We start from the raw sequence: 72,089 nt of genomic DNA on the forward strand, positions 1-72,089 counted from the left end.
TTTCTTTGGGTAGGGGAATGACCCCTAACTTTCCTCTTAGATACTCAAAGGAATCCTTAGTTAGAGACTTAGTGAATATGTTAGCTAATTGTTCCTTTGTCTTAAAATATTCCAACCTCACTTATTTCTCTTGTACCTGCTCTCTCAACCAATGACACTTGATCTCAATATGCTTAGCCTTTGTATGCATCACATACTTTTTTGATATGTTTATAACACTTGTGTTGTTATAATAAATCACAATAGGTTTAGTGATCTCTTCCTTCATGCCTTTCAACGATTGCTTGATCCATAAAATATTTAAACAATTCATTGTTGTAGCAATATATTTAGCCTCTATTGTAGATTGTGAAATATAGTTCAACTTCTTGCTTGTCTGTGAAATTAATCTTCTATCCAAGAAGAAAGATCCTCCACTTGTGCCCTTTCTATCATCAACATTTCCTACCCAATCAACATTTGTGTACACTTTAAATTCAAATTTATCATTTCTCTTATACCATAAGCCATGGTATTTTGTTCCTCTAAGGTATCTTAGTATTCTCTTTATTGCCATGATATAATTTTTTCTAGGATAAGCTAAGAATCTAGCAATAATTCTAATATCTAATGTAATATCAAGTCTACGATGTACAACATATTGTAGCTTTCGAATCATAGACTTATATAATATTTGATTCACTTCAGTAGAATCATCATTATTTGACAATTTGTGTCCAGTCACTATTGGTGTTCCAACTAGTCTTGAGACTTCCATATTATTATGGTTTCACAACACACAACCTATTTTGAGTCCAAAATGGGGAACCCCTCTTTTATTTTATTGCAAGGTATCTGATTCTCCAAAACAAGGCACCCATTTGGGCACATAGGTGAATAAAGGTCTCCCTTTGGGTCTAGGTCAGTCTAAGATGTTTGGTTGGTCAATCCTGAATAAAAAAATAGGTCAAGAGGGTAATTTTTTCCTATGAAGAGTCAAAAGTGCACATATGTGCACCTTGCGCACATGCATACCCATGCAGGGTGCAAAATGTGCACTTAGGATGGTTGGAATCTTGATGTGATGGAACCACTATATAATAGGGACAAGATCTATGAGAAACCCATTATGAATTCAAAGATCACTCAAGAGAAGAATGATGATATCCATCATAGGGCTTGACATGTTATACAACTAACCAAGGAGTGGGCCAATAAACCTTTCTACTTGGATCATGTTCCCCAAGTTGCAACTTTACAAGCCACCACCTGACCAAAGAAGGGTAAAGAAATGAAGGTTATAGTTCCTACATATCTTGCCAAGTCATTTTTCAAGCCTAAGCGAGTACATTAGTACAAGCAAGAGGTGAAGTACTTCTACACTAAGAGGGTAAAGAGAAAATAAAGGAAAAGGATTACCCAAGAAAGAGCCCAATAAAAACATGCTCAGCCAAAACCAATTTATCAAGAAGGGGCTCAACCTGAGAAAGAAGAAGATCGAGTAAGCTCAATAGAGGTCACCTTGTCAATACCAAAGAGAGCTCAAACTAAGATGATGGTGGTGGGAGAGAAAAGGAGGAAGCTAAAGAAGAAGAGTACTCCATTCCCTTAGGTTATAAAGATCATACCCGAGGCTCAAGATGAGGAAGACGAGGAGGAAATTGAGTATATCCCACTCAATAGGACAACCTACTCATGAAGAGCTATATCCCAAAATAGCCAATTCAAATAGAAGCCTCAAATTATGGGAGGAGAAGGGATTGACATCTATGATATTTTGGACTTTAACTTTATGCAAGTAGGCACATAATGGTAGGGGAAAAGATACAGGACACCAAGGAATGAGTCACTAGGAGAAGATTGGGAATAATTGTCTTGCTTACCTAAAAGGCCGCTTGGCATACCTCCCCCACCATTAGAAGACCTTCTATTTGTACATCCTCAGTATGAACAAGAAGTAGTTGCTATACGTCCTCTAATTATAGAGCCATAAATCTAGACCATGGAGGAAGGTGAGTATGTCCAGTTACACACCAATGAAGAATCATAAGAAGGAAAAAAATGTTAAGGAAGAACAACAAGTTCCTCCTAGGGTAGAGACAGGGTCCTTAACATAGGAATACACATAAGCTTAATCAATAGTCCTTCCATGACAAGAAAAGACTTTGGAATAAGGTGATAAAGGAAAATGATCAACTTCAGAACCTACATTGTCTTCTCAATACATGTTCCCCATGGGAACTAATTTAGAGTGGTTAAAAAGGGAGGTTTTAACTTGACAAAGGAGATTTATGGAGTTCACATAAGAGGAGGATATGACATAGTTGATAAAGGCTGTATACATGAAAACTAACCTGTCGGAAGCACGCATAAGCAAGCAAACATTAGTAGCATGTGCATATCAAAGATTCAAATAAGATTGGAAAACTACTAATTCTACTTGAATTTTAAAACTATGAAACCAAAATGTTAGAGTCCTTATGCAACCTCAAAGCAACTCAACAAGGGGCACCCATGAGAGGCCTTTTTGGTGTGCTTTAGATTAGAGGGATGTGGATGAGATCTCCCAAAACATAACTATGACTAAATCCCTTGTTGAATAAAGTATGTGAATATGATATGAATCTAAGCTAGATGATTGAGGAATGCTTCAAGAGGAGGCTATGAAAGAAGCCACTCTTAAAACATTCTAGGAAGTGGATATGAATGCAAGAAAATAAACTAGATTAATAATGAAAATGAAATGAAATGAAATTTAGCAACTACCAAAGGTTAGTAACAATGCATAAAAATCTCTAAAAGCTCTAGAACTATACTAGCATGATAACAATGCAAATGAGGGAGATGTTGTCAAATGCTTGAGAAAAGAGCTCTATTTATAGGTTTGTGAGAGGCCTTGGGGAGGTGGCATCTATGTGGCATCCACATAGGTGCCACAAGGGAGACACATGGGCTAAAGGACAAGCCATGCAAAAGTCAAAATGAGCTTTTATGGTTGAGAGGCTTAAGGTGTGCTCAAACATGTGTGAGCAACCTTGAGGAAAGGAGTGGGGGGACAAAGGTGTAAATGAAGTGGAAACTTTATTGGATCATGAGCTTCTCACATGTGTGAGAAAAAACTTAGGAGCTAAAAGGTACTTAGAAGGGTGTTTAGGATAAATAAGTGAGATGAAGTAGTGGGTAGGCTTAGAAGGATGAGAGTGATCGGTGTAGAGTAGGTTTTAGGATTAAATTAAATAAGATTTAACTTAATCATAGGATTAAAGTATTTAATAAAGTGAAGGGACTTAAATAAATTAGAATTTATTTAAAAGAGGATTTATGGAGCAATATTCTTTAAATGAATTTAATACATTAGAGGTGAAGTATTTAAATTAAATTTAAATACATTAGGAAATGAACCTATTTAATTAAATAAGTAGAAGAGTATGAAAAAATATAATTAATTAATAAATAATTAATTATAGTGTCAAGGGAGATATTAAATCAATTAATATAGTTTTTAGGACAATTTTAGTGTATACATTTTGCCCCTCTTTGATGTGATGTCGAAATGACATTATATCAAAGAAAATAAAATAGAGGTTGCTCCAAAGAAGATAGGAGTCCTAGGAGTCATGTCATAGTGATGACAGGGGAGGAGGGTGCCCCCTCAAAGAATGAGGTGAAGAAGGAATACATTTTGCCCTATTTTCTTGAAAATAGACATAGGAAGGAAAAGTGCAGGAAAAAGGCTTAAAAGAAGGCCTTGCATGACTTGTTGGAAAGATTAGAGTGAAGTAGGGTGAATCGTATAATGATTAATCTAAATGAAATTGAACTGCATGAATGCATGTGATTCAATTGTGTTCATATAGGAAAGCACACCCTATTCTAATATTGAAAAAGGAGTAATGCATCAAATGCTATAGTAGCATAGATGATAGGATTCCTTTGCATGGATTAGATCCTCAAAAATAAAGACTTTAGGATAATAGATGTAGTTTTCATAGTTATGATGGAACAAATGACATATATGAACTGAAGAGGTCTAGGCACACCCAAATTCTTGTTAGGGATCTTGGTGGAAAGTGTGCTAACCCGTTGCCCCCCAGTGAACAATGCATAACCATAACTGGAAACCAACATAGATGTACTAAAGAATCATGAAAATAGATCATATCGCAAAATGACCCATATAATTAGGTTAAATCATTCAAATGATACCAAGATATTAAAGATAAAGGCACACTTGGGGAGACTATCACTGATACATAAAGATAATATAAACAAAAGACCTTATAAGTAGTCATTTAGTCCACAGTTCTTGCCATGAACTTTATTTTGATGGTGAATTTGTTAAGCCTGTATAGGAAGGATTCATCCTGTAAGGTGAAAATTGATTTTTTGATTAAAATGTATTGAAATGTTTGTGATTGTTCATTGGAAATGGTGTGAAAGGAACAAGGTTCTCAAATCATTTAGTCTCAATGTGAATTTGTGTAAGTTTGTTTGCAATCACTATTTTGATAAGCCTAGTTTGACGGGATGAAGCTTAGTGTCATGAGATTAGATGATGAATACAAGAATTTGGATAAGATATGATAAGATGATGGATGAATTTGATTGAATGAACTAAATGATGGTGATTAGAAGAAAAGGGAGACTTAGGCAAGATGTAAATTGATTTGTAGGAAATGATTGGAAGAAGGGGATTTGATTAGATGATAAATCAATGGATTGAATTGAATTGGAAGAAGTAAAAATTGATGGAAGGTGGAATAGATTATAACCAATGACAAGGGAGAACCAAGGAATGGTAAATGGATGAGAAGTGTGAGGAGACTTTTATGGATGAGATGATATGGGGGACCAAAGGGTCCAGTATCAGAAAATGGGGAGCCAAAGACCATGTTTCAAAGGAGTTGAAATGCCTCATACCAAGGATAGGAAAATGGGAGGAAATATGGTGGGAAAGGGTGCATGTAATGGAAATATGGTGCAATGGCTATTGTATGGAGGAAGTGAAGGCATGTGTATTTCCAAATCATATATGGACATTGTGTTTTTGTGCTTCTAGTATTTGATCATGAGCATAAGCCTGAAAGTGGAACGAATAGGGGATATGGGAGGGAGGGTATGAAATTGGATAATGATATGAAGAGTATGGATGACAAGCAGGACATGAAATGGATGAAATTGATGGGATAACCAAGACCAAGTACATATGAAAGGAGGATGGAAGTATGTAGGTGTTTGGATGGAGGATAGAGGAAAGGAAAATGATAAGGACTATGGGATACACGATATGGATATGATGTCACAATCAAATATATGAAAGGATTATGGAAGTATGTAGGATAGTGTGTGGATAATGTGCAAGGAATACAGAAAGTGAGCATAAATCAATGAAAGGAGTAGGATAGTCAAGATCAAAGATGTAAAAGGATGATGAATGGTAGATAGGAATATGGAAGATATATAAGGCAATGCGGTATGGATGGAGCTTGCCCCCAATGTAGAGTGCAAGTGGAAAAGGATAAATAAATGGAAGGATAAGTGGAATTGGAAGATACTAAATACACAAGGAGGACTCTAGCATCTAGATATATGGATGGTATCCCTTGATATTTATTTCTCTTTCTTTGTTTTACATTAAGGTAAAAACAGGTTTTGAAGGGACCCAAAACCCCTAATAGAAAAACAAAAGATGTTTAAATAAGCATAAATAGGTTTTACAAGGACCTGAAACCTGTAGTATAAGAGTTGCAAAACCAAGTTTTATAGGGACCTAAAACCACAAAAAAGGACCAAAAAATGAAACCAGGTTTTACAAGAACCTATAACCTAGAGTTTAAACAAACGGAAGAAAAACCAACTAAGAAAACCAAACCAAAGACCAGTTACCAGAACCACCACCAGTAGCTATTGCAACTCCTTGATCATTTTCACCACCTCCTTGCCCACCTTTTTAGTGTTTTGGATAATGTTAGTAGTAGAGAACCCAAATCCCCTAGTTTCCTTAGTTGCCCTCTTCCTTGAACTCAAACTTGTTCTTTTGCTTGGCCTGCTAGGAGACATGATTTCCTCATTATTTTTCTTACCTAAGTTGGCAACAACCATATAGAGGCTAGAAGTGACCTATTACATCTTGTTACCACTCTCTCTAATCAAAAGAAAAAGCTAATGTTCATATTCCTTTAACTTCTCTAGGATATCACCAACCTAAAATTTTAGCTGGATGATCTTAGCCTAGTTAGTTTCCTAGTCCTACTGCATCTTTCCCATTCTTTTTTTCAGAGTCATTAACTCATTGTACATCTAGGGATCACCTTGGAGAGAGGAGTCTTCCTTGAGCTTAGCAGTGTGAAGGAAAGAAAGCATAGCACCCTTAGTAGTTGAGTCATCCTTCTCCTTCCTTGTATCTTCCTCCAAAAGCATAGCACCCTTACCAGTTGAGTCACCTTCTCCTTCCTTGTATTTTCCTCCAAATTTTCCTCCCTAGCTTTCTGGGGTTGCTCACTTTTTTTTTTATCCTCTTCTCTAATATTTTTTGACCCTATATTTTTGTCATAAATTTCCTTAGCCTTGTCCTTTCCAGGCTCACCTTTGTTGCTAGGGTAACCATCTAGGTTTGAACTAAAGTCCCCCATATCTGTATTCTCCTCATTCTCCATATTCATTTCATCTTTTTGGTCTAAATTTTTAGACTTAGTAATTTCCTCAAAATTTTTTTGAGGTGTGTCCTACTTCAGAATCTTCTTTTTTCACACTTACCCCTTTGTCTCCCTTACTCTTCCTTGAATGGGTCTCGCTAACAGAACCTCTCTTTTTCTCAGAGGGCAGGGAAGATATAATGGCCTTACTCTTATAGTAATTTTCAATTAAAAGGATTAGCCCTTCATGTAAAACTAGATGAGATTCCTTTTTCCTATGGGCTTGAAGGCTTTGAAGTAAGGAGTACCTTAGGTAAAATAGAAAAGAGATCCTATCCTTGTACCGGAAATGATTTAGGAAAACAAAATGAAATTTATGAACTCTTTTTGCCCTACCATCTAGAATGAAGTACTCATGGATGTAAGAGAGGACATCCCACCAAATAATTTTTATTTGATTCAACTCATAAAAGTTTATATTTTTCTCTAAATTTTTCTCCTCCTCTTTTGTCTTCAAAAATTTCTAGAATGCAGGATTAGAAATACTACTTTCTTGCTGAACTTTATGCCCTACTTAGGAAGCCCCGTGACTTCGACGATGAAATCTTCAGACAAGTGAACTGTAACACCATGCATGGAAACCCTATCTTCAAACCACTTTTTAAAGAAGGCTTCTATGATATGTGGTTTGTAGCCATGAAGGCACTTGAGGTAAGTAGTAACATTACCCTTCTCCAAAATCTGCCAAATAGGGGCTTTGGCCTTCCATGCTTTATAGTTCTTTGGTTCATGTTTTCTTGGTTCCTTGCCCATATTCAAAAATTGTGTTTCTCAATGAAATGCCAAAGTAGAGTAGACTAGGAGACATAAAGATTTGAGAAAAGCCAAGGTGCTCATAAAAATAACCGAGCTCATTAAAACACTTACATGCCAAGCACACATAATAATCACTTTTAGGTACTTCCTAGGGAATATAACACTGTCCTCCATAATCCCACCTCCATTTATAATTAAATTGCCAATCTTAGAAAATCTTACCTTCTATTATGTGAGTTCTATCATAATTAATAAGTGATTTCAAATCCACACTCTTGCTTAGGTCGTCATGCCACCTCAACTTACTTTCTCATTGGACAGCTTGGTTTGTAATCTAGATAGCCACAACATTTCCTTCATGGTAGGAGAGAGAGAAAATGACTTTGTCAAATTTATCCATTAAGGTTTTAATTTCTATTACAGTAGCTTCAATAGACCATGTAATCAGGCTTTTACCATTAAGCATATTTATGATATTCAAGGAGTCTCCTTCCATCCAAAGGCACCGATAACCAATTTTCATTGCCAACCTCATCATATAAAGAGCTACAGTAGCCTCAACTTTATGACCCATTGAGGTACCAATAGTGATGGCAATAACATCTATAATATTACAAGTATGATCCCTCAAAACCCCTCTGTAGCCTGCTTGTTGGTCTTAGATTGGTTTTGACAATTAAGTGTCAATACACTTAACCAATTCTTAAGTTGATACCAAGCTATAGTATGTGCCAAGCCAAAGATTCAATAGGTGCCGAGTGAACTTCAGGTGTTGAGCAAAGTTCAAGTGCTGAGTGATAAGTGATGCCAAGAAAAGTATAGATTCTGAGCAGAGTATAGATGCTGAGAGAAATAGAATCACTATAGGAGCTGAGTGAGACAAAATTCCTATATGTGTCAAGCATCAACAATAAGTAAGGGCCGAGTAGAATTAACATATGAGTTTGTTCCTTCACAAACTCAGATGTAAACCTTTTTTTTTAAGCTGACTTAGGATGAATCTCAAAGGATCTTGAAGATAGATCAAATCTTTTGTATTACCTATGTAATCATCATGCAACCAATATGAAAAATGGAGAACACATGCAACCAATACGAAAAGTAAATGAATTGAGCGAGAAATGAAGAATGAATATTGATCATAGATTCATACCTAACCATAAGTCTTTGAAGCCTTTGAAAGGAGGATGAAACCCTATTGTATGTGCACATGAGTAAGTGATTATGGGAAAATGCTAGTGAAGTGTAGAGGGGTGTAAAAACTTAGAAAGAGCAAAACAACATTGCAGAATTTAGTTGATCAAGAACAAAGTATTAGAATTTCAAGGAGAGTCATATCAGATCAAGTAAGGATTAGAATAGACAGAGCAGAACAAGGATCTAGAATCAAAAATTGAAGATTGCAAGTCATTAGGTCAAGAATTTCTAATACTCTCTAGCAATTGTATTAGGAATGAAAATCCTATGATGATAGGTTGATTTAATAGCCATGTTGTAAGCCTTTAAACAAGGTGCTAAATACTTTAATAGGGTAACATTCCAAGTGAGTGTTTGTAAATCCTTTAACCAGGTCACTTTTAACAGGGGGTAAAGTCTTTAATAGGATAGGCCTTTCACATGGTAGACCATTAGAAGTGGTCAAACTTTGTAACCTTAAATGATTACATATTGTTGCAGTGATACTTTGTGGGTGTCATCCCCACCCTAGTTTTACCTTCTCATTTTGGAGGGTCTCTGGGTTACCAAATTCTTGTGTTATCTATTTTCAAGCATGTCTTTACTTTCATGTTTATTAGATGAATTAGATGCATCTGGATGATTTTAGTTAAAAGGTTTTGAAAAGGTTAAAGTTAGTTACTTCTAATTCATCGCCCCCCCCCCCCCCCCCCCCCCTCAGAAGTAAATCTTCTCAATTGTAAATTCCAACAATTGGTATTAGAGCTACATTCTCACAAAAAGGAGCCTTATAGCTTGGAGAAAATATTTGGAAATGGAAGTCTACAAACTTGGGAAGATCATAGAGAATCAAGCAATTGATATTCAACTTGCTCTACACACTTTGGAAGAAGCTAGGGAGTAACTGTAAAAATCCTTAAAGAGAAGAAGAGAGATTGCCATAGATGAGAATGATACACAATACAAGGAGATTAACACCTCAAAATTGTTTGCAAATGGAGATTCTAAAGAGTTTGATGTAGCAATAGCAGACCTAATGGAGAAGAGTAGAGCTCCAGTAGAAGAAATCAGAACACTCAAGCTTGAACAAGAATCAAAATCCATAATGCTTTGTGAAGTGACTGAATGAAAGAAAAGAGCCATTGAAGATAAGGCTATGCTAGAAGAAGACAAGAGAAGCCTTGCCAACAAATTGGAAAAAAAGTCAATTGAGCTTGTAAGAATTTCAAACATGTAGCTAGATACCCTAGGCTAGATGATGAATGCACATCATGAATTGAATGCCAAGGATATTGAGATCTCTACAATGAAGATGCAAAATGAAAAACTAAAAAATTATTTGAAAAGAGAGAAGGAAATTTTAGAAAGCTTCAACAAACCCAATGAGGCCATCAAGTACTTTGAGCAGCTACTAAAATCACCAAGGGCTAGCAATAATACTTTAGGACTAGGATACACTAGCACTGAACAAGGAGAGTCATCCAAGACTATAGAAGAAAAAAGTAACAAAGGTAAGAACACTAAACCTACTTGTCATTTCTATGGTAAAAAAGGACATACCTCTAATGTATGTAGGAGAAAGAATTCTCATCAACATGGCAAACCTAAGAATATGAGTCACTATCATAAGTGCAAAAAGCAAGGAGGACTAGGACTATCAAAAAACCAAGATTTGAAGGTCACTACTACAATGGAAAGAAGTATGAACATATAGCTTTTGAGTGCAGATCAAAGCCTATGTGGACACCTAATCAGCTAGCAAGAGGAAATAACCATGGACATCACTAAAATTGGGACTACAACACTAGGTATAGCTATCACTATTGTCAAGAATATGGACACATTCTTAAAAATTTCATAAGAACACATTTCAATGGAAACTACAGCAGATGGTTGAGTCAAACCACATGTTTCAGTTGTTTGAAGACTGGTCATATCAGCAAGAATTTTCCAACAAGGTCAAAGGCACCCAACTTAGAGATCAACAAAGGAAAAGGAAAAGTAGATGTTGAACACATCAGAGGAGAAATGAATAAGACATGGAAGAAGAAAGATGGGAGTAGCACATCAAATGAAGGGACCACTTCACCCAAAAGGTAAAGTGGTTACACTTCATCAAACTAAGTACAAGAAGGCATGAGAGACTAATTTACAAATCTTTATCATACATCAGTTCCTAAATAAGCAAGTACTGAAAGGAAGAGATCAACATGAATAGAGATGCAAAGTTAAAATTTCAAGATTTCATAAGTGTTTCCGAGTTGCCCTCAGGTGCCGAGTAAAATTCTAGTACAAGTCAAGTTGATTGTCAAAATTAGCAGAAGTTGAATGATTAGTTACAACCAAGTTGGAAGAAGAATTCGAGTAAAGAAAAATTTCAGTTGAAGTTGAGTAAGAGATACTTTTGTGGATGTCGAGTGGTAAAAAGACAATGGAAGCCAAGTAATGCAAAAATCCTTAAGAAGCTAAGTTGACAGCTGTAAATGCACTAAACATTAAATGCAATGAAAATAGGTTATATTATCGCATTTTGAATCATTTTTCTTCATCACAAATGAAGAGCAAAGATGAAAAAGAGTGAAGAAGAACTTCAAAGAAGAGAATTCAACATTTGAGCCAATTTCAATAGTGATTCAACACAATTTCATTGAATTCAAGGTATTTGCATTTGTGCCGAGTTACATAGTTTCATATTTTCTTTGTGTTCAAACCTCAAATCACACAAATGACTTCTAGCTCTAAGAAAACATAGGTGAAAGAGCCGTTTAAGGTTCAACTAGTGTCCAATGAAGTAAAACAACTAAATTTCTGGTCAATCCCTGAAGTGGCATATAAAAATGACCCAATTAGAGCCCTATCTATCATACCCCTTAAGGTAGTTATGGTTTAGGATGTTAGAAGATGTTACAATTGCAAAATTGGAGCCATAAGAGACATGGAGATGAGAAAAGCCTATGAGAGATTGTGTGAAATGGAGTTTTGAAAGAAGAATATCAAATTGTTGAGAAGAAGGGTTTGACACGAGCCCTAGAATTCCTCACAATTTTCAAAACTGAATGAATTAGGATAGTGCTTAGTAGGATACATGATGAAAGTTTATGGTTGGAGGATGGTCCAGTAAAAATAGCAAAGAGAATTGTACATAGAGTGACAGGGTACCTAACCCTAGATTGGCCAAAGACCCTTAGGAGTGATTCTAAGGAAGCAATTGAAAAGAACACTGGTGCCAAGTGGAACAAGAGAGGAATGATAATAGACACCATTCAAGACCCTCTTGTTGACTTTGCTGTTAGGGTTATTGCACACAAATTTTACCAATCCAGTAGACTTAACAATGTGCCTTGCATTGCAGTGGATGTGGGTTACAAATTAGTGAAAAAGGATCATACTTATGATCTTTTAGAATTGCGACTACAAAAAATTAATGAGAATTTAGCAATAATAAGGAGAACCTAGGGAGCACAATGCAAGTTTGGTGCTATTTTGATTTGCACATTCTTCTATGTACAAAATGAATTTCCATCTTTTGGCAAAGTGGTATGGAAAGTAAATAGGCCTGTCATAGCTCAAGTTAATGAATATATAGAGCAAATGGGAGCTAATTTTGAGATCCCAATGACTAGCTATTTTGAAGACTTCAAGAAGGCCATGAAGCAAAGGCTAAGAATACTAGTTTCTTTGGTAGAGAAACATGTAAATGATGTATTCTTTCTTGTAGATATAGATTATACTTATATACAAGCTTCCATACCAAGAGTTAGATGGCTAAGACCTCTTGGCTATGAAATAAATATAGATGAGGCATCAGCATCTATAACTACATAACTAGCTAAAGGAGTAGACAAAAGTGCACCACATTTTGGTACATTTGATGTGGTCATGTCAAAGGTGGATATGGAGTTGAAGACTGTCTCCACACTGAAGAAGAAAGAAAAAATTGTGAAGAAGTTAAAGGCCCAATTTGGTGAGGGCATGATAGAAGAAGAAGAAGAAGGTGAAGAAGCATAAAATGATGAAGAAGAACAAGGATAGGAAACACTTTCTTTGACCCAAGGCATGGGGGAGGATGTAGAAGAAGAGGAAGGTGTTGAGCAAGAAGCACCCAAGGCTAAACCTAAGAAGAGAAAAGTACAAAAACAACCAATTGCACAACCCAAGGGGAAGAAGAAAGCAAAAAAGCCAAGCCTAGCCAAGCCAACTACAATTGTGGATACAAGGGCAACAACACAAGTGGCAAAGGAACAAGGGAAAAAAAAATCCACAGAGCAAGGAGGGCCAATAGAACAAAATAAAAGAAGAAAATATGTTGCACCCCTAGAGTCAGATGAAGAAAAGATAGAGTCTGACAATGATCAATTCAAATTGGTAAGACATTCTACCAAGTCTAATTTGGAAAATGTTTGTGATAACATTAGAGATAATGCAAATTTAACTGGTTTAAAGACCATTGATTTTAATAAATTGTCAAGAGAAGAAAAAAACATAGTGGAAGTGTCTATCTACACTACGATGGCTAAGTTCAAGACCACCCCACTTGAACTAGACAATTCTATGCCTAAGGAGCTAAGCTCCATTATAGAAAATAAATGGCATTACTGCCTTAATATAGAGAAGGAAATAAGGGAGTCACATTGGCTCATGTAATTCCATACCTAACAAAAGTTCAAATAACTAAGGCCAGTAAGAAACATGGGAGCAAATTTGTACCCAAATACAGAGCCTTTAGCATTTTATAGAATAAAATAGAGGATGTTGTAAAGAAATCCACACAAATGTAGAAATTAATTTATGGATTGACTACTATCAAGGAAGGGAAGGAAGATCCCTTTTAGGGAAGAAATGATGAGGAGGAATATGAAAATGAGAAAGATGAGGAAGGAGAGAAAGAAAAAGAAGAGGTAACAGTAGAGAAGACACAACAAGGTGAAGAGGCAATAGTTGAGGAGCAACAACTAGAACAGAGTGTCCAAGAAACCTAATTGCCACCACCAAGTCCTCCACATACAACACCTAAAGAAACTATAATTGTTAAGGATGTTCCTGACACCTTAGGTTAGAACATCAATCTATTGACTGTAGAGGATCTCAAAAAGATCCTTCACCAAACAACATTGCAATCACAACTGTGCACAAATATTGTTTTGGTGAGTGTGGAAGAATTGCAAAAAGATGTAGAAGATATCATTAAGGAGAAGGTGAATACTCAAGAACCACATTTAAAACCTCCCACAACTACAGAAGATCAACCAAAAGAGAAAGCAACACAAGATATAATTGCTAAGGTTGATCCCACAGTCATAGCAACAACAACTGCCGAGGAGCTAGCAAAGAAGAAAACATGAAAAGATGTTCATACAACACAAAGAAAAGGTGCACCTCCTCAAATAATTGTTATTGATTAGGGTAGTAGAGAAGAAGACTAGGAAGAGGAGAAACCCCCAAGGAAAGAGAGCAAGAGGCAATATAGACACTGGTAAACTTGTCTACTATGGGGACTCCTACCAAGTAGTTGAGTACTGATGCAGTACCACTACAAATTTTAGCACTATGCTCAAGCTCCACTAAGGTAGCAAGTGTACTTCACTATGGAGACCCTACACTTGATGAGGAAATAGTCATAACTAGTTATGACTACAAAAAAATGAACTCAACACAAATAAATGAAGTGTGAGAGGCACTTGAGAGAAAGAAGAAGTAGGAGATACTCAGAAATGAGTATAGATAAAAGCAAGCATTAGTGGAAATCAAAGACATATTCCTTGATGCATTCAACTTGCTAGTACCTGATGAAACCAAGCCCATCATGGAGCAATTGTCCAACATAGTAGACCAGGTACAAAACAAAGACCTTGAAACAAATGTTAAATTATTAGAGTGGTTTGAAAAGAAATTTCAAATGAGAGTTAATGAGAAAATATCAAGTGAGATAACACTTTCACAAGTGGAATTGGCTAAGAAAGTTGAAAAAGTGAAAATAGTACTTGAGAATATATTCTCATTGTACTCCAAATTGTGTGACTCATCATTTTTCACACAAGAAACTAGCCAGAGAATATTGAGCTTGGAACAGAATCTTAAGATTTCTAGCACATAGCTACCCAAAGATCTAGCTCAAAGTGAGAAGCATTTTGCAACAACACTTCACATCCAGAAGGAGTTAGTTGTATTGATAGTAGAAGAGGCCAATGTCAAGTCCAAATTGATATAGATTCAATCTACGAATACCCCACATCTGGAAGTACTTCATAAAGAAGTGGCCTATGTAAAGAATGTTTTAAAGAAAGATCCCAATATTTCTACCTTAGAAGGCCTAATACATCTTGCAACAGAGACAACCATCCATCAAAAATCACTAGAAATTTCCTTAGACAATTGGGATGCTTCTTTGAAGATGATAATGGAGGTAAATAAAACATTTTTGGCTAAATATTCTATTCATTCTTAGGACCCTTTGACATAAGTGTAAAAAAGGGGAGAGAAATTACATTTTTGGAGATATTCATTATTGATATAATAAGAATGGGGAGATAATACATTCTTTGATGGAGGTAAACACAATTTTGAAGAAGAAATAAGGGAATAAAGCCAAAAGGATGCAAAAATTGCAAAAAGATATGAAAGGGGGAGCAGAAAAAAAGGTAGAGTACAAACAAATAGATACAAAGTATAGACAAGGCAAAGAGTATCAGACACATCAGCGTGAGACAAATTCAGCACAAGAGTCTTTGGTTGCAGAAGTGGAATTTTGGTTACAGAATTGGCACATCAACTTAGAGGGAGTAAAAAAATTATTGAGGTCTACAAAATTTTTGAACAAGTGTTTGAAGTTTTGTACATATGCCAAACAAAAAGTGTAGTATACTCATAGAGATCAAATTCATAATGCTTAGTTAAGTGTTTTTGGCACTTATGTCAAAGGAGGAGATTTTTGGTCTCAGATTGGTTTTGACAATTGAGTGTCAAGACACTTAACTAATTCTTAAGTTGATGCCGAGCTATAGTATGTGCCAAGCCAAAGATTCAATAAGTGTCAAGTGAACTTTAGGTGTTGAGCAAAGTTCAAGTGCCGAGTGATAAGTGATACTGAGTAGAGTATGGATGCTGAGCAAAATAGAATCACTATAGGAGCTAAGTGAGATAGAATTCTTATATGTGCCAAGCATCAACAATTAGCATGAGCCGAGTAACACAAAATCAACATATGAGTTTGTGCCTTCACAAACTCAGATGTAAACCATTTTGTTTGAGCCGACTTAGGGTGAATCTCGAAGGATCTTGAAGACAAGATCAAATATTTTGCATTACCTATGTAATCAACATGCAACCAACAAGAAAAATGGAGAAGGCATGCAACCAATAGGAAAATTAAATGAATTTGAGTGAGAAATGAAGAATGGCTATTGATCATAGATTCATACCTAACCCTAAGTCTTTGAAGCCTTTAAAAGGAGGATGAAACCCCATTGTATGTGAACATGAGTAAGTGATTATGGAAAAATGCTAGTGAAGTTGAACGAGGTGTAAAAACTTAGAAAGAGTAGAACGACATTGCATAATTTAGTTGATCAAGAACAAAGTATCAAAATTTTGAGGAGAGTCATATCAGATCAAGCAAGGATTAGAACAGATAAAATAGAACAATGATATGGAATCAACAATTGAAGATTGCAAGTGACCAGGTCAAGACTTTCTAATACTCTCTAGCCATTGTATTAGGAATGAAAATCCTATGATGATAGGTTGGTTTAATATCCATGTTGTAAGCATTTAAACAAGGTGCTAAATTGTTTAATAGGGTAACATTCCAAGTGAGTGTTTGTAAATCCTTTAACCAAGTCACTTTTAATAGGGTGTAAAGTCTTTAATAGGACGGGCCTTTCACAAGGTAGACCATTGGAAATGGTCAAACTTTGCAACCTTAAACAATTACATATTTCTGCAGTGATACTTTGTGGGTATCATCCCCACCCTAGTTTTACCTTCTCATTTTGGAGGGTTTTTGGGTTACCAAATTCTTGTGTTATCTATTTTAATGCATGTCTTTACTTTCATGTTTATTAGATGAATTAGATGCATGTGAATGATTTTAGTTAAAAGGTTTTGAAAATGTTAAAGTTAGTTACTTTTGATTCACCCCCCCTCATAAGTAAATCTTCCCAATTATAAATTCCAACACCACTTTGCTAGGATTTCCTTTAGCAACACCATAAAAATTCCCTTTGATCCATATCATAGGAGAAGCCTTCCATTTAATATCCAGTCTTTGATCTTCTTTCTTCATTTTAGAACCTGTGGTTTGCATTGGATTTTCAATTTGGAAATCTTCATTGCACTTTCTCTGGGAATTGAAGTTTTCCTTTATAGCTTTGATAATGTTTTGGACAAGCACCCACTCAGGCATTTCTTTATTTCTAAAGATTTTGTTATTTATTTCTTTCTAGATTCCCCACCAGAGATGGGGAAGAGTAATTTTCCATAGGTAACCAACATTACTATCCTTAGATGGGCAAGTCCAGCTCTGAAAATAATGTTCAACGCTATTATGATGGACCCAAGAAATATTCCAAAAGTTGAGGATAGTACTCCATACTTTTTGGCTATAAGTACAATTTAAGAACAAGTGATCTCTATCTTCATAACCTTCTTTACATAGGCTGCATCGATTAACCACATTGATGCCTCTCTTTTGCAAATTGTCATGAGTAAGAATTTTAGTCTAAAGAAAAATCCTGTAAAAGGTAATTATTTTTGGAGTAAGACCTTTTACCCAAGCTCTGGTCCACAAAGGGTGAGCACCTTTCTCCTCAGATTTGAACACAGATGAAACTTTGAAACAACCACTTACATTAGCATCTATATCATTTTATCTTCCTTATGGGGATACAAAAAAAAGGCATTCAACATTATCTAGATATTATGAAAATCCTGGTAAAGATTAACAAGGCTAATCCAATTGTTGTTAAACTAGTAATGTCCCACAAGAGTGCCATATAATTGCTTACATTTATCAATTTAGGTCCTATCCTCAAAATCCTCAATCAAAGGATGGTCCAAGATCCAAGCATCTTCCTAGAATCTGACCTTCTACCCATTTCAAACTTTCTAGGAGCATCCTTTACTTAAGATGTTCTTAGCTCCCTGCATAGCCCCCTGGATGGTAGAAGGGGAGAAAACATTAGGATATAAAAGAAAGTTAGATAATCAAGGAGCATTAAAAAGGTATTTATGTTTCCATATAGTGCTCCACTCCTTATCATCATGATGTACTCTCCATCCCTACTTAGCAAGAAGAGCTTTATTTATACTTTGTACTGACCTGATTCCCATACCACCATCCTTGTTAGGCTTACAAATTTAATCCTGAGATATTAGAGCCATTCTCTTCCTTTCCTCAATGCCAAACCAAAGAAAATTCCTTTGGATTTTGTCAATAGTATCTGAAAATTTTGCTAGAATTCTAAAGAGACTCATAGAATAAGTAGGGATAATTTGGAGACAAGGTTCAAGGAGAGTGATTTTGCCAGCTTGGCTCAAAAGGTTACCCTTCCAACCAGCAAGTTTCTTATTAAACTTCTTATGAGATCATCCCAAAAGGAATTTGGAGCTTTAGGTCCCAAAGGGAGTCCCACATAAATACAAGGAAAAGAACCTATTGAGCACCCAAGAATTTTAGAATTTTTTTTTCTGTCTTAAAATTGGGGTGTTAAAAAAAAACAAAGAGCTCTTAGTCCAGTTAATCAATTGACCTAAAGCAAAAGAGTAGAGGTTGAGGGCTTTTTAAAGATTTCTAGCTTCCCTAACTTCAACTTTCCCCATGAAAATAGTGTCATCAAAAAATTGTCCATGGGAGTAGATAAGAGGCTGAGAAGAAGACTATAGACCTTTAATTTCCCCTTGCAAAACCAATTTCCCAATATACCTCCCCAAACAATCAACCATAATAGTGAAGAGAATAGGGGATAAAGGGTCTCCTTGTCTCTATCCCCTAGAAGGGCTAAAGAATTTTGAGGAGCATCCATTCACCAGAACAACAATTGTAGTTGTAGAAATCAACTATAGAATTACCCTCATTATACTATTACTAAAGTCAAAGGCCAATAAAATCTTTTCAAGAAAATCCCATTCCACTTAGTCATAAGCTTTTGCAATATCAATTTTCATAATAAAACCTTGATTATTATAACAAGATAAGGAGTGAATATTCTCATGCACAACAATAATAGAGTTAAGAATTTGTCTACCTGGGACAAAACCATTTTGTTGTTTTGCAATAAGAGACGATAGCACTAGAAGAAGCCTAGAAGTGAGGACTTTTGAGATAATCTTATAGAAGAAGTTACACAAACTTATAGGCCTATTTGGTTTGGAGAATCAACCCCAACCTTTTTAGGAATAAGGTAGAATTAATCTCCTTCAACATACATTTTTCCCCAAAAAATTCTTTAATAGCATCGAACACATCTTTCCCAACTAGTTTCCATTCTTTTTGAAAAAAGAACATAGGAAAACCATTTGATCCTAGAGATTTATCCCCTCCTGAGGAGTATAATATATTAAAAATTCCCTCTTCATTAGGAACAAAACCCAACATTTTATTTTGCTCTTTAGTAATTAGAGATGGAATAACCTTTAAAAGTTTTGCTTGGTGAGTAGGATCAATATTAGAGTTAGATGTCATCATAGTGGAAAAAAAGGAGACCAACTCTTTCGAGATTTCCTTTTCCTCTGTAATCTTCATATTACCTTTCTTAAGATTTGAGATATGAGTTTTAGCTATATGCTTCAGAGTAGAGAGGTGAAAAAACCTAGTATTCTTATCTCCTTCATTTAGCCACACCAATCTAGATCTTTGCCTTCAATAAATTTCCTCTTTAGTAACAATGTCATGATACTCCACCAAATTTTCATTTTCTTCTCTAACAAGATCAAGAGTGTATCCTTCATTATGTATCCTATCTTGGATATTTTGCAGTTCTTCCTTGATATTTGATTTACTCTCAAAAATATTACTAAAACATCTTTTATTCTAGATTTTAACCTCCTTTTTGACATTTCTTAGTTTAGAAGCCAACCTAAAAAGAGCAGTTCCATCAATATTTATATTCCACCATTCAGCCAATTTACTTTCAAACTGTGGATGCTGCATCCACATTTTTTCAAACCTAAAGGGAAAGTTTTTCTTGAAATTAACCTTATCAGTAATAAAGATCAGTGGAAAGTGGTTCAACCCAATTTTTTGTAACAACTCTAACTTGCATACAAAATCTTTAGTCCAGTTAATAGAAATAAGAGCTCTATCCAATCTAGCCTGAATACAATCATCACCTATCCTCTTATTACTCCAAGTAAACTCTATACCATGAAGATCCATATCCATTAAACCCTCTTTATTAATGAAATCCATGAAATCTAGTCTCCCATCCAGCTGACTCACATCTCCCCCCTTTTTTTCATGGTCATAAAGAGGAACATTAAAATCCCCCAAGAAGATCCATCTACCATAGTATTCTTTACTCTTAATATTAGATAGAATTTCCCATACCTTTTTTTTAGACTTCTTGATAGTAGGCACATACATATTGACAATATACCATTCATTATTCTAGTCAATGCTTAAAATTTTGACCACCATGAAATGTTTGCTAGCATTCAAAATAGTTCCTAAGAAATAGGATTTTTTCTATAACATCTTTTGGAATGCTCAAATGGGAAGAGTACTTCTGAGGGGTGAGGGGGGGGGGGTGTCAATCAAAAGTAACTAGTTTTATCTTTTTAAACCTTCATTAATCACATAATTGAAAGTAAAGTACATGCATGTAAACATATAAACAAACATGAAATGAAAGCATGCATCAACACATGACACAAGAGATTTGATAACCCAGAAACCCTCTAGGAATAAGAAGGTAAAACTGGGGTGGGGATGACACCCTGCATAAAAATTATTGTAGCAATATGTTCAACCACTTCTGATGGTCTGGCCTGTGAAAGGCCTACCCTATTAAAGGCTTTACACTATGTCAATAGTGACCTAGTTAGAGGATTTACAAATACTTTGCATGAAGCATCAACCTATTAAAGGATTTACAATAGGTTGTTAAACCCACCTAATACATAGGTTTTTCATCACCTTCTCCAAAGGTTTTCCTACCTAGCTATTAAACTAAACTATCAATATAGGATTTCAACATCAAATAAAATGGTGAGAAAGTATTAGAATATTTGACCTAATAGAGTGCAATCTTCAATTGCTAGGTTTAGGTACTAGATCTGCTCTTCCTGTTTTGATCCTTGCTTGATCTGATCTTTGTATGTGTCCCCTATTCTATTTTGATTAACTAGATATGAAACTGCTACATTGTTCCTCTAAGTCTTTCCTTCTTCACACTAAAATTTTGCTATAATCTCCCCATTCACTATTCTTATTCTTCATATGCAATGGGTTTTTGACCTCCTTTTAAAGATTGTGAAGACTTAGGATTGGGTATGGATCTATGATCCACATTGAATCTCAAATTCCTGCTCATACCTTGCATTTTTCTCATTGGTTGCATGCCTTCTCCATTTTTTTTAATTGGCTACATGTAGATCACATAGGGAATGTAAATGATTCATCCTTATCCTTTTTCCTTTTCAAAATATCTCTATGTCGGCTCCAAAAGTGATTTACATCTGAGTTTGTGAGGGCACAAACTCATATGTTGATTCTGTGTTACTTGACACATACTATATTATTGATGCTCAATAGATGAATGTTCCTATATTGCTCAACACATGTTACATTTTTGGATTTCTCAGCACCTATTATATTTTTGGATTGCTTGGCACATACTACACTCGGTCTTGCTCAACATCTATTACTTGCTTGACACTTGTTAAGATTCTAACTCGACAACTACTATAACTCACTCGACATACATAGTGTACTCTATATATATGGTGGAATTGGTTAAGTGTGTTGACACTCAAATTTCAAGACTATTCTAAGACCAAAAATCTCCCCTTTTGACATGAGTGTCAAAAACACTTAACTATGCATTGATGTACTAACTTGATTGAGTACAATCTTTATTCTTGCTCGACATACATGCAAAATTTCAAAAATTGTTCAAAATTTTGTTAGAAATAGTATACCTTGTGACTCCCCCTAAGTTGATTATGCCTAGTCCATTCTTGAAACTTGAAATTTTGTACTGATGTGCCTAATTCTCTCTATCCTTTGTCCTATTCCTATTCCCTATTTCAGATCTATTTTCCACATGCTTGTCAAAATTTTGCATCTCCCCCTCACTTTGTCTTATTTTTTGTCCCTTTTTGGCTATCTACAGACTTTCCACTTTATTCCAAAAATGAATGAAAGAATGTAATCAAAATTATCAAAATTTGGTATTTCTCCATATATCTTCATATATCTCCATATATACATATCTCCTCCTAATGTATATATATCTCCCCCTTTTTTGACATTGATGTCAAAGGGTTCTAAGGAGTGATACCATACTTAGCCAAAAATGTACTATTTACCTCTAGGAGTATCTTCAAAGCTGCATCCCAATTTTCCAATGCAACATCCAGTGACTTGTGCTGGATGTCATTCTCTACAACAAGGTGTACAAGTCCATCTAGGGTAGAAAGATTTGGATATTTCTTTAGGACTATTTCTAAAAGATTTGGATCTTTCTTTAGGTCTATTTCTATGTATGCTTGCTCCTTGTGGAGGACTTCTAAGTGTGGGGTTATGGAGGACTGGATTTGCATCAATTTTGCCTTTATATTTGCTTCCTCTACTATTAATACAGCTAATTCCCTTTGTGTGTGAAGTGTCTATGCAAGATGCTTCTCACTTTGAACTAGATTTTTTGGAAGTTGCATGCTAGAAATCTTGAGATTTCTTTCCAAGCTCATTATTCTTTGGGTAGTCTCTTGTGTGAAGTTTGAAAAATCACACAGTTTGGTGTACAATGAGAAAGTGTTCCCAAATACAATTTTCACTCTTTCTAGTTTCTTAGCCAATTCAACTTGTGTTAATGCTATGTCATTTGATATTTTCACATTTACTTTGCCCTGGAATTTTCTTTCTGACCATTCCATTAATTTTACATTTGTATCATGCTCTTCATTAGTCACCTGATCAACTATATCTGATAGTTGTTCTACTATAGGCCTTGTTTCATTTGGTGAATGCAAGCTGAAGGCATCCATGAAGATTTCCTTTATCTCATTTAATGCTTGCCTATATTTATATTCTCTTCTCAATACTTCTTGCCTCTTTCTCCTATCTAGTGCACCTTGTATTTCATTTATCTTTTCTATGGTGAGAGTGCTGGATTCATAGGAGGGAATGATGATCTCTTCATCAAGTTCAGGATCTCCATAGTGAAGTATCTTGGCTACCTTTCTAGAGCTCGAGCCTAGTGTTTGAACTTGCATTGATACCATTTTAGTGCTCAGCTTAAGAAGAGTCTGAGTGGGAGTACCAGTTTTTGGTAATTCAATCAATGTCTGTATTGCAGTTTGCTCCTCATCTCTTGTCTCTTCCCTCCTTGCTTCTGATTTACCTTTATCTTTGACAATTGTTGGGCATGAAACTATTACCTATTCTTATTTTTCTGTATCTTTCCTTGTTGCTGCACTCGACATCTGAAGTGCATCACTTGCTGCTTTTGGTGGAGATGCTGGTGGAAGTAGTAGGAGTTTAGTAGTAGTGTATGTAAAAGGTTGTTCCTTTGGCTTCACCTTTTCTCTTTGAAGTGCTACTACTACTCTTTGTAATCCATCTACATTCACCAATACAGGGCTTGTACACAACTATGCCTATAGAGTAGATCGGTGAAGAATCTTTGAGAGATCCTCATGAAGTGTCAATAACATCCTTTATTTTTATGATCTCTATAGGTGTGATAGTGGCATGAGGAGGGCTAGGAGGTGGCATTTGTGTGTCTTGCAGAATTTGTTCTTCCTATTCATCTAATGCCTTTTCCTCTCCTTTAGTTATATTCTCTTCTTCATCCTCCTTATTTACTTCCTCTTCCACTCTTCCTTCCTCACCTTTCTTCTCCTCTTCATCTTTCTTCTCCTCCACTTTCTCTATTGTCTCTTTTGTTTCTTTTCCTTTGAGCTGGTCTCAGCCTTATATTCCTTGTCAAATACATCATCAATTGACTTACACAATTTTGTGGATTTATTTACAACATCCTCTATCTTATTTTGGAGAATGCAAAATGCTCTATTTTTAGGAGAAAATTTGTTATTATCCCTTTTATTTGCCTTAGCTATTTGACCTTTAGTCAAGTCTAGCAGTATTCTGGCTAGGGTTGATTCTCTTATCTCATTCTCCATTTGCAAACTAAAATGCCACTTATCTGCAACTATCTTGTATAGCTCCTTGGGCATTGTACTATCTAACTCTAGAGGTGTGTGTTTGTATTTGGCCATCATTGCATACAATGATTCCTCTATTTTATTTTGCTCTTCTTTATTGAGCTTATTAAATTCTATAGTCTTTAAACCATTCAAGTTTTCTTTTCTGATATTTACACATAACTTGTCAATGGTAGACTTTGTGGGATAACTTACCACTTTAAACTAGCTGATATCATCTGACTCTGTTCTTTCTTCATCTGAGTTTGGCTGGGCAACATATTTCCTTCTCTTCCTTGGTTCTTCGCTAGTCTTCTTTGTGGCTTTCTTCTTCTCTTTGGCTTCATCTTTTTCCTTTTGAGTTGTAGCCCTAGTGGTAGCCCTTGTAGTAGGCTTCTTTACTTTGACTTCAATGGGCTTTGTCCCTTTCTTTGCCTTGGGCTAAGGTGAAGGCTGATTTCTGGCTTTCCTTTTGGTGGCTTTGGCTTTAGTGGTTGCTTCCTCGGCTTCTTCTTCCTCAACACCTTCTTCTTTGTCCTCTTCTAGGCCCTGTGTATTTTCTTCTAGCTCCTACCCTTTCTCACCTTCTTCCTCACTGTCACCTTCTACTTCTTCTACTTCTTCTTCACCTACTTCACCTTCAATGCTTGCCCCAAATATCTTCTTTATTTTTCTTTCCATTTTATCTTTCTTCTTCACTACAAAGGTTGTCTTCAAATCTGTTACCACCCTGGATTTGACAATATCATAAGTGCCAAAATGAAGAGAATCCTTGTTAATCTCTTCTGCAAGTAAAGTAGTGATTGCAACTAAAGCTTGGTCTACATCAAGCTCATATCAAAGTGACCTAAGCCATCTTACTCTAGGTATCATGACTTGGATGTAGGTGTAATCTATGTCAACCAAGAAACAAATATTATTTACATGTTGCTCAACCAGTGATACTAATATCCTCATCCTTTGTTTCATGGACTTCTTGAAGTCCTCAAATTAGCTTGTCATCTGAGCATCAAAATTTTCTCCCATTTGTTCAATAAAATCATTGACTTGTGTAACAATTGTCTTGTTAGGATCCCATCTTACCTTTCCAACTGAATGAAATTATTTCATGACATAGAAAAATATGCAAACCAATACTGATCCAAATTTGCATTGAGCTCCTTTAGATTTCCTTATGGCTCCCAAATTTTCATTGATTTGTTGTAGCGCGATCTCTACTAGATCATAAGTGTGGTCCTTCTTCACAAGTTTGTATGCAACATCTACTGCTATACATGGCATGCTATTCAATCTACTTGAATTCATAGAATTTGTGAGATATGACTCTAATAGTGAAATCAAGTAGGGGATCAATGATGGTGTCAATGGTCATTCCCCTATTGTTCCATTTAGCACCATTATTTTTCTCTATGGCCTCCTTTTTGTCACTTCTCAAGGTCTTAGGCCAATCTAGGGTTGGGAATCCAGTAACCCTATGAACAATTTTCTTTGTGATCTTCACTGGCCCTATTTCTAACCAAAATGATCCATCATAAATTCAACTTAACACTATATGAATCCATTTAGTCTTAAATACAATGTGGAAAACTAGGGCTTTAGTTAAACCTTTCTTCTCAACAATTTGTAACTCATCCTTTAATATACCCTTGTCACATAGCTTATCAAAGGCATTGAAAATTTCTAGGTCACCTATGGCTCTAATCTTATAGTTATAATATTTCCTAACATCTTGGACCATTACAAATTTTTTTGGAATGACTGACAAAGCACCAGCTGGGTCATTTTTATAGGCAACTTTGAGTATTGGCCTAAATTTGGGCTATTTAACTTCATTGCTAACAAGTTGAATCTCATGATCATCCTTTCCCTTTATGGTTGTAGATCCAGATGTCCTCTTAAACAAACTAGGCTTTAATATTAAATAAACTTTCAAATACTGCATAGCTTGACACTTGATGAAATACCTTTAAATCGAAGAGTTTGAGTTGAATTGCTACTGGGATCAGTGCAAATCACTGCTAAATCGCTATTTGATCACCTCTTTCCTATTTTCATTTTCTCTGTGTGTTCAAATGGCTTAAAAATGAGTGATTTTCAACTTTATTAGGCTCAAAACCTAGCATTTATTGCATATTGCTTACAGCTATACACTTGATACTTGAAGGATTTAGTATAAGTCGACTTCCATTGTAATTCATTTACTCAGTTTCCACTTAACATATCTCATTCGACATCAACTAGGCTTTTCAACTCGACATATACTAGAGTTTCACTTGGCATCCAAGGATAGCTCGACATCTTCTACAAAATTTTCAATTTTTAACTTGACATCTTTTCTCATGCAGATTTCTTCTTGGCAACACTTCTTTGTTCTTTTGGGCTAATGTATGATATATCTTTATATATATCAGTCACATGTACCTGTCTTGTGCTTAATTGGATGAAGTGTGATCACTTGACCTCTTGGGTGAAGTGATCCCTCCATTGGATGTACTTGATCCATATTTTCTTTTCCCTTGTTGAGTTCTGACTTGGATGCCTTGGCCTTTGTTGGGCAATTCCTACTAACATGTCCTATCTTCAAGCAACTAAAACATGTGGTTTTGCTTAACCACCTATTGTAATTTCCATTGAAGTGTGTTCTTATGTAGTTCTAAGGAACATGACCATATTCTTGAAAATAGTGACAACTTTTCTTGGTGTTGTAATCCCAATTGGAGTGGTGTGCATAGTTGTTTCTCCTTGTAGGCTGATTAGATGTCCAAATAAGCTTTGATCTACACTCAAAAGCTCTATGTCCATACTTTTTGCAGCTATAGTAGTGACCTTCAAATCTTGGTGTCCTCATGATTTTGGTTCTACAATCTTGTGTTGAGTGTCCTTGCATGTTACACTTGTGAGAATGACCTTTGTTTTTGAATGTGTCCTACTAATTTGTCTTTCTACTCCTATAAACATTAGTAGTGTGCCCCTTTTTATTATAGAAATGACAAGTGGGTTTAGTGTTCTTACCTTTGTTGGTCCTTCCTACTATAGTCTTGGATGATTCTCCTTGTTTAGTGCTGGTGTAACCAAGTCCCGAGGTATCATTACGAGCCCTTGGTGATTTCAGTAATTGTTCAAAGTGCTTGATAGCCTCATTGGGTTTGTTGTAGCTTTCTGCTATCTCCTTTTGTCTCTTCAATTCATTCTACAATTGTTCATTCTACATCTTCAAGGTAGAGATCTCAATGTCCTTCATGTTTAGCTTATGATGAGCATTCATCATTTGGTTTAAGGTGTCTAGCTGCATGTTTGAGATCTTTTCAAACTCAATTGTCTTCTCCTCCAGTCTATTTGCAAGGTTTCTTTTTTCATCCTCAAGTATGGCTCTATCCTCAATTGCTCTCTTCTTTTATTTAGTTATTACACATAGCATTATGGCTTGTGATTCTTGTTCTATTTTAAGAGATCTTATCTCTTCTGCTTGAGCTCTATTTTTCTCCATCAATTCTGCTATTGCTATATCAAACTCCTTGGAATCTCCATTGACAAATACTTATGTGGTATCAATATCCTTTTAGTGTATGTCATTCTCAGCTATGGCTATCTCCTTTCTTATTTTTAAGGATTTTCTCAGTTCCTCTCTGGCTTCCTCTACCTTGTGTAGAGCGAGATGCACATCAATCACTTGATTGTCAATAATCTTCCCAAGTTTGAAGACTTCCATCTTCTAATCTTTTTCTCCAAGCTGTTAGGCTTCTCCTTGTGAGAACCAATGCTCTGATACCAATTTTTGGAATGCTCAAATGGGAAGAGTACTTCGAAGAGGGGGGGGGGGGGTGAATCAGAAGTAACTAGTTTTATATTTTTAAACCTTCATTAATCACATAATTATGTGAAGGTAAAGTACATGTATGTAAACATATAAACAAACATGAAATGAAAGCATGCATCAACAAATGACACAAGAGATTTGGTAACCCAAAAACTCTCTAGAAATAAGAAGGTAAAACTAGGGTGGGGATGACACCCACAAAAATTACTGCAGCAATATGTTCAACCACTTTTGATGGTCTACCCCATGAAAGGCTTGCCCTGTTAAAGGTTTTACACTGTGTCAATAGTGACTTGGTTAGAGGATTTACAAACACTCTGCATGAAGTGTCACCCCATTAAAGGATTTAAAATAGGTTGTTAAACCCACCTAATACATAGGTTTTTCATCACCTTCTCCAAAGGTTTTCCTACCTAGTTGTTAAGCTAACCTATCAATATAGGATATCAGCATCAAATACAATGGTGAGAAAGTATTAGAATATTTGACCTGATAGAGTGCAATCTTCAATTGCTGGGTTCAAGTACTAGATCTGCTCTTCTTATTCTAATCCTTGCTTGATCTGATCTTTGTATGTGTCCCCTATTCTATTTTGATCAACTAGATATGAAAATGCTACACTATTCCTCTAAGTCTTTCCTTCTTCACACTGAAATTTTGCTATAATCTCCCCATACACTATTCTTATTCTTCATATGCAATGGGTTTTCGACCTCCTTTTAAAGATTGTGAAGTCTTAGGGTTAGGAATGGATCTACGATCCACATTGAATTTCAAATTCCTGCTCATACCTTGCATTTTCTCATTGGTTGCATGCCTTCTCCATTTTTTTTGATTGGCTGCATGCAGATCACATAGGGAATGTAAATGATTCATCCTTATCCATTTTCCTTTTCAAAATCTCTCTATGTTGGCTCCAAAAGTGGTTTACATCTGACTTTGTGAGGGCACAAACTGATATGCTGATTTTGTGTTACTCGGCACATTTTATACCACTAATGATTGGCACATGAATGTTCTCGTATTGCTCGGCACATGTTACATTTCTAGATTGCTTGACACCTATTATATTTCTAGATTTCTTAGCACCTACTACACTCTGTCTTGCTCAACATCTATTACTTGCTCGGCACCTGTTAAGATTCTGCCTCGACAGCTACTATAACTCACTCAACATACATAGTGTACTTGACATATATGGTTGAATTGGTTAAGTGTGTTGACACTTGAATGTCAAGACTATTCTAAGACCAACAACATCATAGTACCTCCTAAAGATCCTTCTGAGCTACTTGCCTTTATATAGTAATCATTAAAAGACTTAATCTTTTCAGCTCTCTACTTCTTCATTTTCATTTCTTGAAGCAATAAAATATCTAGCTTATGATCCCTAAAAAAAATTCGAACAACATCTAATTTATGGTTGTTGTTCAATCCCCTAGTATTCCAAGTGATAATTTTCATGTTTATTTTTTAGGGGTAAAATCCAAAATAGTTGCTTGTCTTCCATAAGCTATATTCTATAAACTTTCAATCTCTTTGGTTTTCCTATAAGATTTCCTTCTAGGTTTCTCTAGAGTTCCAACATCAGTTTCACCTTGGATTGCTACTCTAGTTTACTACTTTGAGTCTCTACTCCTTTAAGAGCTTGAATAGTTTTCTTTTCGGTCTTTTTCCTTTGACTATGTTTCTATTTTAGATCCTTCCCTTCTGTGCTCCTCTTCTCAACTTCATATCCATTACTAAAGGGAACTATTTCTTTGCACAAAGGTGTCTCAAGAGGTAGAGTATCAACATTTTGGATTTCAATCGACTGGAAATCAACATTTTGGGTTTCCTCTGAAACCAGAGATCTACTCTTATCCTCCATAATTTCTCCCTCTATTTCCTCCATTTCTACTAGATCTTCCCATTTTATATCATTCTTCTGGTAGATTACTAATTGTTTCATCAAGTCAATCATATTCTCTTTATTTTTCTCAGGTAAGGCAGGATTTAACAACAATCTAGTCTCCTAATTTTTAAAGCTTAGGTTATCCTTCAAGGTAGGATTTGATAGCATGCCAATTTCCTAATTTTTAGGTTTTAGTTTATCCTTCAAACCTTGTTCAAGAGTAGCTTTAGGTTTCAAAACTTTCTTCTAAGTCTTTTCTTCTTTCTTTTTATCCTCCTTATTAGTCATGGGTTGGTTCTTGCTTTTGTTAGGACAATTTTTCAACAATGGCCCTATTTTTTATAGGCAAAACAAGTATTTGGAAGATCTTCGTATATAATTTCTTCTATCCTTTTTCCAAGTTTTGAAATTAGTTCCACCTTTTCAGGAAGGTTACTCAAGTTTTTCGCTTTCACATATAATCTTGCACTTTGAAGTTTAGACTTTGAAGCCATATCATTATCCACTATAATTAGTTCATCAAAGGAATTAACTATTCCCTTAAAAAATATCCTCATGCCAGAATTCCAAAGAAAAGCTAGGAAGGCTAACCTAGATCGGGGTAGTTAAGAAGAAGCCATCAGATAAGTCCATGTTTGGTTCCATTTAAAAAAAAAAATTATAGTGAGAGTGGTTTTGCCAAATGACCATGACCCTCCATAAAGGACCATGTTCATATCTTCCTTGTAGTTAAAAATGGATAAAAAGAAACCATTCATTATAGGAGCTATATCTACTTGACCATGGATAACCCATTTCCGTTTTATCATATTTTTCAAAGTATCTATATTTGGTCTAGCCCCCATAAATTTTCCAACTAGAGCAAATTCCATAGATGAGACAGAGAAATCAACGATCGGGTCCAGAATAAAGATTTGAAACTTACCTTTCTCCTAGTAAGATTTCAATGTGACTAGAGGGAAAGATGATTTTCCTCCAGGTTTCCTTCCAAATAGAGAAGATCATGCCCTTTGATCTCCTAAACCTTTCGGTGGGTTCTCTGCTTTCCTATTTTTGGTCTCCTCTATATTCTCCAGAAGGAATATGTTCCTGCTCAAGTTCCTATCCAGGCACATGATTTGTAGGTGAAGGATCCAAAGGGATTTTTCTAAACCCACATCTTGTGGAGCTGGAACCCATAAAAAGTCTTGCACCACTGTAGACTTTGCCAGAATTTTTGCATTTTGATCTCCTATCCCACCAGGATCGGTAGCTTTGGCAAGATTTCCCCCTTCCAATTTCCTACTTAACAGAGTGCCAACCAATTCAAAAACACTTAGATCCATCCAAATCTATGCATTTCATTGAAGATTGTCTCTTTCTTTTTTATTTTCAAGGAATTTTTACTATTTTCTCATAGATGTTGGTAGGATAGTGAAAACAAGGGTGAAATGGGTTGGGAAATGGAGGTCAAGGACTCATGAAAAGGTTTGGATTAAGGGGGTGGAATGGTTGATGGAGACTAGGTTGGAAGACTTGTGAATGAGTGGATGAAGGAGGTGGAAATATTGTCATTGACACACACCTTGAATGGTGATGGAAAGGAGGAAATCTCATAAGATATATAGGAGAAAGTTTGAATTTTGGGATATAGGGACCCAAAATGGATGAAAGAGATGATGGATTTAGGATGGCAAATTTGGGTACATAAGGACCCAAAATGGATTTGGAAAATGGAAGTTTTGAGTATTTATGGATGAAGGAAGCCTTTGAATTAGAAAGATTGGATGCCATTTTGAAATTTTTGTTGAGATTCATTGCTTCATTAAATAGCCTTGGAATCCACATAAATTTTAACTTTTTTTATTTTGAGCCATTGTGGCCTTCTAATTTTTTCTTTCCTTTGGATCATATTTTTCTTTCCTTGAACATGTCTTTTAGAGGGGATGTGTTGATCCTTGGATATTTGCGGATATTTGGCTTGATTCAATTTATCTTTGGCATCCAATTTGTTTCCATTAGACATGATATGGGTGCATGTGGAAAAATGGGATGGAGAGCTTATGGATGGTGAACATTGGAAGGAATTCAAGGACGTGTGCCTTTGTTGATTTTTAATAGGTATATGAAGGGATGAAGTGAAATAATTGGATATGGTAGATGGATGTATGTAAGGACCCAAAATGGGTGGAAGGTTTGGCTTTGGAACATAAGGACCCATAGTGGATGGAAATGAGGAAGGAATTAGAATATAGATATAAGGGCCCAAAATGGACCTGGAATATGGATGATGGGAATATTTAGGTTTGGATGAAGGAATTTTAGATTTGGAAAGAGTTGAAGGTGTACCAACATCTTGAGACATTATATTTTCAATGAGATACTTATCATTTTCAATACAAGATGTGAGTCCATGCATATGGGGTTCATGAGTGGATTGGATAGGTGTGATAGGCTCATGTGGAGGATTTGGATCATGAGGGGAATTATGAGGGATAATAGGATCTTGAGATGGAGTGGGATCATGAAAGGAAAATTAAGGGTTACTTTGATCTTGACTTAAAAGAGGATCATGTAGTGGAATGGAAGGAATGATTGGATCATATAATAGAATAGAATCATATAATGTAGTGGATGGAATGGAATTATGAGATGAAACATTTTGATCTTGACATGGAGGAGTATTAGTGGATGGAGTGGAAGGAGAATCTTCATGAAGTGGAGGATATAGATGGATGTTAACTCTTGAGATGGAATGGGATCAGTAAGGTGCATGGTACATGGAATGTCTTGATCTTGATTAGGAAGGGGATCATGGATGAACTGATAAATGGATCTTGAGGTGTAAGGGAATGATGAGATGGAGAAATTCTCAGATCTAGAGTAGAATAGGAATCCATAATGGCATGCTTTGGAAAAAGTTCTTAAGATGGCACTGGATGTATGACCTTGGGTGATTGGTTCACTTTATTTTTGTTTTTATACTTAGACAAGGTTTCTAGTGAGATAAACCTATTGCAAGGTGGGGATGATGTTGATTTTGGAGGATTAGGATTGTGTCAAGGTGGAGGTATGGGTAAGTGATTAGGATGATGTTTTTGGACATTAAGCTCAAAGTATGGGGGATTACATGGAGGATTCGAGTTGGATGGGACATGAGGATTATGGTCTTCAAAACATGGGGGAAGAGGACATATGCCATGGAAGGTGGAATTTTTCTTTTCATTTGCTAGGCTTAAGATAAAACTCTTTAGTTCCTCAATTTCTTTGGAAATGACATTTGTGTTTGGGGAATTATGTGGGCTATGAATGGAATCATATGTGGTTGAAGGAGAATGAGACAGATTTCCCTTGTTAAAGGTAGCATAACAAGGAATGTGAGATGGATTAGGATTGGACATACAATTTTGAGGAATGATTTGATATAGGGTTTGTGCTTGAGGTGTGACTCCATATTGCCTTTGAAGGTTCCCAACCATTTGGTTAAGCCAATTTTTATCCATGAAGCTAGATGAGGAGTGATGAAAGATTTAATGATGGGTGAAATATGACCTTAGGACTAGGAGCAATTTTGGGCTTTGTTTTGATTTGACTTGATATTGATTGGATATGTTTTGATTGGATTTGATATTGGATAAAAATTTGAGATAACCTTGATAAGATTTGGGTCATTCAAGCTAACTAGGATTAAAGTCAAGGGATTATGATGGTGCTTCTAAGTCCAAAGTAGAAGATTTGATGAAAAAAATGAAATAGAAGAAGATTTGAATAGATGAAATTAGAAAGATTGATTTTGTCCAATTGAAGATGTAAATGGATTGAATTAGGAATTTATTAGAAAATAATGAAATTGACAAGGGATTAAATTAGAATGATGATGATTTGAAACATTAGATTAAAAATTAATTATGATATTGGCTGAGGAAATTGGATCTTGATGTGGATTATGAATCATGACTAGAATGAAGATTAAGAATTTTATGGAATGATTAGGAAGATGAGGAAATGATAAAGATGAATAGAGATGATTAAGACTTTGAGGAATGATTTGAATGATTAAGATAAGATGTACGATGGTGATGAATTTGATGGATAGAAGAAGTTGTTAGAAATGATTGAATTGATAATAAGAGTTGTTGGAATGATAAAGAATGTTCTCAATCATTGTTTTGTCATTGATGTCAAACTTGCTACTTGCAGGAATGACAATTGCTTTAGTGATCCAAATACTATCAATTAGTTGGTTGACAAGGTGGTGGCAATCAATAAGATGTAACTAGAAGACCTAGAGAAAGGTTGAAGTTATGATGTTGTAATGAAGTACTAGGATCAGCTAAGCCATTGATGAAAAAGTGTATTTGATAACATACTATAAGATACAGAAAAAAGGGCACACTGAAACATATTAAAGAGGTTAGGTGTTAGCTAAGTCTTTTACAAAGCTCAACTAAGAGAAGGTGCCGAGTATATCATATAAGCTGAGTGATCTTCAGGTGCCGAGTAAAGAGTAGGTGCCGAGTAACATAGTTTTCTGTAGGTGCCGAGTAACACAATTTTTTGTAAGTGCCGAGTAACACAGTTTTGTGTAGATGCCGAGTAACACTGAGATGCCAAGCATCAGTAAAACAAATAATGCCGAGTTGCTGCATTATTTCGAAGATTGAAGATTTGTCAAAACTAAGCCGACAAGGTTATTACTTAGAAGTTTGTAAATTAAATAGAAGATACGAATGATGAGCTGGTGGCACAGAACACCATGTAAAACATTTTTGAGGATACAGCTGGTGAAGTTTCTAGAAGAGAACAAGATATGGGGTAGATACATTGTATTTTACCTAATCCATATTGAAACCCTAAAAGTGAAGAGGGAGAATTGAGCGGCAAAGGCATATTAGATCTCTATATAAGGAGTCATTAGTTAATGAAAAAAATTAATGAGAGAGGGGTGGTCAAGCATGAAAGTGTAAAGTGCTGAAGAAGGTGGAAAAGAGGAAAGAGAGCATAGTTACTCTGTTTTAGTAAGAAGACCCCTGATATGGATGCATTAGTACAGTGAGTTAGAAGACTCAAGGAGACGAAGCTTGAATAGATGACAAGCAGTCAGAGCTGAAGAGATAAAAGCCAAGCATAAGGACTAAACTGAAAGTGTGATCTGAAATCTGCAAAGTATGTTGTAAGTTATATTAGATCCAAAGTTCATTGTTGTTACTTTCTAGAAATTGTAACAATTAGTTTAAATCCTATGGACTTAGGTTGGTTTGATAGCCATGAGATAAATCCTTTAACAGGGTGACATTCCCAGTGAATGTTCTAAGGTCCTTTAACCAGGCCCATTCCTAACAGTTTGGTGAAATCCTCTAACAAGGTCACATTTAACAGTGTGTTGTAAGCCTTTAACAGGGCATCACTTCAGAAGAGTGAGAATCAAGTAGCATGTTACTGGTGGTTTTTCCCAAATTGGGTTTCCATGTAAATCATTGTGTCATGTGTTGATCTTGCATGTTTTATCTTTGCATGTTAATTTACTGTAACTTGCTAATATGATTGATTTAAGCTTGGATGGTTAAAAGGTTTATGAGTTCACTACATTTGGTGGAAAAATAAGAAAGTTTTATTAGGACATTTGGGACCTTGAATAACTGATTCACCCCCCCTCTCAATTATTCTAAAAGATTCTAACAGAAGTGATATGAAATTGATGTGGACAACTTGACTAAGAGGACTTGAAACAAGACTTGTTTTGTTGCTTTTGAGATTTTTTGATTTTTGAACTTTTATGATCTTTTTTGGATTTTTTGAAACATAACATGAAAAACATACAATGAAATATATATACAAGAAAATCTTAGATGGTTTGTCCCCTTCAGATGAGGAGGTTTTTGAACACTTAGCATGTTAGACACACCAACAATCCTATAAGGTTTTGACTAGGATATACAAGCTTAGCTAGGGGTGTCCTCGATATACACAAGGTACATGAGGCCCAAATCTATAGATGAAAGAAAATAATGCCACATAGCCAGGAGAAGATGGTAACCCAAATCTCCACCTTCACTTCCCAAAGGTATAAAGTTCTTTGGGGCTTAGCCAAAAGTGACAAGATGTTGCTTCCAAGAGAGGTGTCTTTCAATTCACCCCCCAATATTTGTACTCTATCAGAACATTGGAGTCGAGGTTGTCCCAAGGGGTGATGAAATCCCCAAGCAAGCCTCCTAAAAAATGTAAAACAAGGCCACTTATTTCTTGTGCACTCAAGATCACCCAAAGGCACGAGAGGAGTGAATACATAAGTGGTCTTAGGATTAAAAGATGATTGTTCTTTTCTAATTGAGCTTTAGGTTTTGTAAAATATTCTTGAAGACACTCGTGTTTATAGCATACAATGTTCTTTCCAAATTGACAACATCATCAACATAATAAAAATTGAGAGTTCACCAACATAAGAAAATCAAGCATGGTCAACATAAGAAATTCGATAAGGAAAGAATCAATTCCTTTATGCATTCAAGATTGAGTGAGAGTTTGTTTTAATCGTATCATAGCATTGTTCTTTGACATTTATGCATTCAAGAGTGTATTTGACTTCTAAGAATTAATTCCAAAAAATATTTGTGAATTTCCTTAAGGCATTCAAGATTGTGTTTTTAACAACATTCATCAAAATGAAAGGTTTTGTTCAATTGATTATGCATTCAAGATTGGATTTTCTTGTTTTAAGTTTTAGTCATTCAAGAGTGTGTTTGATTTATCCCATTAAGTGCAACATTCATTCAGAGAAAAAATGATTAAGCATTCAAGTTCATTCCTAAGAGCAATAAAATATTAAGGAAAACCTACAAGAAAATATGGTCAGGTGTTTCTAAAATGCTCCCATCTACAATGCTACAATAAACAAGTTAATTAGCATCAACAAAATCTCAAAAAATGAAAGCTAACTATGGAGAAATTTATTTTAACCTTTTTAAATTATTTTTTTCTATATGTAAATAAGCTTAAAATGACTCCAATCCTACGGATCCACCAAAAGTCAAAATTTTATTCATACTCTCTCTTTTTTATCATAGATGACAAAATGCAGGTAGAGATGATAGAGAATATAGACAATAGAACAAAAAGAAAGTATGATATACCTGTTACTTACATTCATAGATAGGATTGCAGACACTGAAAATCAAAACAACAAAGTATGAAAATGGAAGAGATTACAATCTATAAAAATGACAAGTTCTCGACTGCCCACAACACAGATGATAAAGCAATGGAATTGCAGAGATGATAAACTATAACTTGGAGACAACGAAACTATAGAGACAACAAAAGATAATTTTTTTGTAAATTTTAAAATAGGTGGACATGCCAAACTGTAGAGATGATAGAACAAAAAAAATCAATTTTTTTGGCAATTTTTGTGGGTTGAGTTTGGCGGAGACACAAAAATGTAGAGACGATGATCTGTGAAGACAATGAAATGTCTGCACAGACGACACTGCATTCCAATAGAGATGATAGTGCACGATTTTTTACAAAAAGTGCCAAGTTTTGATTGGATTTTGGAAATAGAAAAGGGACATAGCTCCCACCAGGCATGCCAAAATGTATGCACAAAAACCTAACTTGTCGGGATTACACGTAAACAAGAAAATGTTAGTTGTAACATGTGCATATGAAATATTTGAAACAAGTTAGAATACAACTAAAATAAGCTTGAGTTTTATAACTTATGCAACCACAAATTACAAGTCCTCATGCAACCTCAAAGTAGCTCAACAAGGGTGCCCATAAGAAGCCTTGTTGGTGTGCTTTAGATTGGAGGGATGTGGATGTGTTCTCCAAAAACATAACTATTGAATCCTAAGGTAATGAAATGTAATAATAAACATGCAACTAAGCTAAATGACGAAGAATGCTTCAAGAGATGGCTATGGAAGAAACCATTCTTAAGAGCATTCAATCAATAATGGAAGTGGATGTAATAAGAAAATCTAAGAGTGAAATACTACTATGAATATGAAAAAAAATGTAAGAAGTAAACAAATACCAAAGGGTTAGTAACAATGCATAAAAATCTCTAAAAGCTCTAGAACTATACTAGCATGATAACAATGCAAATGAGGGAGATGAAGAAATGCTTGAGACAAGGGCTCTATTTATAGGTTTGAAAGAGGCCTTGGGGAGGTGGCATCTATGTGGCACCCACATAGGTGCCACAAGGGAGACACATGGGTTAAAGGAAAAAACCATGCAAAAGTCAAGACTAGCCTTTATGATTGAGAGGCTCAAGGTTTGCTCACACATGTGTGAGCAACCTTGGGGGAAGGAGTGGGGAACAATGGTGTAAGAGGTGTAAATGAAGTGGAAGATTTATTGGATCATGGGCTTCTCACACATGTGTGAGCCAACACTTAGGATCTAAAAGTTACTTAGAAAGGTGTTTAGGATAAATTAGTGAGATTAAGTAGTGGGTAGGCTTAGAAGGATGAGAGTGATGGGTGTAGACTAGATTTTAGGATTAAATTTACCAAGATTTAACTTAATCATAGGATTAAAGAATTTAATAAAGTGAAGGGAATTAAATAAATTAAAATTTATTTAAAAGAGGATTTATGGAGTACTATGCATTAAATGAATTTAATACATTAGAGGGGAAGCATTTAAATCAAATTTAAATACATTAGGAAATGAACCTATTTAATTAAATAAGTAGAAGAATATGAAAAAATATAAATAATTAATAATTAATTAATTATAGTGTCAAGGGAGATATTAAATCAATTGATATAGTGTTTAGGATAATTTTAAGTGTCGACATTTTGCCCTTCTTTGATGTGATGTCAGAATGACATTATATCAAAGAAAAGAAAATATAGGTTGCCCCAGAGATTTTGGTACTAAAAAGGAAAAATGAGCTACTACGAGTATATGCAAACAAAGTAGTAGGCCCAATTGACCTGACCATCTAGAGGTTTCTCTAGGGACTACTCTAGAGAAGAAAGAGCGAGGACAAGTCACAGAGGAAAGTGATTCATTTTTGGGCACTTGCAAAAGGTGGTGTCACAATTTTGAAGATAGAGGGGTATAGCTAATTGAGGGTAATCTGAACCTTCTACACAACATCCAAAATAATGCCAAAAAATTGGTTAGAATAATAAACAAAGATTCTTGGCTAATGGTTGAAGTACATACCTAGGCCAAATTTTCAAAAGAATTGAAGACCATCAAAGGGCAAAGGTATCAGATAATGATGGACAAATATACATCAAAGGAATTAGATATAATAGATGATTGGATATAAAAGGTATCAGTTGACAACAAATTTATGGTAGGGTTATACAAGGATATTCAAGAAATAAAGAATAATGCTAAGAGAATTTTTTTGGAAGAGAATAAGTACTATAATGCCACCAGCCTAGAGACTTTTGGGGATGAGTCAAGAACGTTGATTTCTTCAATAGAAATAATAGTAAAATAGTTCAGAGCACTATTTAATGCAAATTCATCTAAAAATGATATTAGATAGACCTTTAGTATGAAAGAAGCATTACTAAAGTTAGATTCTAGGTTGGAAGATTTTGCAGATACTAGGTTAGAGATTAGTAATTACCATAAAGTAATGCATAACAAGTATGAGTCCTTGGATTTTATAGAAACTTGAGAAATCACAACCATAATCCAAAAGTTCAAAATAGCACTTCTGACATCATTTTGATCTAGAGGGAAAAAAACCTAGATGGTGGAAATTGAGTTTTGACACCTAAAAAAAATTATGACAATTTTGGTCCTACCACCCAAAGGTGCACTTTTCCAGAGGTGCACTTTTTACAAGGTGTGCCAAATTAAGAGGTATGGTGACAATTTTGGAGATGAAGTAGTGCACTGACTATTAACTATCAATGACTATTTTTAAGTATTCCATGCACTGGAAATGCATTTTGACAATAATTTAACTCCCAGAAACACCTAGAAAAGGCCAAGCTTCCATTTCTAGAACTTTTAGTAAACTCCCAGATTTACTTATGGATTCTATATTCTTATCTTCTTATTCTTTTATTATTTTAAGTCATGTAAAGGCATATGCACCCATTAATTGATATAAACAATGGTGGAGATCTACTTAGCACCATTTAGAGAGTTAGTTTGTATATAATTATCTTTATTTTATTAGTTTTTAGTATAATGTTTGCATTAGAAGAGCTCTCACCGCTAACACAAAATAAGGAGATGGTTTCTTATAAATACATGGATGTAATATGTACTCTAGGCTAATATTTTGATGCGTTAATAAATGCTATTGCTGCTCTCATTCTGAGTGTAGTAAATCTTGCTGGAGTGTGTTATTTTTGTGAATTCATGTTCAAGAATGATAATGGAGCTAATGGTTTTATTGCATTGTTATAATTGTGTGATATTTTAATTCTAGTATTTTCCTTATGTTAATAAATTATGTTGTTGTGTCAAATTGGAGAAAGGATCATTATTTTTCTTACATAGTGTTTTGTGTCATGTGCATGCACTTCCATGGTTGCATGATTTGATGACTTGTGAAACATATTTTGATTTTAATTAAAGTTCCCATCAATGATTGCATTAGTGGAGTTGAGGAAGTACTTCTCCTAATTTCATTGGTTTCCTACTAGGTCCTTTTGATAATTTAATTTGTAGATGTGTTGTTACTTTGGGATATGTTTATTAGGAAGTTCCCCTTCACTAATTTTCTTTAAATCTCTTGTCACTCTATCTTCATTATTTTGTTTTCAAATACATGGTTAAAATAGGATTTCATATAGTTCCATTAATTAGAAATTGTATTCATCATAAAATAGAAACTAGAAAAATATATTTGTTTTGTGGTTACATTTTAACAAAGTTGTAGAAGATATGGACAAAGTATGCCTGGGGACAAAGTATGCCTTCCTAAGCACTATAGAGGTCTTGGCATAAGGAAGCTTTCTCACCTTAATAAGGCTCTTTTGGAAAAGCAATTATGGCATATATTCAATAGTACTAGGGAATGGAGAGACACATTGGTCAACAAGTACATTAAGAGGCCTTCTATCCAATTCTCCCTCTTTAGTGAGGACATTCCTAAAGTTTTTTCTATCTAAAATGGTTTACTTAAAGCTAGGGACTTGTAAAAGGCCAAAGTTTCTTGAAAATTGGGAAATGGGGTGGATATCTAGTTTTGGTCTGATAATTGGCTTTTTAGGGCCCCCTAATGAACAATCCGGTCTATGATATTTGGGCGAACCACTGTATCCAACTTTTTGGGCTAAAAGTCAGTAATTATAGGAATGACCAGGGTTGGATAGATCTATCTATAAACTTTGAAGATGTTAGTACAATCATGTTAATGTTAAACTCAATGGTTCTCAGCATCAAGAGGGATGAAATGATCTAGGGGGACAACTCTAGTGGTAATCACTTTGTTGCTTTGGGGTATATGGCTCTTTGGAGCTCTAAAGAGAGACCTCCTTGGTTGAAAGCTTGGATCCTAGGCCTCACTCCAAAAATCAATATATTTTATTGGCTGGCCTTACAAAACAAAATTCTCACTTAGGACAACCTATTAAAAAGAGATTAGAATCTGCCAAGAAGATGTAGTTTATGTAAGAACCAGCTAGAAACTGGCAACCACTTGTTCATTCACTGTACCTTCTCTAAGGAGGTCTGGGACTTCCTAACCCAAGACTTAGGGATTAGCTGGTGCATGCCAGATAATCTCTTGGATTTTTTCTACCAATGGAAATCCTTGTTCTATTCCCCTATTTTGCAGGATTTAGGTACCTAGATCTTACCCCACTTCTGCTGGAGCATATGGAAGGAGAGAAATAATAGAATTTTCAGAGACAAAGAGGAACTTGCCATTGTCCTTGAGAAAAATATTAACAAAAATATAAAGGAAAACTACCTAGTAAGGAAGGGGGGAGATATCAAAATGGGCGGTAGGAAAATGGAGAAGGAAAAAGAAAGACTGTTAAAAAGATAGGAAGCCAAGTGGCTTTTCCCCCCAGAAGGATGACATAAAGCCAATTTTGACGGAGCCTTGAAGGGAAATCCTAGCTCCTTGGGATATGGAGGCATTATTAGGAATGAATTCAGGGATGGAGTTGCGGCCTTCTCTCTCCTACTTGGATTCCAAACTAATCACTTCGCGGAAGCAAGTGCAGCCTGTCATGTGGTGAAACTAGCTTTTGAAGTTGGAGTTAGCAATTTATGGTTTGAAGGGGACTCGAATAATATTATTAAAAGTTTAAATGGAAAATCTCATTATTCTTGGTTGATTGCTAATCTTATTAATGAGACATGTGAGACTCTTGCTAAATTTGAAAGAGACCATGTCACTCATGTTTTTCGGGAAGCTAACTCGGTGGCAGATTGGTTTGCTAATAATGGTGTCCAATCTGGCCAAAAAATGACCTAGCAACTGGGAAAGAGTGTTCTCGCAAATGTTAAGAGTCTGATTGAGCTGGATAAGATCCAAGGGAGTACGGAGGAGATCAAACTACTATTATGAATAGGAAAGGCTTATGGGGAAAGGGTACTACTCATAAAGGCTACATTGGTAAATGCAAGAAGTGGGAATTATTACATTTTATTCAACATGCTTCATGGGTCTTTTGTTGCATTCGTAATCTGAGCAAAGACAAGAACTATTTCTTCAACCACCCTAAAAAACATAGAGAACCCTATTAGGTGGTGAGGTTTTAGAGAGCTATGCGTATGAGAATAATGGGAGAGAAAAGTACAAAAATGGTGGGAGAAAGGTGCAAAAAATAACTAGTAGGAAAAATGGAGAAATGGAGAAGCAAGGAGAAAGTTTGGGAGCAACTAGATCAGGGCAAGATTTCAAGGTATATCATGAAGCTACATGGCTACAATCAAAATGTGATTGACAGCATGGTCAATTTGTGGAAGGATGGTAGAGTCAAGGTGAATGGGATAGCTTTTCTGATTATGGAGGAGGTGATCTCAACTATGATAGAGATTCCAATGGTGGGCTTTAAGTTCTTTAGGGATAAAAAGCTTTCGGCCAGTGTTGTGAAGGACTTTGCCAACAATCCTAAGGAGCTGAATGCCTTGAAAAAAAGTGATACATTTTATGATCTGGAGTCTATAACAAAGATTTGGAGGTATGTACTATGCATTTTCATTGAGTACATTACTCTTGACCCTAGGTTTGATCGTGTTCGCACCCACCATTTTGTTCTTTTGAACCATTTTTGTCATGATAGAAAAGTTTCTTTCCCTTTCTATTTGTTGAATTCTATGAGTAAGGCATTGTCAAGCTTCAAAAAGAATCCCTCTGCAAACCCTACTCTGCATGAGGGTCTATTATTGCTCATCTATGAGAACTTCAAGGCTTAGACGAGGATATTGATAGCTCTAGCTATTCCTCTAACTCGGATGATATCCAAACCATTAGTTCTGAGGAAGGAGGGCTTACCTTCATGGGTAAAAAAGCTTCACCAAATGTTAAGAAGTCTCCCTTCCCCATCATCCCTAGAAGAATTAGCCCTAGAGATCATGGTCATAAGAGGACTAAGAAGGAGGAATAGGACACTTGTGATGAAGAGGAGGTGATGGAGTCTGAAGATGAGGAAAAGGAAAGGTAGGAGGAAAAAATGGATTCCTAGAGTGGGAAGAAATGCAAGAGGGTGGGCACAAAGGATGAGAGGTTGTAGTAGGACCTAGACTCTTCTTCGATCCCTCTCTCCCCTGTCCATCCCTAGGCCCATCCGAAGGTGCAGACTCAGGATAGTTTTGGAGCTGAGAGTGGGGAGGTTCTAGCTAAAGATAGGAGGAAAGCATGGAGAAATTTTAATGTGAGGACCTCAAAAATGGGTATTTTCAGGTAAGTGATGAACCCCCAGATACTGGTGGACAATCAGGAGGAACTACATCTTGAAGAGCTCATTAACCCTACGATAGTGGCTATCTCTGATAATGCTAGGGAAATAGGGATGAACCTCTTGAACAATGCCTGCAATAGCATGGTTGATAATTTTAGGTCAATCAAGTGACTTTTTCTTGAGCTAGAGGAGGTTAAGGAGAAGGTAGTTCAAATGGAAGGAGCTAGGAATCTTAAGGGCTTGGAGAAAGTGACAGATTATGATTATAGGCATAGCTTAGCGAAAAGGAGGATCCACAATTTGGAAAATTATAATCACAATATGTCGAGCTAGACCATCTCACTACTCAACTCGATCAATAACAACATTTTATCTTTAACTAAGTGGCTTAAAGATCGAGGCATGCAGGGGGATGTGGAAGGAAAAGATAGGGGTAGAGCCAGATCCAATGAAGATAATACCACTGGTATCACCTTTTCTACTCTAGACCAGGAAGATCTCATGACTCACTAGCAAGAGGCCAAGGAGAACAAGATGGCTCAGGAGGCTACTCAGGTCATGCAGGAGCTGGAAAGAAAGATCGAGGAGTAGTTCCTATTTTTTTCCTTTTTTGCTAGCTTTTCGTTCTGGCTTTTGGTTGTTCTATTTTGTCTTTTTGGTTTGGCCTTTTCTTTGGCCTTTGTTTATTTGGCTAGACCTTGTACTACTTCAGATTTTAGGCTTGTTTCTTTTGTGGCTGAGCTTCTAACACTTATTTTCAACCTGATTTGTATTAACTCTTGGGTTTCAGGAACCCTATGAAACCTATTTATCTAATCAAAAACAAAGTTGTAGAAAATTGGTAGATACCAAAAAAGGCCTCCTTGTGAACATTCACATTTATCTTTGATTGAGTTACCCAATAGGTTGAAAAACATCCATCTGGAACCTTGGAGTTGGTCATTAATTATCTTTTCAAGAGAGAGATTTGTGATAATTTGTGTCATTAGTACCATGCAAAATGATCGCTCAACACATACCAAAGGTCTTCAAAATTTCTTTGATATACTTTGACTGAGTAATGAAAATACCTTTGTTCATCTGATAAACTTGTAAATGAACAAATAATTTAATCTCTCCAAACATTGACATTTCAAACTTCTTTTTTATTTGATCAGTAAATGACTTTCTCAATGAATCCTTTCCTCCAAATATAATGTCATCAAAAAATATTTCAGCTAGCAATATCTTGTTTCAACTTCACTTTTTAGATACAAATTGTTATTATCATTAGTTCTTACACCAATCTTTACCAAGTAATCATGTAACCTTTCATACCATGCTTTAGGGGATTTCTTCAAACTATATAAAGCTTTGTGTAACTTATATACTATATTCCTTTTGTTTGGATCAACAAACTCTTTAGGTTGTTCAATGTAGACTACCTCCAAAATTCCATTCAAAAATGCAAATTTTGCATCAATCTGGTACACTTTGAATCCTTTGTAAGTAGCATATGCAAGAAAAGTCCTCACTCCTAACCTTGCAACTGGGGAAAAAGTTTCACCATAGTCAACCCCTTCTTCTTATGTATATCCGTTTCAAACTAGTCTTTCCTTATTCCTTATGACTTCATCTTTTTCATTCAACTTGTTTTTGAACACCCACTTAGTTCCAATCACATTTTTATCTTTAGGTATGGGTACCAAAATCCATGTTTTTTCTTCTCAATCTATTGAATTTCTTCATTCATTTCCTTGATCCAATATTTATTCTTCAAACCATCTTTTATAGATATAGGCTCAAATTCGCATAACAAACATGTGTCATTCTTCAATTTTCTTCTTGCCATGACTCTTGAATATCTATCTCCAATAATTTATTCTAGTGTATGATGTATTCACATATACTTTTCCAATATAGGTTTATATGTTGGTTCCTCTTACTTTTGTTCATGGGATTCTACATGTTCGGTATCTTCTATTCTCTTTGGTTGCAACTTGGCTTCCTCTATCTATTATTTGACAATCATAGTCTATCACTTAGTTCTTGTATCCTGATGCTTGACATATTGCTGATGCTTGGAAGACCACTTCTATAGAACCTTAGCAATGCTTGGTTATTGATTCTTGGAAGCCACTTTCTCCAGTTCAAGTAAAGTGCCAGATTCACCTTCATAGACATAGATAGAATTTCTATAATCTTTAGGTTCTTTCTTGCATTCTTCTTCATTTTTCTCTACAAATTCATCAACTCTAACATTTTCACTTTCCACAATTTTTTTAGTGTTAGAATCCAAACACTTATAGTGTTTTCTCTTTGTGGAATAACCTAGAAATTACCTTCATCACTTTTAACATAAAGTTTACCTTTTCTTGCATCTTTTAGTATATATCATTTTCTTCCAAAGACTTTAAAATAATTCACATTTGGTGCATACCCATACCAAAATTCAAAAGGTTTTTTGTTTGTTCCTTTCTTCACTTGAACTTGGTTCAAAGTATAGATTGCAGTGCTGACAACCTCTATCCATTAATTCTATAAAACATCCTTCTCCATCTTCAATGTTCTTGCACAATTGATAATTGATCTATTCCTTCTCTTTGGTATACCATTCTATGGTGATGTCCTTGGTGCACTCATTTTCCTCTTGATTCCCTTGTCATTGAAAAAAATGTTGAAATCATTTGAAATGAATTTACCACCTTTCTATGATCTCAAACATTTCAGACTCTTGCTTGTTTCTTTCCCAACTCTAACAAGATACCACTTAAACATTTGGAATGCATCATATTTTTCCTTAAGAAACATCACAATCATCATTCTTAAAAAGTCATCAACAAATAGAATAAAATATTTATCACCATAATAGCTTTGTATTCCAATGGTACCACACAAATCAATATGAATGAACTCCAAAAGAATAGGTCTTTCTCTTGAAACTAGACTTTGTCATTTTACCCATTTGACATTATTTGTACATCACTTTATCAGGTTTGTTTAGTCTTGGTAACCCTCTAACTCTTCTCATTTTACTAATTCTTACCAAGTTATCAAAGTTTACATGACATAGCCTCTTATGTCATAACCAAACATCTTCACATTGTGTAAATAGACAAGTATCTTTAGATAGATCTAGATAGAATAAATTACCTCTTGTTTGCTCTCCTCTTCTAGCTAGCTTACTAGTAGCATCATAGATCTTTGTCTTCTTGTTCTAGAAATAAACTCTATAATTTGAACTTATCAACTTTGCTACACTCAACAAGTTATACTTCAAACCATCAACTGAATATGCATTGTCACACTTGATCCTTTCATTCAGTTTAATTGATTCTATACCTTTCACATAACATGGTGCATCATTACCAAAATTAACACTATTTCCATTATAATGTTCTAGCTTATTAAATTTACTTGTATCACTAGTCATATGATGTGACCAACCACTATCAATTATCCATCTATAATTCTTAATCACCTATGAGATCAATGCAATTTTCTCATCTTCGTGAGACTCATCTTCCATTGCAACATAAACAACTTCTTCATCATGATCATTAAAATTACTATCAAAATCATCCTCTTTAACAATATAGAAAGATTTCTTACCTTTGTCTCTATAGTCTCTTTTGTCAATGTTGCTTCTATCATCTATCCTTCCCTTGTACTTGAAATCTTTCCTCTCATCCTTGTCATCTCTGTTAGGGCATCTAGTTTCTATGTGACCAATTTTGTTAAATGTAAAATAGATAATAGGAAGTTTACCTTTATATTTTCCTTTTCCTCTAGGAAGTCTTCTTGTGAATAGTGATTCAAGTACATGAATGTCATCATCAGATCCACTATCACTTGCTACATACTTACTTTTCTTTCTTAGACCCATCAAGGGTTAGTTGAGCTTTGAATGCAAATTCAACACTAGCAAGGGAATAATTATCAAAATTTGATAATTCAAATGCAGTAAGTCTACCAATCAGACTATCCAAGTTCAAATCACTACCAGTTGTACATCTCATTTCTTGAATGGAAGATACTATGATTTCATAGATAAAAAGTAAAGTCCTCAATACCTTACTTATCATGGTCTCATCAATTGATAAGTAGGAGATAGTTTCCAAAGCAAGTCAAATTGTGATATTGCTATCAGGATTTAATTTTATAATTGATGGTCTCATTAGTTATATATCCTTTAGCTTCTCTAATAACCTTCACATTTTCTTTGATTTAGCTAAAATACTGTGTAATATTCTCACCTTCCTACATCCTCATATCATCAAAATTTCCTCTTAAGATTTTTGCCTTAGCTCTTAACACAATCTTGTCTCCACCATGGATTTTTTCCAACTTATCCCACAATTGTTTAGTAGTAGTATATTCCTCCACATCATCAAATTCTACATGACTGAGGGCTGCTATAAGTTCAATCATCATTTGGTTGTGCTCGTGGTTCTCTTTCATTTATTCAATTGTCATAGGTTTGCGCACCTCAATGTAGTTATTCTCCAAGTAGTAATATGTGGAATCTCAAATTCCAAATAAGTGCAATTTCATCAGCCTTTTCCATGCTAGGAAGTTCTCTTTATTCAACTTAGGTATCTATCTCTTATACATCTTGATCTTTGATTTGAGTCCCTACAAACTTTCCTAACAAGCACAAAATCTCTAATACTAATTGTTATAATGATTTATAATAACTGGGGCACGAGGGGGGGGTGGTGAATTAGTCAATTCCAATGAATAAACTATTGAAAAATATAACATGCAAAACAGTAATATCTACACATGATAATAACACTTTGACAATAGTATTTGATCTAGAAACCCAATTTGGGAAAAACCATCAAGTAACATGCTACCAAATTTTCACTCTTATGAAGTGAGCTCAATTAAGAGCCAACCCTATTAAAGGTTATACAACACATTGTTAAATGTGAACTTGTTAAAGGTTGTAATCACCCTGTTAGGAGTGGCTTTGTTAGAGGAATTAAGAGCATTCCATTAGAATGTCAGCTTGATTAAAGGATTTAAAAAATTAGTATTAGGTCAACCTTGATTAAAGGATTTTGGACTAATATAATTGTTAGAATGTAACAATAGGTTTGATCAATAAAGTACAACTCACTTTGCAAATTTAGATCCCGATTCACTCATATGTTGGTTCATTGATTGGCCTCTATTATCATCTCCATCATTGATCTTCTTTGCATCTCCTCAAGAAATCACACTTCACAAACTCTTCACACTTCACCTATGTTGTTCTGCTCTTCACAAATTCTCTTCAAGATCACCAATCAACCATGAACCAACCTTACAACTCATTCCTTATGCCTCCTTAACTAGGTAATTTTGATATTTTTTGCACTTAAACATTATCCTTGATCTTAGGTTAGGTTAGATTCATAAAACCCTTCCATCTTTTTGTTATCCTTTTTCTTCTAGAAACTTCTGATAAAATCATTTCCTTTGATCATGTAACAAACTCTCCTCATGCATTAAATATACCAACTCATCAATCCTTATCTTCTACGCACTTTGACTAATTCAAAATTCCAACTATGTCAGCCTCAAACTTTAACTTTTGTTGTCACTTAAAAATCACCATGGTATTCATCTTGGTCATTACTATGTAACTCGACACACACATAAACACTATACTTTCTCACTTGGCATCAACATGCTCACTTGACCATTACTATTCTCAGTTGCAACTACACTTTCTTGGCAATAACTAGTGATTAACTTGAATTATTTCACTCAGATTTTACTAAGTTCCTTAATCTTCTACTTCAAATCCTTTATTGACTGTGCATTACTGATACTCAATCAAGCTTAGCCTTTTGACTTGTTTCAACTCTTAGCTTCATCCAATCATCTTCTACACTTCATGTATTGATTGAACAACATATTATCTAATCAAGGACTAACTTATCACGTGACCATTTTATTTCCATGATACATAACACATCTCAACTCAACCTTTCACTAGTTCATCTCATAATCTCTTCTTTTCAAATCCTCTTCATCAATGAAATGATATGACACTCAATACTGTTAGTAAAATGTCTCTCCAATAGGTTTGACACTTTGTCTTACCAATAGGTTTGACATCAATGACAACATAATAATTGCTCCAATTGTAGTTTCTAACATGTAGTCAACATTCAACATTCCATATTCAAGAGTCTTAGAACTCAAGTCTTTTTGATATATGAGTGGGTGTGTTAAATTTCCTCCTAAATCTAGCCTTTTCTTATTATTTTTGTCGATAGACTTATTAAACATGTCAGATAGTTGAAGGTAAAGAACTCCCTTTTATCAACTATGTGTTTCCCCACATACTCGATGCATTTAAGATTGCTAGAGAAGTGGAGTGCTCTTATCAATTAGTGGGTGTCTCAAGGATATAACTAGTAGAGATTTGATATAAAAGCATGCAAATATCAACATTTATAAATCATATTTTCTTCAAAAAATCCCCTCTTTTATTCATCACTTCTCTATGTCCCCCTTTCATGGCTTTTTTGGGCATAATTTCCTCTCTCAAAATTTTTCCTATGCGAAGATAGTAGTAGATCTTGTAGATTTAGGAAATAAAGGTAGTAGGTAAATTAGTTAGGGCAAGGAGTTGGTTTTTGGCCAAAATTTGTAGATAGTTGCATATAAATAAGAAGAATTTCAACTATTATGGGGTCAATAAAATTGATGATTTTATCTTTCATTTCATTGCAACACCATTGTTATGAAGGAAAATAGTTTTTTTTTTCTGAATTTGGCTTCCTAGAAGCATTTTCTTTATCTCACCCAATGTATGTTGGTATTTATAAGTTGTGTTTTGAGTAGAAGAATTTTGGAGTACTTGCTATGCGATTCATTTATCTTATAAAGCAACGACATCTTTCTATTTTGTAGCTATTATCTTTCGTGCATTGCATAAAGCTAAATGATCTTGATTACTTCTCTATGTCCCCCTTTCATGGCTTTTTTGGACATAATTTCCTCTCTCAAAATTTTTCCTATGTGAAGATAGTAGTAGATCTTGTAAATTTAGGAAATAAAGGTAGTAGATAAATTAGTTAGGGCAAGGAGTTGGTTTTTGGCCAAAATTTGTAGATAGTTGCATATAAATAAGAAGAATGTCAACTATTATGGGGTCAATAAAATTGATGATTTTATCTTTCATTTCATTGCAACACCATCCTTATGAAGGAAAATAGTATTTTTTTTTTGAATTTGGCTTCCTAGAAGCATTTTCTTTATCTCACCCAATGTATGTTGGTATTTATAAGTTGTGTTTTGAGTAGAAGAATTTTGGAGTACTTGCTATGCGATTAATTTATCTTATAAAGCAACGACATCTTTCTATTTTGTAGCTATTATCTTTCGTGCATTGTATAAAGCTAAATGATCTTGATTACTTTGGTACTATTTCATTTGTAAAACTTATTTATGTTAGATTGATTGATCGAGCATGTATTTGAGTTTTCCCACCATTCAAGCATGTATTGTGTTGGAAATATAAGAGGAGTAATTGAGAGGGGAGGGGTGAATCAATTACCACTAAAATAAATCCCAAATCCCTTAGATATCAACATAGAACACAAACTTCATTGAAAATACTATTGTTTGGAAAATACACAAGTATTTAGTTAGTACTGATAATATGCTAAAATTTAGTAACCACTTGAATGACAACTGTAACTTGATAAATGCTTAACATGCAAATCTTATGATATTATTTGTGATTAACTTTAATTAACTTATTTGGATAAACATAAAAGAAATAGTATGAACACAAGTGACACCAGGATTTAACGTGAAAAACCAATTTGGGAAAAACAACCAGTTGCAACTAGTTACTAATTTTCACTATTTTGAAGTAAGCCCTGTTAGGATCCAACCCTATTAAAGGTTACAAAAAAAACAATTAGGTGTGACCTTATTAGAGGATTTAATCACCCTATTAGGAGTGGCCTTATTAGAGGTCTTTAGACACTTCAATAGAAATGCCACGTTAGAGGATTTAAAAATAACTGTTAAGCGATCTCTTTTAAGAGATTTAGATCACTGCTACAATGGTTAGAGAGTAACAATGAGATGACATGATTCTGATGCAACTGAATTGATAATTACAGATCTCATTTTTGGCTTGTATACTTGATCCTTCCTAATCAAATGCATCTTTTTAGCTCCAAAAGGATATTATTCTCATCCTTGTAATTTGCTTCCTCTAAAAATCTTCTATTCTTCCATATGTACTTGCACACATTCAATTCTGAACTTGACCTTATGCATATACCTTATGCAATGTAAATTTGGCTTGAATACATCTTAGAATAATTAATATCCATCACCTTAATAAGATAGAACCAAAAAACAAATCCATTAAGCTTAATATGCCAAAACAAGAAAATCTTTCATTAGCCGACCCTACTTAGCAGAAACTAACTCAAAAATAATTTTTCTATGTTAACCAAGTGAACTTGGTTAACACTACATCTTCAAAAAATTTCTTTGGTAACTGAGTGAGATCGGTTAATACTAGTTCCATCCAACTTTTCTTTCATTAACTGAGTGAGCTTGGTTAACACTAAACTTTTGCAAACTTCTCTTTGATGCCTAAGTTAACTTGGTAGACATTATCTTCTAAATGAGGTAAATACTAGAATGCTCAGCAGACATAGGAAACTGTCTTCAACACCTAAGTGAGCTTGACATACACTAATTGACAAAGCTATGACATTTTGTGTAACATCAAAGAAAATACATATTTAATTAATTATTTTCAACAATCTCCCACTTTGGAATTGATGGCAACATGACATGTCATAATATAATAAAATTTAAGAGAAAAAAATAGTAAGGAAAATATCCTTAGTTTCATTCTGATTCTCATCCATGAGAACTCATTATATCAGTGTCAACTCCCTCTCTCTTTAGTTTCTCCTTCTATTAGAAAACTCTATCTTCAACATCATCTTCTGATAGAAAAATATGCCTTTTTGATATCAGAACAAGTTCTTCCTCTTTGACATCTTGAAATAAAATTAATGTGATATGACAGATATTCTTCCTTATCACAGGACTCTCCCTCTTTATAAAATTTCTATGATTGTGATATCAAACTCTCCCTCTTTGACATCTTATTCCAAAGACAATATTTAGTGAATATGAATGTACTTCATTACTAATTCATATGCAATCCATCCTTTCAATACTACATCAAATGGATTGATTTTTAACATGCTCTAGTTGATGCATCAGTAAACTTCATTTTGTGAGGTTCAAATAGGGGAATAATCCCTAACTTACCTTTTAGATACAAAAATACATCCTTAGATAATGACTTAGTAAATATGTTTATAATTTGTTCCTTAGTGTTCACATATTCCAGCCTTACCTCTTTATCTTGCACCAATTCCCTCACAAAATGATATTTTATTGCAATGTGCTTGGTCTTGGTATGCATCGTAGGATTCTTTGATATATTAATTGCACTGGTGTTATCACAAAAGATAACCACTAGATCCTTGATCTCTACCTTCATACCTGCCAATAGTTTCTTGAACCGAACAACATTGGAGCAATTAACTATTGCTGCCACATACTTTGCCTCTGATGTAGACTGAGAAAGGAAATTCTTCTTCTTACTTGTCCAAGACACTAGGCTTTTACTAAGAAAGAACATCCCACCACTGATGCTCTTCCTATCATCAACACTTCCTGCCCAATCAACATTTGTGAAGGCTTTCAAATCCATATTGCCTCCTTTCTTGTACCATAGTCCATAGTCTTCAGTACCCTTTAGATACCTCATGATTCTCTTGATTTCCATCATATAATTTTCTTTAGACTTTTCTGGGAATCTTTCCACCATACCAACTACTAATGCAATATCAGGCCTTGTATGCACTACATATTGTAGTTTTCCAATCATTGATCTGTATGTGGTATGATCTACCTCATTAGAATCATCATTTTTGGAAAGCTTATATCCAATAGAAATATGTGTTCCAATTGATCTTGAGTCTTCCATTCAAAAAAAATTTAGTATCTCCTTGATATATTTAGATTGAGTAATATAGATGCCATTTTCTTTTGTTGAAATTTTAATCCAACAAAGAATTTTATCTCTCCAAACATGGACATCTTAAATTCTTTACTCATCTATTTTGAAAAGGCTTTGGACAAGTCATCATTTCAAGTAAACAATGTGTCATCCACAAAGATTTCTGCCAATACAATCTTCTTGTCTAATCCTTCTTTGATATATAGCCTACTATTATCATTTGTGCTTTGAAAACTAATCTTCATTAAGTAGTTATGAAGTCTTTCATACCAAACTCTGGGAACTTTCTTGAGACCATACAATGCTTTGTGAAATTTACAAACCATATCCTTTTCGCTAGGATCTACAAAACCTAAATAGGTTATTGTATGTAAACTTCATCTTCAAGAATTCCATTCAAGAATGTAGATTTCACATCCATTTGATAAACTTTAAATCCTCTATGTGCATCACAAGAAAATAAAGTCCTAACACCTTCTAATCTTGTAGTAAGATCAAAAGTTTCATCATAATCAATACCTTCTTCTTGAGAATAACCTTTGCATACTAATCTTTCTTTGTTTCTAGAAAGTTCTCCATCTTCATTCAACTTATTTATGAAAACCCACTTTGTACCAATTACATTCTTATCCTTGGGTCTAGGAACAAGAGTCTAGGTCTTATTTCTCTCTATCTATTCTATCTCTTCATTTATAGCTTCAATCCAACTTTCATTATCCAAAGCATCTTTTAAACTAAGTTCAAATTTAGTAAGCAAACATGTACATTTCAATTTGTTTCTTGTCATTGTACCATCTGACTTATCTCCAATGATCTGATTAGGTGCATGGTGCCTTCTGACATATCTTGCTAATACAAGTACTTTGGATTTATAACTTGTTCCTTTTGATCTTAGATTGGTTTTGATAATTGAGTGTCAACATACTTAAGATATTTACTAAGTTCATGTTGAGGTAGTAATACATGTTGAGTATAATATGTATAGATGTCGAGTTGAAATGTGTGCCAAGTCACTCATGTGCCAAGTCACTTATGTGCCAAGTCACTCAAGTGCTAAGTTGATAGACCATGCTAAGTGATTCAAGTGTCGAGTAAGTATTTGATGTTGAGAAATTCCGGTGCCAAGCTAGAAACAAAACTACAATATGTGTCAAGCATCAATATTATCAAGTGTCAAGTAACACAGATTAGATCTAGTTGATTGTGATGGCACAGATAACTATGTAAACCATTTTTATGCTAACTTATGGATAAATCTTGAAGCTTTTAAGATAAGGATGAATCTATTTGGATTCCCTATGTAATCAACATGTAACCAATCAAAAAATTAGAAGGGATTAAGTGGCAAGATTAATGAATCTCAGTCATAGATTCATACCTAACCCTAAGTCATCAAATTTTTTTTTAAGGAAGATGAAAGCCCCATAATTCAGTAAATGTATGAAGGTATGCATGCGAGTGAAGAGTCGAAGGAAGAGAAGGGGCGAATTGATCAGAAACCATTCAAGGTCACTTAGCAGAGTGAAAGAATTGTAGAATCAGTTAGTAGAATAGAGGACCAAATACTCAACATTAGAAAATAAGATTAGAAAGGATTAAGGATAGAATGGTGATTTGAAACTAGCAAGTTAAAGTTGTAAGTCATCAAATCAAATATTCTACTATTACTTTCTAACAACTATATCAGCAAAGTGAAATCCTTTAGACTAAGGTTGACTTTAGACTAAGGTTGACTTAATAGTCATTGTAAAATCCTTTAATAGGGTGACATTCCAAGTGAGTGTTCTAAAGTGTATGTTTCCCATTTTAAATTCCAATAATTGGTATCATAGATGAGTTCTTAGGAAGAGAAGCTTTATAGCTTGGAGAAAAGATCTTGAAATGGAAGTTTACAAGTTGGGAAAGACCATTAAAAATTGGGAGACTGAGATACATCTCATACTACAACAACTAAATGAAGCTAGAGATGCTTTGAAGAGTTCCCTGAAGAGAAGGTAAGAGGTTGCTATAGTAGAAAATGACACACAATATAAAGAGATTGACACCACAAAGCTATTTGCAGATGATAACTCTAGTGAATTTGATGCAGCAATTGCAGATCTAATGGAAAATAATAGAGCACAAGCTAAAGAGATTAGAAATCCCAAATTGGAACAAGAATCACAAGCTATACTACTATGCGAGGTGATTAAATAGAAGAAAAAAGCTATAGAAGACAAGGCCATGATTGAAGAAGACAAAAGAATTTTGGCAAATGGATTGGAGGAAAAGTCAACAGAGCTATCTAAGATCTCAAACATGCAATTAGACACCTCAAGCTGAATGATAAATACTCATCATGAGTTGAATGTCAAAGACATTGAAATAACCACACTAAAGTTGTAGGATTAATAGCTGTAGAATAACCTGAAAAGAGAAAAGAAATTTGCTAAAAGTATCAACAAGCCAAATAAAGCTATCAAATACTTTGAGAAACTACTGAAATCCCCTAGATCCACTAGAGATACATCAAGATTGGGATACACAAGCACTAAAGAAGGAGAATCATCCAAAGCTACTTAGGAAAGGAACAATAAAGGTAAGAACTCTAAACCTACTTGTCATCATTGTGGTAAGAAAGGTCATACAACTAATGTTTGTAGGAGTAAGAATACAAGTTAGAATGCTAAGCCAAAGAACATGGCTCATTGTCACAAGTGCAACAAACAAGGTCAAAAGGCACATGAATGTAGAACTAGAACCATGCATGCACAAAAATTTGAAGGACACTACTACAATTGTTAGAAGTATGGACACAAAGCCTTTGAATGCAGATCCAAGTCAACATGGTCATCAAGCAAGCCAACAAAGGTAATAAGCTATTCAAACTATTATAACTGGGATTACAATACAAGATACAAATGTCACTATTGTTAGGAATTGGGCATATTCCTAAGAATTGCATTAGAACATACTTCAATGGTAACTACAAGAGATGGTTGAGTCAAACCACATGTTTTAGCTGTCACAAGATTGGTCACATCAGCAAGCATTGTCCAACTAGGACCAAGGCACCAAGTTCTAAATTTGACAAAGGTAAAGGCAATTTAGATTTTGAGCACATCAGGAATGAGATGAACAAGACATGGAACAAGAAAGATGCTAGGAGTAGATCAAATGGAGAAGGGATCACTTCACCTAATAGGTCAAATAGTCACACCTCATCAATTTAAGTAAAAGGAGGTATGTGGGACTAATATTTAAAATATTTTATCATACATTAGTTCCAAGAAGTATTAGTACTGAAAATGATAGATTAGCATGAATAAAGATGCAAGATAATGAGGAAAGTCCAAGGTCAAATCTTCAAGTGTTCATGTTGCTTAGTATGAAAATTCTTCTGAGTATGCTGAGTAAAATACTAGTTAGTGCCAAGCTATTAGTCAAATTTAGTTGGAGCTGAGTCAGTAGTAGTTGCCAAGTAGTGGTAAAATCAATGGATACCAAGCAAAATAGAATACACATTGAAGCTGAGTTTTATAGTTGTACACAACTAAGCATTAATTGTAGAGTTCTGAAGGGTATATGGTTGATTTTCACCTTTTTTTTCCCATTACAAACTCAAGAAAGAGTGAGTAGAGCAAAGAAGCAACTTACAAACCATTTCAAAGAATTTGCATGGATTATAGCAAAGATCAAGCACTAGTTCATTGATTTTAAAGGTATTCTTCATCTATTGAGCTGTGTAATTTTATACTCGTTAAACCCGAGTTTATCAAAATGGCAACTAGTTCAAGAAATGTGAAAGAGAAAGAAACTTTTGAAGTTCAATTAGTTAATAACAAGGTTAAACAACCAGATTTTAAGGCTATACCTAAAGTTTCCTATAAAAATGACCCAACATGAGTGTTATCTATGATCCTGCCTAAGGTTATAATGGTTCAAGATGTGAGGAAGTGCTATAATGGAAAAGTAGGAGCCATAGGAGACATGGAAAAAAGAGAAGTGCATGAAAAATTGTGTGTAAATAGAGTCTTGAAGGAGGAATTAAAGATTGTAGAGAGAAAGGGTTTGACCCGTGCCTTAGATTTTCCCATGGTTTTTAAAATAGAGTGGATTAAAGTAGTGCTGAGCAGAATACATGATGGACATCTATGGTTAGAAGGTGGACCCATTAAAATTTCAAAGAGAATTTTCCATAGGTTTACTGGTTATCCAACCCTAGATCAGCCCAAGACATTGAGAAATGACTCCAAAGAGGCCATAGAAAAAAATATAGGTGCAAAGTGGAACAAACACGGTATGACAATTGACACCATTACAAACCCTTTGCTTGATTTTTTTTTTGAGTCATATCCCACAAATTCTATCAATCAAGAAGGTTAAATAGTGTGGCCTACATAGTAGTAGATGTTGGATATAAGATTGTGAAGAAGGATCATACTTATGATCTTGCAGAACTTCAACTTCAACACATAAATGAAAATCTGTGAGCTATTAGAAGATCAAAGAGTGCTCAATGCAAGTTTGCATCAATACTTGTATGTATGTTTTTCTATGTGCAAAATGAGTTTCCATATTTTGGCAAGATAGGATGGAAGACAAATTGGTCAGTTGTTGTTCAAATTAATGAATACATTGAGCAAATGGGAGACAATTTTGAGTAAATTATGACAAGCTATTTTGAAGATTTTAAGAAATTTATGAAGCAGAGGTTAAGGATTCCTATTTCTCTAGTTGAAAAATATTACAATGACATTTGTTTTCTTGATGATATTGATTACACATATATTCAGGTTGTAGTTTCTAGGGTTAGATGGTTAAGGCCCCTAGGCTATGAAATAAATTTTGATGAAGCGTCAACTACCATCACTGCACTCCTTGCTGAAGAAATTGAACAAAGTGCTAAAATATTTGGAAATTATAATGTTGTGAAATCAAAAGTTGAGATGAAATTGAAGACAACATCTACTTTGAAAAAGAAGGATAAAATGGTAAGGAAACTAAAAGAAAAGTTTGGAGAAGGTGCTAATGATGATGAAGAAGATGAAGAGGAAGAAGAGGTACAAGGTCAAGAACTTTTAGCTTTAACCCAAGGCATGGGTGAAAATCAAGAAGAAGAAGGTGTAGAGGAAGAAGAAGCTGAGAAAGCACCAGTCAAGCCAGAATCCTAAAAGAGAAAGGCTAAGGCACAACCTATAGCCAAAACAAAGGAAAAGAAGGCTACCAAGCCAAGCACAACAAAGCCAACTACCCCAACAAAAAGAGCTAGTACAAGGACCACCACTCAGAAGGCCAAAGAGAAAGCAAAGGAGAAAAAAAAAGCAACAAAATAGAAGGGCCCAATGCAAAAGAAACAAAGGGGAAAGTATGTTTCATAGCCTGGAATAGATGATGAAAAGACTGAATCCAAAGATACAAGTTAGTTTAGGGTGGTAAGTCAAGCACCTAAATCTGATATTGAGAATATTTGTGATAGTATTAAGGATAATACAGATATGATAGGATTAAACAACATTGATTTTAGTAAACTTGCTAGAGAAGAGAAAAATAAGGTAGAAGAGTTAGTATATGCCATGATGTATAAGTTCAAGAATACTCCACTTGAATTAGAAAACACAATTCCCAAGGAGCTATACACTCTTGTTGAAAATAAGTGGCATTATTGTTTAAACCTTGAAAAGAAAATAAGGGAATCAACCCTAGCCAAAGTGATGCCTGACCTAACAAAGGGGAAAATTATCAAAGCAAATAAGAAGTATGGTAGTATATTTGCACCCAAATACATGGCATTCAACATACTTCAGAACAACATTGAAGATGTTGTAAAGAAATCCACTCAAATGTGGAAATTAATATATGGGTTAACAACTGTCAAAGAAAGAGAAGAGGATCCCTTTGAGGGAAGAAATAATGGAGAAGGAGAGGAAGAAAAGGAAGAGGAGATAGAAAAAGAAAAACAAGATACCAATGTGGAGGAGACACAGAAAGATGAAATGCCCACAATTGAAAAGCAACAAGAAGAACAAAATGTGGAAGATACACAAGTGCCATCCATAAGCCCTCCATATAATACAAGCACACTTGTAGAAATCATAATAGTAAAGGATGTTCCTGAAAAATCACCTTAGAACATCAATCCATTAATTGCAAAGAATCTAAAGAAAATCCTTGACCAATCTACACTACAAGCTAGGTTGTGTGAGAATCATATATTGGTCAGTTTTGAAGAACTTCAGAAGGCAATAGGTAATATAACAAGGGATAAGGTGAATCCACAAGAACCACCTTCTGCCATCCATCTAACTACTAGTGCTCAAACTTTAGTGAAAACATCAAATGATACATCTGCAAAGGTTAACACTACTGTAAAAGTTGACATGATTGATCAACAAACTCAAATTGCTCAAGAAGAGAAAGCTTCAAAAGTACAAATAGGATCGACAGAGGTATGTGTGCTTGAAACAAAAACACAAAGAGCAAGTTAGATATTAATAATTGATCAAGATAGAACTAAAGAAAAGGACATACCAAATAAGAAGGAGCAAGAAGCCATACAAACATTGGTAAATTTACCAACATCTAACACTTCAACAAAAGTCCTTTGGAGACCGTGCATTGATGCAATACCATTGTAGATATTGGCACCAGTCTCTAGCTCATCCAAGGTTGCCAAGGTATTTCAATATGGAGATGCAATTTTAGATGAAGAAATAGTGATACCAAAATATGACTATGCAACCATGACACTTAAGCAAATAGGCATAATGCAGGAAGCCTTAGAAAAGAAGAAACAACAAGAAATACTTAGAAAGGAGTACAAAAAAAGGAAAGCATTACAAGATATTAAAAACATCTTTTTATATGCTTTTAGCTTGCAAACACCTGATGAATCTAAGCCAATATTAGAACAATTATCATAAATTGTGGAATAGGTGAATAATGAAGACTAGGAAGCCAATGTAAAACTAATGGAATGGTCTGAAAGAAAATTCCAAGGGAAAGTAAATGATAAAATATCAGGTGATATAGCACTCTCACAAGTCAAATTGGCCACAAAAATTGAGGAAGTAAAGAAGGTACTTGAGAACATATTCTCATCATACAGAAAATTATGTGATCCCACACTCTTTACACAGGAAATAGGCCATAAAATTTTGAGTTTGGAGAACAATTTGAAACTATCAGGTATGCAATTACATAAGAATCCAACTCAAAGTGAGAAGTATTTCCATTTGTTGCTTCAAACACAAAGTCAACTAGCTATATTAATAGTAGAAGAGGCTAATATAAGAGCTAAGTTGACCAAAATTCAAGTCTCCCTTACCCCTCCCATGGAGATACTCCACAAAGAACTAGGCTATGCAAAAACCTTGATGAAAAAAGATCCAAATCTTTCAACATTAGATGGACTAGTTCACCTTGCAGTAGAGATAGTCATCCAAATCAAATCATTAGATGTTGCATTAGACAACTAGGATGTTACTCTGAAGATTATAATGGAAGTCCACAAGAAATTTGTGGACAAATACACAATCAATGTATAGACCCTTTGACATAAGTGTCAAAAAGGGGGAGATAAAGAGTAAAGGGGAAGATAAAAGATAAAGAGTAAGAGGAAGATAACCCAAAGGGGGAGAGCACACAAATAGGAGGAGCAAATGAAAAAAGAGTAGACACAATGCTTATATCAGATAAAGAGTATTAGTTAGTATTTTTTGAAGTAAAAGAGTATCGAAAAAAAGAAAATCTATGGAGAATAGGTTTTGGATATAGAATAGGCACATTAACTTAGGGGGAGTTACAAAATTTTGAGGTATATAAGTCTTTTAATAAATTTTGATTTTTTTTGAAGTTTTGTGTATATACCAAGCTATGAATGTATTATACTCAAGATGATTAGATCTATTATATATAGTTAAGTGTTTTTGACACTCATGTCAAAGGGGGAGATTGTTGATCTTAGATTGGTTTTGACAATTGAGTGTCAACATATTATGATATTTACTAAGTTCATGTCGAGGTAGTAATACATGTCGAGTATAATATGTATAGATACTGAGTTGAAATAAGTGTAGAGTCACTCATGTGCCAAGTCACTCAAGTGTCAAGAAGATAGACCATGTTGAGTGATTCAAGTGCTGAGTAAGTAGTTGATGCCAAGAAATTTAGGTGCCAAGCTAGAAATAGAACTATAGTATGTGTTTATCAGTAGTATTATCAAGGTTCAAGTAACACAAATTAAACCTAGTTGTTTGTGATGGCACAAAAAATATGTAAACCATTTTTATGCCGAATTATGGATAAATCTCAAAGCTTTGAAAATAAGGATGAATATATTTGGATTCCCTATGCAATCAACATGTAACCAATTAGAAAATTAGAAGGGATTAAGTGGAAAAATGAATGAATCTCAGTTGTAGATTCATACCTAACCCTAAGCCACCAAAATCCTTTTAAGGAATACAAAAGCTCCATAATTTAGTATGAATGTATGAAGGAATGCATGCGAGTGAAGAGTAGAAGGAAGAGAAGGGGTGAATTGATCAGAAACCATTCAAGATGACTTAGAAGAGTAAAATAATTATAGAAATAGTTAGCAAAATAGAGGATCAAAGACTTAGCATTGGAAAATTAGATCAGAAATGATTAAGAAGGATAGAATGGTGATCTAAAACTAGCAAGTTAAAGTTGTAAGTCATCAGCTCAAATATTCTACTGTTACTTTCTAACAACTATATTAGTAGAGTAAAATCCTTTAGACTAAGGTTGACTTAACAATCATTGTAAAATCCTTTAATAGAGTGACATTCCAAGTGAGTGTTCTAAAGTCCTTTAACCAAACACACTTCTAACAGGGTGTTAAAATCCTTTAACAGGGTGAGATTTAATAGTCTCTTGTAAGCCTTTAATAGGGCAAGCTTTTCACAAGGAAGATCATTTTTATGGTCAACTTATTATAACCTTGAAAACTGACACTTTATTGTTGTAGTAGTGAAGAATTGTGGGTGTCATCCCCACCCCAATTTTACCTTGTCATTTGGAGGGTTTCTAGGTAATCATATTAGGTGTTAAGTGTGTGTATGCTTATATGTTTTAATGCATTTTCTTTATATTTCATTTCAATTTATTACATGCATGTATTAAATGGTATAAGAGTTTTAAGTTTTGAAGTTTGAACTTCTGATTCACCCCCCTCTTAGAAGTGTATGTTTCTCATTTGTAATTCCAACAGTTCCATTAGCCTCACCATGATCTTCTGTATCAAGCTTGGGTCTGACTATCTATGAATCAGGTCCTTTGGACTCAATTTTTTCTCTGGCTGTAACTTGACAGCCTCTGATTGCGACTTGAGTCCTTCAAACTATGACTCTGGTTGCCCTAGTTGCAACTTGGGTGCTTTTGGAGATTTTTGGGACTCAAGAGGTGAGGCCTCCTAACTTCCAATTAGATGTGGCAATGTATTAGGTTCAAAGTAAATAAACTTTCTATAATCTTCAGGTTCTTTGTTGCTCTCTTCTTCACTCTTTTCTACAAACTCATTAATTCTCACATGTACACTTTCTATGATCTTATGAGTGGATAAATTCAAAAATTTATATAATTTTCCTTTGTTGGAGTATGTACTACAGTACTGATTTATTCTTTCCAGTATTTGATTACAAAATTCTTTTCTATCGTCAAAGTTCTTGCACAATCCATGATGGATCTATTCCTTCTTTTAGCTATACTAATTTGCTGAGGTGTACTAGGGGTTGATACTTGTCTTTTGATTCCTCTTTCAGTGAAAAATTCATTGAATTCATTAGAGACAAATTAACCACCTCTATCTGATCTCAAACACTTTAGCTTCTTTCCAATTTCCTTTTCTACTCTTGCCAGATACTATTTAAACTTTTGAAAACCTCTTGACTTCTCTTTCAGATACATTACAATCATCATTCTAGAATAATCATCAACAAAAAGAATAAAATAATTATCTCCACTATAAATTTATATTTCAATAGGTCCACATAAGTTTATATGAACCAGATCCAAGACTTCTTTAGAATGATAGTTCTTGCTTTTGAAACTTGTCTTGCCCATCTTACCAATTTGACAATTTTTGCACAGGCTCATATTAGGTTTCCTTAGACTAGGAGTACCTCTCACTCTTTTATTTTTTCTTATCTTTATCAAGTTATCAAAGTTCACATGACATAACCTTTTCTGCCATAACCAACTTTCTTCTACTTGAGCAATGAAACATGAACTTTTGCTGAGATCTAGGCAGAATAGATTTCCATTGGGTTTGTTTACTAGACCCAACTAGATTTCCTTTTCCATCCAGCAGCTTGGCCTTCCCATTCATGAATTCTACCTTGTATCCAATGTTATTCAACTATGTCATAGTTAGTAGATTATGCTTTAGTCCTTCAATCCAATAAGCATTATCACATCTAAGTTCCTTGGTTAGTGAGATACAACCTTTTCACTTTATGCAACATAGTTCATTGTTTCCAAATCTCACACTTCCACCATCATAATGTTCCATATGTTCAAACTTTGTTTTGTCACTAGTCATATGATGTGAGCAACCACTAGTAATAATCCATGTATCATTTTTGCTAAAAAGAGAGATAAGTACCATTTTATCTCCTTCATCATTAAATTCATATTTTACAACAATATAGACCATTTCATCATCTTTACTACTATCTAAATCTTTAGCCATAAAATAAGATTTCTTACCTTTGTCCTTGTAGTCCGTGAAGTTCTTTAAATCCTTTTTGCCTTTTTATTTGTTGTGCTTCTTTTCATATTTATCTTCTTTGTTTGGACATCTTGCAACAACATGTGCAACTTCTTCACAAGAAAAGTAGATCAAAGGAATTTTACCTTTGTACTTTCCTTTGCATTTGGGATACCTTCTTGCAAGTAATGCTTCAATTTCTTTAAGATCACTGTCAAAACTTTTTTCCTCTTCACTTTTAGATTGTTTTCCTTTAGACCTTTTAATGCTTTTCTTGAGTGATAACTTGGCTTCAAATTCAAACTCAAGATTGATAGAGCTAGGAGTATAATTATCATAGTTATCTACCTCAAATACAATCAATCTTCCAACTAGAGCATCCAAATTTATCTTGTTATATGGATCAACATCTCATCTCTTGAATAGTAGATAATCTGATTGCATAGATATGAAGAAGGGTTCTAAATACCTTGCTTACCACTGTCACATCTTCAATTGTCCCTCTAGAGGCTTTGATAGCAATAACACTAGCTTTGATTCTCTCAACATATTTTTCAATGTTTTCATCCTCTCTCATCTTCATCTAATCAAACTGACCTCTCAAGCTTTTTGCCTTGGCTCTTTTCACATTATCATCACCTCCATAGATATCCTTTAGTTTGGTCCACATGTCATGAATAGTAGCACATCTTTTGAATTCATCAAATTCAACATAGTTAAGAGTTGATGCAATGTTGATCATCATAATATTATGATTTTTCTTTTCAACAATCTATTCCACAGTCAATGTTCCAGTAGGAGACTTGTAAGAAATTTTTAGATATTTCAAACCTGAATTAGTGATGGTTGCCAAGTGCAACTTCATAATTTCTTTCCATGCCTTGAAGTTATCTCTGTTCAACTTGTGAATTTCTATTCTATAAAACATCCTGATCTTTAGCTTAGGTCCTTGAAACCTTCTCTGCAAGCATCAAGAAGCTCTAATACCAATTGTTGGAAATATAAGAGGATTAACTGAGAGGGGAGGGGTGAATCAATTACCACTAAAATACATCCCAGATCCCTTATATGGAAACATAGAACACAAACTTCACTAAAAATACCGTTTCTCGACAAACACACAAGTATTTGGTTAATACTGATAGTATGCTAAAACTCAATAACCACTTGAATAACAATTGTAACTCAATAAATTTTTAACATGCAAATCTTATGATATTATCTATGATTAACCTTACTTAACTTAGTTTCATACACATAAAATAAATAGTATGAACACAAGCGATACCAAGATTTAACATGGAAACCCAATTTCAGAAAAATCACCAATAACAACTAGTTATTGATTTTCACTCTTCTAAAGTGAGCCCTATTAGTATTCAACCCTATTAAAGGTTACAAAAAAAACCCTTAGGTGTGACCTTATTAGAGGATTTAATCACCCTGTTAGGAGTGTCCTTGTTAGAAGTCTTTAGACACTTCAATAGAAATGCCACCTTGTTAGAGGATTTACAAATAGCTGTTAAGCCAACTCTGTTAAGAGATTTAGATCACTACTATAATGGTTAGAGAGTAACAATGAGATGACCTAATTTTTGATGCAATTGAATTGCTGATTATAGATCTCAATTCTAGCTTTTATACTTGATCCTTCCTAGTCAAATGTATCTTTGCAGCTCCACAAGGATATTTTTATTATCCTTCTAATTCACTTCCACTAAGCATCTTCTATTCTTCCATATACTTGCACACATTCAATCCTCAATTCGACCTTATATTTATACCTTATGCAATTTCATGTTGGCCTAAATACATCTTAGAATAATTAATATTCATCACCCCAGTCAGATAGAAACAACAAACAAATTCATTAAGCTTAAAATTCCAAAACAAGAAAATCCTTTGCTAGTCGACCCTGCTCGGTAGACACTAACTCATACATGATTTTATTGTGTTAACTAAGTGAATTTAGTTAACATTGCATCTACACAAACTTTCTTTAGTAACCAAGTGAGCTTTTTTAACACTGGTTCCATCCAAATTTTCTTTCATTGACCGAGTGAGCCCAGTTAACACTCAACTTTTGTGAATTTCTCTTTGACACTCAAATTAGCTTGGTAGACACTGTATTCTAAACTAGGTAAATACTAGAATTCTTGATAGACATAGGAAACTATTTTCATCACCCGAGTGAGCTTGGCATACACTAACTGGAAAAGATATGATATTTTGTGTAACATCAAAGATAATACACAATTAATCAATTATTTTTAATATATTGTTGATAATAATAGTGCAAAATTAGACTATAATTAGATTAAATCTCTAAACTATAGGCTCTTTCATTTATGTTATTGAATTTCTATAGCCCCCTAGTTCCATCCTAAGATATTTTCCCAACCCAATTCAAGTGATTCATCACCCAAACCAAGAAGCATAGAGAATTGCTGAAGATTTCACCCACCTTATTATAAATATAGTCACCTCCTTATCCAAATTTTCCTATTCCTTGCATGATCAAGCTCTGGTCTACATGGAGCTTGGGAGTAGAGAAATTTTTTCTTTCTTGTCTTTCAAGTGATATTGGTTGAATATTTTAGTTTGGTGTCCATAGCTAATTTGTTGGAAGTGTGCAAAACAAAGTTCCATCAATAAAACCAGCCAAGATTTGCACTTTCTAGGTGTTGGTGTAAATACGTATTTACTATTTACACTTACTTAAGTTTACTTAGGTTAATGCATTATTTTAATATTTTGCATTATTTTATTATTTTATTTTGTGAGATAGTTAGGAGTTTGCACACCTTTTTGAGTTGTCATGTTGACAACATAGGAGTACACAACTCTATTTTAGCACATGGTGTCGATAACATTGATTTGCATGTCACACCCTTGTAGGCTTATCCTCTCATCATCGCACATACTTCTATGCTTAATGGAGGATAACCCATATCTGGTGGACATGTGCCTAGTTATATGACATTTCATGATGCTGATTTTGAGGCATTCTAGATGTATCTCAAAAGTATTTATATACAGGCACTCTTATTGTACTTTCACAAGGCATATTGAATGAATATATTGTCATTTTGATCATACTCTCTCTTTCTGGTCTACAATTGTGCTTGTGTTTGAGTTCTTAGTTCTTGGGTGAATTTTACCCTTAGATAACTTCTTACATGGTATTAGAGCTTGGAGATTTTCTCATCACATAGCCATTCGAGACCACTTGTTGCTTCAACACCTTAGCCCGAATCTAGAGTACCGCAGAAATTGGGAGCATCTAAAGCCAAATTTGACCTCGCCATTGCATTTGAAATGTTGATTTGATGATGATCAACTATAAACTTGACTACCATGGCCCAAAGTTGATCGTGAGGCAAATGTTTTTTCAAATCAGACCCCAAATGCCCCAATTTGCAGTTTAGGTATGGTCATTTGTAGATCTCATTAATTCATTTTTGAATCTGCATTTTTTTTTCTTTGCTTTTTCAACTGCAAAATTTCAAATTTTTTTTGCCCTTCGAACACCCAACAGAGAATTTTTTTATAGCAAAACTAGGTAGTGACTCCTCAGCTCTGCTATTTGGAGGTATATTTTATTTGTCGGAGGAGAATATTTTTTAAATTCGTAGCCATACCAATCAACTTTTGTGGGCATCTCATTGGACTATTCCAATGAATATTCTCCAATGGGAAAAATTCTAGTTAGCATGCACCCACCGACCCAGCCACATACATTGATGAAAAGAAAAGCTTGATGAAAGTTCTTTGTTTAAAAGTCTGAGTGCTTTATCTTTTATTTAGAATAGAGCTTTTGTCACCCAAGAATGTGGGACAAAAATCTTGCTGCCATTTTTTTGAGATCCAACACCCAACAATAGGATTTTGATTTCTCGCAAGTATATACTGATAGACGATCAAGATTTCGGCCACTCTGCATCAACTTTTGACTGCTGCTTCACATCTTTGCCCTTGCACTACATTTTTTGGCCCCCACATTGTTGGTTTGACTATTGCTTCACATCTTTGTAGCAAATTGTATTCACCGGCCCCCACATTATTTTTTTTCGACAGCGTGAAGCATTTGTTTCCAGTAGGATCATTTTTGGCTATCATTTTAACTACTGGTGACTGGTTCTCCATCTAGCTCCTATGCACATTAACCTTCAACCAACAAACCCTTTTCCAACAAGCAATTTTAAGTTTTTTGGAGATGACTATTTTTGAATTTGATCACTATTTCATACCCTCTCTCCCACATAGGAATTCGATGTGTTTTTAAAAAGTTTTGGCCATTGTCAAATTTTGCTGGCATCGATCTACACTGCCCACACATTGAAGACTACATTCAACATGCGTACAACAAATGGGAAGGCCATGTGGTGACAACTCAGTAGTGACACGCAGATAAGATCCACCTACATCAATGCCACCTGTGATCCCACGTGGACTACTCTCCTATTGCCACGTTAGCAGCAATGATAAATTTTTTTTCTACCATGTCACCATACTTTTTGCCATGAAAGACTCGAGATGTTAGCATTTCTAAATGAACACGTGTCCAATGTGTACCATACAGATCAAAAATCAACCTGAAAAATCAATAAGGGGCAAGATTTTTCACTGACATCAACAGACCACTAGCTTAAATTTGATGGCCATTTGATCATCAAACCTAGGAATTTTCCAACTACTTTGATGGTTGCTTGATTGTCAAATTTAGGACTATTGTTTTCCTGCCAGACCCCTCTCTAGATTGCTTTTCAATTTGGTAGCCTGACTTTGTGAACTCATAACTTGGACATCTGGACTCCAATTCAAGTGCAATTTTTTTTGAAATTGAGTAAAATTTCTTGAATGTTCTAGTGGTGGTGTTTTTTTCTAGTTTTGGTGCAAGGATTTTCTAGAAATTACATTTTTTTTTATTGTACCTGCACAATCCTACATTTTGCAACTTTAAATGCTTTGTACGGGAACATTTGGTCACTTTTCAGGTTCCATTATTTTTGAAAGTGCATTATTTTTTGTCTACTTTCTAGATTTGAAGTTAGATTCTAAGGTTGTGCAGACAAAATTCTCACTTTCAGAACTAGGGCTTTTTTTGCATTGTAAAGCTTTGATTACTTTTCATAATTGTTGTAAATTTAAGCTACAATTCTTAGTGATAGTTTTGGTCCTTAGAAGATAGTTGTAAAAGAAAAATTAGAAAGTCCACTTTGTTCATTTTGACAAGTGGGCCATTGTACACACACTACTTATAAAGTGCCAAAAGCATCTTTTTTGGGGGGGTCTTTTGATTGAGTGAAAAGGGAGGGTGTGTACTATGTTCTTGTGTCTCTCTATTGTACTCTTTTCATTTTTTGCATCATGGGTTTTACATGTCCTCCTCTAACTTCATGCAACTATTATACATGGAAAGATATTGCATGGAGTAGATTAATGGAAAAATGATATAGTCTTAATGTTGATGGTACAATTTCCAAACCTATTGATGCTAAAGAACTCATTGAATGGAAAAGATAAGACCAACAGGCTTTAGGAGCTATCAGGAGTTGTGTTCATACATATCTCTTCTTTCACATTGCCAATTGTATAGAATCCAAAGTAGCTTGGGATAAACTTAAATCATTATATGGTAAGGTGGATGAAGAAAAGGGATTTCAGATTGAGGATAATCTACTTCTATTGGATCTAAAGAACTTTGACACAATTTAGGATTACATCAACAAAGCCAATGAGTATAGGGCACTTCTTAAAGATTGTAGAAATCCCATGGAGGATGACAAGTTGATTCATCACATCCTGAAGAGGCTAACTTCAGAGTATGCTTCCTTTGTTTCAAGTTTCAATACTCATAGGTTGACCATGGGATCTACTTACCAAAAGCCTCCATTTGATGCATTCATAGAGATGTTGATTGTTGAACAATCTCACTTCATGGATTTAGGTCTTCTCAAGTCATCAAAGACCAAAACCTTGGTTGCTAGTAATGAACACCAATCACCTCAAGGAGGGAAAAGTTCTAGCAACAAGAAGAAGAAGCAGTGGAAGAAAAAATCACAATCTGAGACACAAGAATCCTCCTCTCAACAAGGAAATTCTTCTTCTAACAAGAAGGGAAGCAATGAAAAGAAGAACAAACTTTTTTGTGTATATTGCAAAAAGCCAAATCACAATGAGCATCATTGCAAAACTAAATGAATCGATGAGTTAGAAAATCTACTTAGGAAGAACAAGATTCAAGTGCCAGGTACTTCTAAGGATTCAACTTCAACCTCTTTGAAGGGTAAAGGGCAAGCACTTATGGAAAATAAAAGTTCTTCTTCAGAATGGATACTTGACTCAGGTGCCTCTTACCTTATGGGTTCTTCAAAGGAAGACTTTTCTTCTCTGAAGTAGTCAAAGGTACCACACATCTTCATGGGAGATGATACTAAAATGGAAGTTGAAGGGAAAGGACATGTGGAAATGGACAATTGGGAATTCAAATATGTTCTCTATGTTCCAAACCTTAGCTCCAATCTCCTATCAGTTTTCCAAATCACTCACCTTGAAGATGGTCACAAAGTTGAGTTCCTTCCCAATTTAGTGATGGTGCAAAGTCTTAGAGATGATTCATTAGTTTCAGTGGGGAAACTCAATGATGACAAGAGACTTTATTCCTTCTCCAATTTTGTGACTAAGTCTCCTTCTCAAGCCTTGTTGACTCACTCTACTTCATAATCTACACTATGGCATGAGCGATTTGGTCACTTGCCTTCCGCCATCTTCAACAACTTTTCTCAAAACATGTGGTCAAAGGTTTACCTAATGTGAACTTTTGTAAGGGTGAGTGTTCATCATATTCTATGGATATGCATCTCAAGGAGAAGTATGATAAAGGGAAGTATTCTTGAGCACCAGTTGTTCTTTAGTTGGTTCACATGGTTTTAGCAGGACCCTTTGCAGTGACTTCAGTCAGCCAAGGCTGCTACATACTCACATTTGTTGATGACTTTTCAAGATTCACTTGGGTCTACTTCCTTCATCATAAGAATGAAGTGGTTCATAAGCTTCAAGCCTTCAAGGCTCATGTTGAATAGAAATCAAGGAAAGCCATCAAGGTTTTAAGGGTGGACAATGAGAACATATATGTTGACAAAAGAATTAGGGACTTTTGCAAGATTGAGGGATTTGATCTTCAAAATCCACTAGCATTCAATTTGCACAAGAAAGATGTTGCATCTATAAGGATTAGGACTCTAAAAACCATGGCATGAAGTTACGTGATAAAAGCTAGGTCTCTTAATCCCACACTTGAAGTTGAAAGCCATTAGTAGTGCTACTCACATACTTAACGGGTCTCCTCATAATGCCTTGGATGGGAAGAGTTCTTTTGAGGTAGAAAACTAGTTGTGAGTCATTTCAGAGTCTTCAGTTGTCTAGTATGGGCTAAGCTATCTTCTAGGGGTTGCAAGGCACCAACACCTAGGCCTTATACTTTCATAGGATATGAAGACAATGTGAAGGCATATAGACTTCTAGATCCAGACACTCATGAGATTTTTGTGGAGAAGGATGTTCACTTTGAGGAAAGTTCACCCAACTTATCCTCTGCTCCTCTTCATACATCATACATAGTGGAAACTGATAGTGACACCAGCGATAGTGCTTCAATAGATTCAGGCACATGGGGTTCTATCAATAGTTGTAGTGAGAGGTCACATCATCAGTCTAGTCCACATGCTTACATTGCCATAGTGAAAGGTCCAATGTAGAATGGTACATCTCATCTTCTAGCTTCAACTTTAATTGATGACTACATGGTAGACATTGCAGGTTTGT

Source organism: Cupressus sempervirens, chromosome 2, assembly GCF_028749045.1.
Source record: "Cupressus sempervirens isolate cs-2001-9-10 chromosome 2, ASM2874904v1, whole genome shotgun sequence".
Taxonomy (NCBI): Eukaryota; Viridiplantae; Streptophyta; class Pinopsida; order Cupressales; family Cupressaceae; genus Cupressus; species Cupressus sempervirens.